The sequence below is a fragment of the Diuraphis noxia genome, unplaced genomic scaffold (genome assembly GCF_037042655.1).
Source record: "Diuraphis noxia isolate RWA-SAM2 unplaced genomic scaffold, SU_Dnox_SAM2 contig0002, whole genome shotgun sequence".
In the NCBI taxonomy this organism is placed as follows: Eukaryota; Metazoa; Arthropoda; class Insecta; order Hemiptera; family Aphididae; genus Diuraphis; species Diuraphis noxia.
The window spans coordinates 57679585-57751673 of NW_028301712.1; positions in this window are offsets into that span (position 1 = coordinate 57679585).

Here is a 72089-nt window from a genome sequence, read left to right on the forward strand (position 1 = left end):
ACGTAAAAACACAATCAAAATGATCCGTTTCCTATGTAGATAACGCTGCGTTCGCGTAAAAACTAAAACGTTTTATGCTGATGTGAACCGACGACCGGCAGTATCGGTAGCATAGACGTTATCGCAACATTAAAATAATATTTATATTATATTATAATATTGTAACGTTCACTTGAATAATTAACGAATGCATTCGGTTACACTGAATACAGCAGACGACGGAGTGCCACTGTTGTAGGCGTGAACAGTTTACGGACATTATTTTTAACGATTACAGTTGCACATTTTGAGTTTATCATAATACTTTATCAGACTTATCTTGTTTTACAGGTATTTTGTGTATACGGCGTGTAATCATCGAGACTGTATTTCCCAGGAGCACAAATAAGTATGCCATAGTTTGCAATTAAAACAATTTTTTATGAGTTAAAAAACATGACATAATATACTTTATCATTGGGTAGGTATATTATTATAAATTATTATATTGAGATTTGGAGATTTGAGAGGACATCGACCGTATAGTAACGTATATCCATATATATTATATTATATACTTCTCAGAATCACGATACATTACGTTCGAGTATCAATAAGGTTTTGTTATATTTAACACATTTTGAGTTAACTTACCCAAAACAATTAACTAAAAAATAAAAACATCAATCCCATAAATCTCGTCGTTTTTAATACTTTAAAACTTTATTTATATATTATAACCATTATATGAAATAATATAGTATAATTCTTAATACAATTTAAAAACGGTCATTTCTCATATATTGAAAAAATAATAGATTACCTATAGATATCCATAAAAAAACTAATGATAGAACACAGATTTTATGTTTTATTTTTGATTGATTATAGAACAATTAACTGTTTAATATTCAACTGCATAACTGTATCGATACAACTATTATTGCATCATCTTAAACCGTAACCCCCATTTTCTTCTGCTAACATGAGCTTTAGAGTGACTATTGAACATTTCAATACATGGGCAAAGTAACACAATTGTTTCAAGACTGTATAGATGTAAGATATATCGTATATGTAAAATTTTGTTTGTTAATAGCTAGTTTAAAATAAATATTTTCAAAAATTATTAAAAATTCTGAAATTTTAAATAATAATTGTCTAATGTTAAATTGACCACTCGGTATACCCATATATCATACTATCATAATTCATAGTGTAACTACGTAGGTATAATATATTAAGTTACACTTGATATAGCAATACTGTTATAGGTATTATACTTATTATTATTGTTGTCATGGCTAGGTTTTACAATATTATTCTCTCATTTTGAAATACATAAATATAATATAAAAGCTTGCCTGCACTTGTACAATATTGTGCATTAACACTAGGTATAATATTATAATATAAGTATTATATTTACTACACTAGGTACGTAGTTAGGTATAGGTATAACCTAAGAGACAAAATATATTATCATTCGTAATTAATTATAAGTAAAATATTTTATAATAGATAACTATATTATTACTACTATTATACTATACCTACGTATAGTAGATAATATAATATAGTTATCTATTATAAAATATTTTACTTATAATTAATTACGAATGATAATATATTTTGTCTCTTAGCTTATACCTATACCTAATATACATATATAACTGAAAACTGTAATACGATTATTTTTTCTTCTATTATTTTATTTAAAATGGTTCTATGTCGGAATAGTATGTTAAAAGTATATATTATTAAAAACAGTACGCTCAATTGACTGGCATTGAAATGAATAACGGTAAATGATGTTTTTTCTCTTTGGATTTCATTCTGGTTCAATATACCCTAACATTTTGTCCTTGAACTTATGCAACTGCACAATATATTATATATAGGTATCTAGTATACATAATATAACACAATGCTCTGTAAAGTGCATAATTCCACTGTAATACTGTATACTTTATACTTATATAATATGGTATATTGATACAGTCATATAAAGTAATACAATGACAGATGTAATAAATTATCAAATATCGTGTATACAGTCATGAGCTGTAGAGTACGTTCTGAATTTAAAATTCGAATAAAAAAAAAAAAACAATATAATTATGATAAGCTCTAATCAAATTATATTTGTATTTCGTAGTTGTTTTACACTTGCAGTATTATCGATACTACAGTCTCATCCACATGGCGTGTAATGTGTAAATACTAAATGGTGTATATATATATACGGTATGACCTTTAGAAATATTAAAATTTTATTATCGTATATAATTAAAAGTTAAATCATACAGAAATTAACAAAAATTTACCTAATTAAATAGTGTTGAACATTTAAAGTTATTCCGTTGTTAGTTAACCCAATTTTTGTTGCTTTTATTTATTTTATAACATACAGAGTGTGTCGCGTCACGATTTACATTTTGTATTCGGTTTAGAGTTTCCGGGATCACTGTTATACATTATTGTCCCCTTGTGCACATTCGTCCATTTGTAAAACTGTTTTCAGATGGATTGAAAAAATTTACATCGTAGGTACACTTTTCGTCGTCGTCGTCAGTTTTAGTCGTGCGTGGCATCTGGTCAGTTAAAAATTAGTTTATTAACAACATTTCTTTGTATGGAAATATCGGATGCAAACTAGTGCACGTTCACAATAAATATTACGTCGTTACTTTTTGTAGATTCTTTATCGAATATAAAGTAGGTATTGTGAATTCTACACGTATACGATTTCTTACAAAGATGGCTGGACCGATTTTTCTAAAAACTTTTTCACAAAATCTTTTATGTTTTTTTACTTATGGATATTCTCTATAGTCTAGTTTGAATAGGGATCTCTGTTTTGGGGGTGGTAGGCCATTAGTTTTTAGCATATGCGTTTGCAAATCTGTCTTATCGTTTCGTATAACTGATCAATGTTTGTACATATATTTACAAAATAAATTAATAATACAATGTAGAATGTATTATTTGGAAAAGCTTATACCTATTTGTTTAATTTATTTTATATAATATGCAAGATATTTATAGAAAATATTTTTAATAACTTAAATAAAATATTATTCATAAATCTAAACAAAATTAAAATCTATATTGCAGTCTTTAGATTTGTTATACCACATATTGTAGTTTTATTTTGTTATCATTCATCCACCTATCTTCATGAAATATACACTTTATGTCAAAATAATATAAGTATCAAACTAATAAGTGATAAGTAATATGCATCAATAACGTTACCAAGTCAGAAAGTATCCACGGAGTTGAATTTTATCTGTTATATGTATAATTTTTCCTTATTTACATATTTAAATCTATTCTTAATTTTTTATATAAAAGCTTCAACCAATCACAATATTATCTTATCTTAATTCTTATTATAATAAAGGTACATCAGATAAAAGCTACTATATTTTCGTTCATTATAGGTACTATAAATTATTTTGAAGTTTTAATAGAAGATAAATATTTCAAACAAAATAATATAATAACATTACATGTATAATGTAATGTGTTTTTGTTCTAAGTTTAAAATATTGTATGTAGAATAAAAAAAAAATTTAATTAATAACTTTATATAAATATTTACAACAGTTGAAAACAATATATTAAAATTTCATGAAGTCGTTAATAAACCTGCATAAAATCTACCTCAATAGATCAATATAATATGATAGTATAATATTATACATTCATACCCTCCGACTTTGCTTATAAAAAGCTTTGTCAACTATTAAGCATCACTATTACAATGCGTACATTATTGTTATTCTGTAAAATCGCATCTCATATAGTGTAAAATCGACACTGCGTGGCAAAACGCGTTTGTGAATAAATTAATTATAATATGGCATGGATGTCAATCGATATCCGTTAAAAAATTTAAATATACCAGCAGGGAACGCTTAATTTATTACGACTTTTTTTTTTGTACGTTTTGCATTTTTATTTATATTTTTAATAATGTATTGTTGACGATGATGATGATGATGGTGACGACGGTTATGTCACGTTTATGTGATTATATTTCATAACAATCATAACTATACATAATAACAGACTATTGCAATAATGCACTAAAATAGTCTAGGTAAGTATTAATATACATAATATTATATTATGTGTATTTAAGTCTAATATAATAAATTACTATATTATAGGTAAAGTAGGTAGATAAACATATGCACGTCTTCTAAAATTACACGAAAAGACCTTGCTCTGACCATTATATAACATATTAACATCGAATACAATTTTCTCTTTTACAGAATTTAAATATACAAACGTATAATACCATCGATCGCAGACTCGGATCATTCGGTAAAATAGCTTTTATGTTGCAACGAGAGGCGAGTCAATATCAATAAATTTTTTTTTTTAAGAGCATTATTTTAAATGCATTCCTATCAATACTGCACTAACTCGTGCCTTAGAATAATATACAATTTATTTGAATATTGCGTATAGGATAAGTGATTTCACACGTTCTTCTTTTACTTTCAAATCATGCATTAAAAATAAATGCGTTTTAAATTTGCATATAATGTATAATAAAAATCTAATAAAAAAATCGTACTGCTCTACATATCCTATATACTGCAAAGTTAGGTATGTTCTAAGACTCTAAGTATACAATATGATCAATAACTACGATAATATAAATTGTACATATTGGTAAGTACCTATATGAATCACTATATAGTATATATGTATATGTAGGTACAAATATAACTTTATGGCGATACTTTGAACTATTAGACTTGTTTTTCGTACAACAATAACGAATCTTCACTTCGATATTACCTAATATGCTCATACCATTATCAGCAACTATACTCCACGAATACTTCGTAGAACATTTTTTACATGAATTTAAAATAATATTTTTACTATTGAAATAATACGCTGAAAGATTTATTATTTTGAATAATAACATATTATATATATAGATATTGCTTTATTTCATTGTCTGAACAGCAGTAGACTTTCGGAGTATATCTCAATTTATAAAACCAAATTTAAAACAAGTAAATAGTTAATTATCTGTTTTTATATTTATGTGTAATATATTTATATATATATATAAGCAGAGTAGCGAGAACTGATATTTTGTGGAGTATCCTGAAAGGAACCCTTGTATTTGTGGAATCGTACCACTCGGCACTCTACCGAAATAAATTTTAAATATTTTTAGCCTATTTGTAACTAGTTTACTTCCCATTCGAAATAAAAATGTTATTTTGTAATATCTTCAAATTGTTTAAAGAAAATGGTTTAAAAAATGTTAAGTTTTCAAAATAATTTAGCGACATGTTAAAAAACATCATGTAGACATATTCTGCAATCTTATCGCATCACCTGCATTAAATAATTAATTTAATACAATAAGACATTATACCTACGTTTTGAAAAACTTGGTCCTTTTTCAAAATTAATGACAATAGTTATTACGTTAGTGGGACGTGATTGGTTAAATATATAAGTACAGAAGCTATAGTTAAAGCTTTGGGAATGATAAACATAATATAATGTCTTTGCTTAAAAACAATAAGTATAAGCACATATTATATACAGCAAACATAAATCCGAAACAATATAATATGATATTATATTCAGGTATATTGAAGAATTTCACCGAAATGGCCGTCAGTGTTGGCGGCTCTGTAGCCAAAACGATTTACGATATGTCCTATAAACGCTGAGAAAACACGTGTAAATATAAATCACGAGGTATATAGACCCAATTATTATGGAAAGTTATACCTGTATACATATATAATAGTATAATATGTAGTATGTACAACAGATATACGTGTCGTACACGTGTGTTGAGTAATAACCGCAGCAGCCATTTCATAACCACAAACCGGGTATAAGATTTGAAAGAAAAAAGTTAAACGCAGACATGTAAGACACGCGGGGGCGACAGGTATATATTATATATAAATAGTAAATTAATGTATATATAATATAAAAATGAAATCGTGAGCTCGTAATGCAATGCTTCCCACACCACTGTTTTATACAGGTATACACTTTGAATGTGCGCATATTATAATAGTACGGCATAATATGCATGTCTGTACCTATTATAAACATGTAAATGCCATTCGATTATTATCGTATAGCAATTGTTATATTACACGTGTGTCTGTGAGTGTATGTGTGTGTGTGTATGTGAATATGTATGTGTGAACATTGTATGTATCAGTGCACCGATATGGAGGCCAAAGAGTCAACAATCTCAGCCGATCGCTCTCATTAGCCAGAGGTCGACCTTTACGTGTCATAGTTTTTAGGAAACGTTAAAAAGTGATCAGTTTCGTTAGATTCCACGACATTTGTGCAAGGCCACCCACGGGGGGCCCGAGGAGGGCCACGCCCCCCTCCGCTAATTTAAATAATACCTAATTTTTATTGCATTTATTTGCATTTTATATAGCAGTCTTGGAGGGCGATAAGGAGGACTGATAACTGATAAGGTGACACAAAATTGTTCGTCAGTTTTCAACATCACTAGGTAGGTATTCGGTATTTGGTTTATTTGTTTTAATCATGGTTGTAGGTCCATATCATATCAACTCAATGGTCCATATACAATTGTGGTTTTAATTGATAACGTCATAGTGATAACTGTTTTATACTTTTATGTTGTTTTAATTTAATATTGTTATTATTTTGTTAACAATTACCTAACAAGACGTGATGTATTAGTGATTCATTTATTTAATTAGAAGTGCTGAATGTTACTCAGTATTAGCTGACGAAACTGTGGATGTAGGTACAAGGTGTAGAGCAGCTGCTAATTTGTTTAAGATACCTATGTATTTTATGAGAATAGTCAACCGGTTTTGAAAGAAGATTTTGTTGGATTTATTGCTTTAGATAAATTAGATGCTGCAAGCATAGCTTATAAAATATTATCAAGTTTGGAAAGTTGGGCAAGGATACGGTGGTGCGAGTACTAAGGCTGGTCATATAAATGGTGTTCAAAAAAGAATAAAAGATTTACATAAAACAGCAGTCTACGTCCATTGTGCAAGTCATCGTCTAAATTTAGTTTTAAATGAATTGAATTCCAGTTCAAGTATCCGCAATATCATTGGTGTGATAAAAGAAACAATTATTATTTTTAAAGCAAATTTTTCACGCCAATAAACTACTCCTAGTTTTACTAAATTATGTGTCATCACTCATCAGGTGGTCAGCTGAATCACATAAAGCGCTAAGAAAATTCTGTGAAAATTTTCTTTTGATTGTTGAAGCTTTAGAATACCTTAAAATAAATGGAAATAAATACACATCTTTAAAGGCTATGTATTTTTTAAACTCTGTTACTACTTTACAATTTATTATTTGCCTTAAAATAATTGCAAAATATTCTGCAATCATACAACCTGTTACAAACATTTTACAGGGAGTTGATTGTGATGTACTAAATGCTAATGAACATATTAAAAAACTCATAAAACATATTACTAATGATAGATTTAAAAGTGATGAAATATTCTGAGCTTAATGGATGATGTAAATAAATACTTAATTGAACTTGGCATTGAATTAAAAACTCTAAGGATGGAGTCAAAACAAACACTGAGAAATAATATACCTCTTCATCTGATTCGATAGATTACTACAGAAAATCAATTTTCATTTCATACTTGGATTCATTAATTACTTTATTAAACGACAGATTTGCAAAAGATTTTGAAAAATTTGAAGTTTTCTTAATCAATCCAAAATATATGAAAAGTATAAAAATATAAGAATTTATCACTAAATTGAAAAATATTAAGTCATTTTATGGAGATTTGGTAGATAATATATTAGTAGAAGGTCTTATTTGGTATAGAGACTGGAGTGAAAAAGAAATTAAAGATAATACAGATTTTGTCGAACTTTTAGATGAAACATTTTTTCCATCCATAAAAAATTGTATTTTAATAGCAATAATCTTACCATCAACTACTTGTGGTGTTAAAAAGTCATTTAGGTATGTATAATTTATTAATCTGCTTTTATAGTGCTTCTTCTTAGACATTTTTATTTTTGGTTTATATTATAGCTCCCTTAAAAAATTGAAAACTTGGCTTCGAAGTAGTATGACACAACTCCGCTTGAACGGCTTAGCACTTATGTACATTAATGGTGATATTTTAAAAAGTCAACAATCTGACGTTGTTGAAGATACAACTAAGCTTTACTGCATGGAACCACGGCGTGTTCAATTTTTATTTGACGATAATGATCAATGAGTTATGAATTATTTATTATTAATTATTTTGTTTCATTTTTTATCATACAGGCTTATTTATAACAACAAAATAATATTATACATATATATATATATGTATATACTTACTATATTATAATTTATAATAAATAAATAATTTTTTTTTTTTACGATGTGATATAAAAACAGAATTTATGGAAAGTGTATTATTTTTTCGCTGGTCTCCCCGAGAAAAATATCTGCGGGCGGCCTTGCATTTGTGTGTGTTGTGTATAAGTATAGACGTATAATATTATGAATATTATGATATTCTATTATATTATTAATAGTAATACAACTATTGACTAGCAACGTGTTGTGTCACGTCGTTAAAACCAGTCGGAGCGCGATGTGATTTTACCACGTGAACGCACTACTAAATAGAAAATATAATATTGTGCGCAGTGCGGGTAAAATAATAACAAATAACTTTCGTAATCGCGTTTATCGATACAAAATATGGTGAGGGGAGGGGTTGGTTGAGAGGGATAATTGGACACAAATACTGAAATACAGGCCATCCAGGTATACTAGCACTGCAACTGTGTATTATAGAAGTTGTATAGGAACAGTATGATTACTATTATCATTATTATTATGAACTCGCGTGCATTATTTAATATTATATAATAAGAGACGTTCTGCAGAGTGGAAAGCACTAAACAATTATAACATGTAACATAATTTAAGTTTAGACATGCCACCGACACTTTTCAGAAAACCATATATGCATGTATAATATCATACATATTTACATCATATTACCTACATATAACGCTTTCGAACAGACGGCGACTAGGTTCGAGAAAGTGTTTCCAAAACATTTTGTTTACCGCATTCGATATTCATTGGCGTTTTGTGATAAAGAATAACAAATACATATTGATACTACTTAGATACTACTTCATAGATAGGTATTAAAATAAAGTAATCTATACCATTTCGTTGTGTGTACATGTACAGAGTGCACTCATCATAAAGATGTCTTAAAAGTTAAAATAGAGTCTCGATTCAATGTTAGATCACTACGAGGTCTAAAATGACATATTATTTACAATAAAATGAATGTTAAGTTTGTTTCAAGTAGAAAATTAATATTAATTCCGAGTGCCTGCAACATGGCATAATATATTATTATTACATTACATCTCCTGTTTCAATTCTTAGAAGAATATTATCTATATAACCGACAACCGTATGCAGTATTATTATTAATTTCGCGATTTGTTTTAGAAACTACATTATATTTTGGGCAATGCACAAAAATTATAAATTTTCAAATAAAATTCTATATAAGTTTATATTAATTCACTAACGTCAAAAAATCTTAAAACACCGGTTATACGGTATAGAACTATACTGTATAGGTATAAAGTAGTATTATGATGCTTCACACAAACGGACATTTAGATTTTATGTTCTTGTATACAAATTCGGAAAAAAAACAATAATAATTATATTTTTTTTTCGATAACCAGTTTAGCATTTGCGGAAATCCAAAAGAAGTGACGTATGATGTTTTTACATTAAAAATATTCCAGTAGAATGTTATTGTAATGGGATGAACAAAAAATTGAAAAAACTTTCGACCGACAAACAGACGTATGTCAAAAATAATATTCCGTCAAGTTCTATATACATTCAATCTGGATTAGTTTGGGTTAGATGTAAGCCGTTAGGCGAATTTGACGAAAATGTCGATTTCGCTATGAATATAAGTCGTTTGTGGGTGTTTATTTATTATTAAAAAAATTCAACTACTTACCATAACTTTACGAAGTAGTTTATCGTTGAATTATTTCTCTGCGAAAAAATGCATCCAATGTTTTCATTTTGTTGTTATGAAACTAATTTTTTTTACCAAATACAATGTACCTAATGATTTTTAATTATTTTTCAACAAGTAAGTAGGTACAGTAAGAGTAAAAATATTACTTTACTATAAATTAAAACGTCAAACATTACATAATTAATTTTTACTATTACATAACAAGTGTTGAGCAGTGAGACCTAAGAAATTAAGTTAGAGTTAGAATTTTTATGATTTGATGTATTTCGACGATATTTTTATTTGAATAAATGCTGTACATAGCAGTGGGTATAAAATGAGGACGAAGTTTTTTTCATTTATGTTTATTTTAACTTATATACTACTTAATATACTTACCTAAACGTCCTAAACCTAAGTACCTAATATTGCGATATTTAAGAATGTTTTTGATTATTGACATTTATTAATACAATTGCGACTTGCGAGTGGTAACCGATTCACACTTCATAATGACATAATCGACACAGTATAGCTGAAATCAAATCATAATTAAGTAGTAAACTAGTAACTAAGTAATTATGTAAATTACGTAATATTATAGAAGTTATATTTATATTAGTTGTACAGGATCAAATTTAATTATAGACCCGAAAAGTCAGTCATTCAATGTGCTACTACACACATATAGTGTATCGTACCTAAAATAGATTATATTATTGAATAGAGATACAGGAAAATTATACAAGGTGATTATTTTTATACAAACCAACCAATTCGATAAGGTGTCGCCATTCTGTAACCACTAACCAGGAAGTCTACATTATAACTTTGAACTGATTTAATTTTTGTGTGACCATTTGTAACCACAATATTTCAAATTGAGACATATCGATCGATGTACATATCAATATTTATAAAAATATTATGTAATTTCTAAAATTACAAAATTACAAAATAAGTTGTCTAGAGTCTAGGCTCTATGTATGTTACATACATAAATTCAGAAACATGTGCAAAGTATGAATAGAATTTTAATCACATGATTTCATCAGAATTGAAGACCGAGATTCCTGTGAAAATCGGTTATACGTACAATAAATAATATTAATATAATAATGATTAATTATTTATGTGTATATTGTGTATAATATTATAAATTTAAATAATTATAGCATTATTATGTGACGCAAAATCAATAAATATCAAATATCGATATTTCCTATTATATCGCTGTAGTTTAGATAGTAGATAATGCATCCATGTATGGATATGTATGATGTATGTCCACGTATTTATCCAAAATAATACTATATGAGTACATGTTATATACATCTTAACACACACGCTAACGAATATCTCGCTCCGCTGACCACCACATGTGTGATTTCATTGGTTTGTTATCGTGTATCGATTAATATATTATGAATATAATAACCTTCTAAATATAGCTGATATAAAAGTCCGTCACTATTGAAATCTTGTGCAAAGGTTTTAGCTTAAAAAATTCAAATAATAATTTCAGAAAAGATCTCGTGAGAAAAACTTGGTGATCAGCTATATAGTCACTCGCTTATCATTAATATCCCACGCACCCCTTACTCCCTAGAGTAATTAACTTAAAATTTAAAAATCACATTTTTTTTTATTTATCAACAAATTAACTCTGTGTCGATAGATTTAATAGATTTATACAGATCCAGGACAATGATCTTCGTCAGCCTAAAATTATCATTTTATTTAATAATATTGTTTCGAATTTCAGAAATTGTATACTCTTTTTTGGTTTATGTTAGTGCCTAAGCACTACTGAACGTCCCAGCAAGCAAGCTGCCTGTTTTAAAATATTAAATAACAGTAAATGAATTATATTAAAATAAATATAATAAAAAAAAAGATTTATTAATTATTATTATATTATTATAAAAATGTTTTATTTTAAATGGTTTTATTTTATTTTTATTATATCGTGTTAAATCAATAAATATTATATACATATAGTTATATAAATAAACGATTCCATATATTACCATTTTTTTTCTAGTGCTCATTATGTAAAAGTAAAACAACACGTTCTTTTTCTAATTATTCGAATCAAACGTTGCAATGTTGTAATATACAAATAAATGCCAATTATTTGGGTATAATCGTAGGTATTAAATAACACATTAATAAAAGGCAAATTAATAAAAAAAAAAACACACACATTTTTAAAAGATCCTATGATAGCACAACATTTATAGTATAAATTACACAAATTCGCATATTCTTTGACTGGCTATAAAAAAGCAACTGAACATAATTATTTCCAACATATATATTAGGAATTTTAAAATATTATTTTTCATGATGCACAGTTACGAACTTATAAAAATATAAATCAACCAAATACCTAAATTTACTTTTGTTTTCTAATGTCCTGAGTTACACTAAACAATAATCGAATTTGAGGTGATCGATTTGCGTACATAATTGATAAATTCAATCAGATATTTTTAAGATTTAACCTATTAAATGTATTTATCTATAGCAAGAATGGCGAACGTTTTGATAGCTGCGTGTCAAATCAAAATGTTTAGTTTGATTTTATTTGCCTCGCGTGTCAGAAGCTTTTCAGACCTTTTTTTTGCTTAAAAAATAATTCAATTAAACATAGAAACATGATTTTATTTGTTGTTAAGTATATAATATATTTAAACTCAACAGCATTTACTATTTACTATTACATATTAAAATAAATACATATTTTTTTTAATTACAAAAATTAGTTTTTAATGAGAAATCTGTTGCTGCATTTTTCCAGCTAGGATTGTGATTTAGAGATTTTAATTGAATACATGTTGCAATAATATCTGTGATTTTTACGATAGTTACAATAATAAGTTCAAGTTAATTTCAAATTATCAGTAATTTTTTTTAAAGTGAAGCAAAAATTATAAATTATATTTAAATTGACGTGTCAGTGAAATAATGCGCGAGTGTCACAGAGCGACACGCGTGACATATTATGTTCGCCATCCCTGATCTATAATCTACAAATATTATACAGTGAGTTCCATTTAATGTGATCATATTGGTGCAGGTAATTTTGATTATATTGACATATTGATTACGTAAAAACTTATTTTTTTTATTATTATACTTAAAAATTGAATAAAGACAACATACATTAGAGATTTATTCTTACCTAGTTCTAAGAAATAAGTGTAAAATAAAGAAAATAAACTATCAATAGTATCTATAAATTTCAAGTGAGCGTAACCTAATTTAATATATGTATTATAACCCAAACATTAAAATAAATAGTATTATGTAAGGAACTAAGGACTGCAATGTTAAGATTATTATCAGTTCTGATTTTTACTGACTAGATCTACAAAATCTATAGAAGTATTCATACAATTTTAAAGAAAAAAAATTTTAAGTGACTCAATCATCCTATGGTACATTTAGAGATACAAATAGATGGTAATTAAAGATCAAAATTTTAAACTAAGGTATGATATTCGGTTAAGGATTTTATTTTTATTTTTATTCCAATAAACTGTATTTGGTCAAGTGTATTAAAAGCCAGTATACTTGATCACTGCATTAAGTAGAGCACACTGAATAGGTACTTCAAAAATCGTGAAGCTTGTGTATGGGCATTGGTAATATCCTGCAAGTTATCACATTAACTATACTTTCGAGAGTAATTAATATATATATATTTATGCACCCATCGTGCATAAATGACCTAGACGACGAACAATATAACACGCACAGCAATAAAACAAAAATATACTGTGACACCTAACTACCTAAGGGCAAATTCGTTAATTGGGTCCTACTGTAGTCTGCGTGGGTTAAATATGTCCGTCGCGTGTGGCGGGGAAACCATTAAAAAAATAAATCGGTGACCGATAAGTGGGAGAGTGGACGTATGTATGCCATAAAGTTCAGTGTGACTTTTACTGCTGCTGCCTGCATCGTTGTCCCTCGAGTCGTCGCGCCTAGGCAATAGTGTATGTATATACATAATATTGTATGTGTGTGTGTTTATGTTTATGATACATATAACGGCGGAGTCGTTAAAAAATATAGATTTAAAAAAAAAACCAAAATTTAAATGTCCGGTGGACGGAAGGGAGGGGAGAGAAGATATGAAAAGTCTACGGCAACAGAAAACTATAGAATTATTATACGTCGTATATAATAATCGGTCGCCGCCGGTGGAAGGAATATACATAGGTATACCGTGTTTGACATGCGATTTAAATTTTTTCGCGCTGGATGGCTATAAATAATGATCGCGACGAGGTCGGTCAATTAAAAACATTGTTTATCGACAATCTTAGAGGCGCGATCGTCTGTGTGTGTGTATCGGATGACGCACTTCAAGTAGATGGATGTAGCTCGCAGTTGACCCGTCATTACTCGTTTGACATTATATAATCATTATTGTACACAATACGGTACGTGCGTGGTGATGACTGTAGGCGCGAGACCTCGCCGAGGAGACGATGACCTCTGTTGGTGCAAACAACAGATTTTTTTTGTAGAAATGTTAATTACGGAATATCGAATAATACCTATATTACAAACAGAGAAATATATAGGTAAATATAAGTATGTATCGATTGTATCCATGTAAAATACTGTCAATATAATCGCGTATAAATTATTATTTATTCTGTTATGATATAATATTATAATCTATGGACTATTATACACATTTTATACAGAAGAATAACGGACCAAAGTGGTTAGGTATGGAAGGCTCGATGTATAAGGATTTAAGGCGTAGACAAAATTTACTATATCTGTCTTCGCTATTTTTTTCTTAGGCTCGGCGACAATATTCAAACATGAAAGGGTTTTTTTGGGGAACAGACTACAAACTTTCTACAAACTGAGCTCTCTGAATAGCATACCCCTCCAAATATCAAATAAAATTTCAGTGAAGGAGAGTGTTTGGTATTTAGAGGCTTCACTGTATTGTGGTCATCACTCGGAGGCTGGGTCAAGTCAAGTTTAAGTTTAAGTTTGTTTCTTAGAATTACAACAATTTAACTTATACATTAGCACATAACTTATACGCTCGGTATACATATAAATCATATAACAGGGGTGTATTTATGGGGGTGGCTGAGGGGGCTTCAGCCCCCCCCCCCCCCCCGAAATCCAGGAATTGTTTAAATTGTCTAAATTTTCTAACTCACATATAGGCTGAATTGGGAATTTCAGTTGGAGAAAATACCACAGCCCCCCCCCCCCAAAAAAAAAAAAATCTAAATACGCCCCTGTCATATAATATTAAATACCATACTTGTTGAACTAACGTAAAAAATTTTTTCCGATTAGAAACTAATGCTTTTTTTAGGAAATGTCCTGTCCATTATAACTAAAAATTATTATACACTACATTATTGAGTTCAGTCATAGACGTTTCAAAGGACTATTAATATTAGATACACAATCATTACAATTTACACGAATTCAGCGATAAACTTCCAACGTAAATAACGCAATTAAAATTGTGTAGGTAGGTACTTATATTTTAAGTAAAACATTATATAAGTCTTTAAAATTTAAAAAGCATGTAAAATATAATTGGTATTTAAAGATGAATATTAAAGTAAATATCGATTAAACATTTTAAAAAATATTCAGTAAAAATAGGTTAAAAATCCAAAAATATATTTATCAATTATCGTTTTACGCGATTAGTTGTAACGGCCTGTAAGTATATATTATATTTTCTCTCTTTCACCTGTCAAATATATATATATTAATATATCAAACATTTCCTGAGGGTCTTAGAAATAGTTAAAGATAGTATAAATAATAAGTAGGTAATCATAGTAGTTTCAAATTCACACTAAAATAGCTTTTTCAGAGCATTTATTTATTTTTAGGTGCCTAAGCTAACCATTAACACTATAAAGTTAAAATAAATTAGTTCATTAATGAACGCGTCTGTACCGAAATAATAACCTTGTGTGTGTGCGTTTTCCAATCTAGTTGAAATTGTTGAAGCCTTCTAGTGTTTACATTTAACAATTATTTGCTGGAATTCAAAATCAGACGGCTGCATACTGTTTACGATTTAGGTCAATATTACATCATCACATTACAAATTAGCTATATAGACACAACACATAAATAGTCAAAATTAAAATTAAAGGAATACAGAAAGCACAATAATAATTGTAACTATAAGAATAAAAATCGATCCACTACAACTGATATGATATGGAATGCCTAACTTATGTAAAATAATGTAGTATAGTGTCTGGCGAAGAAAAGAATATTTATTATTTAATAAAGCAAAAGTTGTTGGTGAAGCTCTGCTGAACAGTTGGTGAAAAATGGGTCAATGAAATGGTTGGTGTTAATATTCAATTTTTGTATACGAAAGCCGATTTTGAATGGATACAGTGTCTAAGATATTTTATTTTATGACTACCATATTATTATTATTATAACAATAATATTATGTTATAATACAGTAGTCGGTAAGTTTAATTAATATTATTAATATTAACTGTACAAATTAATTTAAAAGTTTCGAGTAGGTACCCACAAATAACATTTTTAAATTATAAAACTAAAATCGTTATTCTTCATTTAAATATATAATTCTGTCCTAGATAAACTTAAATCACTATTTAAAAAATCGTGTTTATAATAGATTTTTTGATTTTTTTTTACAGCATTAAATGTCAATGTACCAAACTTGTTTTGAGTTTTAAGTCCTTACTAATTGAACATTTTGTAAATTTTGTCGGAATTTAAACTTTTATGCTTATTAACAAAATCTTGTCTAAGTATTTTTAATATTTTTAAACTGATATCAAAACAGTGTAACAATGTGTATAGAGTTTTTCATTAAATTTTCAAGAATTTTGACAAACAAATAGAATTTTATTTACAATTTTAGAAAAAACACAATTATTATAAAATAAATACTTTATGACGTGAACTTTAAGTATCGACGAATATTTGTTTTTGAATTGCAACAAAATAAGAAAATCTCTCCATGAGAAAAAAAGTGAATATCCAATGTTTAAAACCAACTGACTAAGTGGCGTTTACATACAAATTTAAATTGACTTACAGGAAGACATTTTTTTTTTTTTTTTGATAAAAATAGATAAACTTATGAGGAATCTTATATTAAATTTTCAAATCTTAGATATAAAAAGATCATACATTTTTATGAATTTATAACCCAAAATAATTTCAAACTTCCGTGATTTTTACGAATTTTGTGAAGCTTACTTCAGACGCTCATACAAAATTATTGTAAATACACTCAACTTTTTTTTTAATTCCCACTAACAACAACTTTCAAGGAACCTTTCATTACGTACTAACATTTTTAAACAATAAGGGAAAACAATTTTAACGACATTAAAAACAAAAAAAACTAAAAAAATAATCGAAAATATCATGTGCCAATAAATAGTTCAGCATTTGAGTTAAAATATTTTGAACATTTTATAGTGTATAAAAAATTTCATGTAAATTCATGAAGGTCAATTTTTAACGTTACACCAAAATCCTAAATCGTATTTGTCGAAAACCGATTTTCTGTAAATTTCTCGTTTTCCCCGAATTTTTTATTTTTCAGACGCTTTTGGAAACCACTGATAATTTTGACCTCCCGATGAATCAACTAGATATTTCCCATGGGAAAATATACTGAAATTGAAAATCGAAGCATTATTTCGACTGCTTATCGTGTACACAAAAAAAAAATTCACATCATTGTAAAATCAAAATATTCATCGCTCCGCTCAGAATCTAAAATCAAATTGATTATTATTTACTATAGAATACATGTGACATTATGACATATAATATGTTGACATGTTGGTTATAAGCTGAAAAGTTTTAAAAATAAAAATAATAATCGAAACTATTATAAAACTATTTTCCATCTAAAACAATCAATGTCCTTGACCCTTCGAAAAACAATCAAACAACATTGAGCTTGAGCCCTATAACACGACCTGTAATGATTTCATTAGGAAGAAATAATACAATTAAAACATTATCGAACGTCCTGTATATAAAGTGTAGTTGGTACCTAATTTGAATGTTTCGAAACAGATTTATTACTGTTTTTTTTATTATTATTATTCTATGCATATCGTTCTTGTCCGTTCGATATTTCGCAAATGGACAGACGGATTTTTTCTCGTTGATTTCCGAGACCTTGGCTTATTCGAATTTTCCCATTGCATGTACAACTATATAGTCGATCGTGCATTGTCTTTCATCCAGACTTTCGAAACTATCACAAAAAAGTTATTGAGGGATCGTTTTAGCATGTCATTTTGTGGTCGGGGTCAAAGCGACGTCGTAAAATTTAAGATCGAAATTAAATTACTTATTCAATATTATGTTAATGTATATTGTTAAAAATGATGATGTAAATCGTGCAAACGACAATACATTGGATATAATAATAAACTGGTATATGAATATATTAAATTATGCCTACAGCGTAACATCCACTTTCAGTATATAAATGAGGTAATTTATTGGACAAATGTTTGTTTGTAGGTACCCTCTGCAATTGTATAAAATATCGTCTTAATAGTTACCTACTATTGCTGAATTTTACACAATAATTAGATCATAATTTTCGAACATTGGAAGTTAAATGTATTCTCATGGTCTGGTCTGATAGTTGATAATATTGACATACCTATAGCTATTTGGCCCATAATATAATACATTTACAATATTTATATAAATATTATATTTTCGTTACTCAATAGATTTCCCACTGAATTAATTCCTCCATAAAACATAGTATAGTACTATCATTTTAATAAAAGAGTAAAATTATTGAATTAACTTCAATAAAAAAAATTAAAAGTTGGGTTTTACAGGATCACAAAAAATTCATTTTGTGCCTTTTGTATAATAATTCCATTATGTGTATATTCAATATTGTAATTTTTTTAAATTGTATATACCAATATCAATCGTATATTATACATTATATGATCATTAAACTCTCGTATTGATACAAATTATATTATTTATAGCATTTGCGTAAAAACGATAAATGAATAAAAAACGTGTGCTATAATAGAATTGACCACAAGAATAGTATAACTCAATAGTGGAGGTGAATCTTTATATCAAAAATAAAACTAATTAATAAAAACCAAAAAGAAATACGATTCCAAACTTTCAAATGATAATATAATAATAAAAAAATGTTACCAACATTGGACAGTGAAAAAACATTTATACCAGCTAGTGCAGATGGTGTAGAGCAGAATCATAAGTCGGTTTTTTGTTAAAATTTAGCTTCATCGAAGCCCTCACTTTGCCCTATAGCATCCTCTTAAAACAACTAAGGTTTGCTCGACGCCGTCCTACCGATGAAATTGTAATGTTCTATGATACGATTCATAGTTTACACTTTCCAAGTTCATCTTATTTTTGTGGTGAATTTGTGACATGACCTCGTGATCATCCTGTAGTATATTATATATAATAATATATATATAACAAATATATTAATCAACGTGGCAATTACGTTTACTTATCTGCATACCTACGTTGAACGTGCATGCCCCATGCGCACCGCATGAACTCGAAAGTGAGTCTTCGAAAAACCACAGAGATAAAACTTTATATTTTGTCTATATGACGTATTAAGAACTGAACGGACGGATGTCGTTTGGACGTCGCATGTATCAAAAATATGTTTTCTTAAAATGCACGTCGTCAAAAATTCCCATATAAACGACCGTATACCACATTATATACTCATCTTTATGTATATATATAGTACATATATACACAGCTACAACCTATATACACGTAATATTATATCAGCGGGTACCCGTACCAATGTTGTACCAGTGGTGTACGCGAAGGGTGTATACAAAAATGATAAACACCGACGTGACGTTTTGATTTATTTACGGGCGGCAACCGAGACGGTGTGTTTTATTTTATTTTTCTCTCGATACACCGGAAGACCTTCACCCCGTCGCACGCACAATACGTATAATAATAAGGGACCGCTGCCGTCTCGAGTCGTACAGATATTATAGTCCGTGTATGTGGGCGTGCGTGCGTAAGTATATTTGTGTGTCTGTGTCTGTGTGTGTGTGTATGTGTGATAATGTATACGATATACGAGTTTTTGTGGTCGGGGGAGGCCATGACCGGGCGCTCTCGCCAGACTCGTTCCAAGGTCTTCTCTTCCCCACCTGTCACTACCAGATTCCGCCCTGAGACTTGGAAGTTGTGCGTGTGCGTGCGTTTGAGAGACCGGTTCGAGCCCGGAGATAGGCCACAAGTCACATATTATTTTGATATGGATTATTTACCCAAGTTTTTCAACGGTACCTAAACGAAAATTTATAAAAATGTCTGAAGACTATACCGTCGTTCAATTTATTATGAAATGCTAATACGACACTCGAAGTGTCCGACTAGAAACTATTAAGTACATTATACCTATTATCTATAGGTACCTATATATAAATTATAATGATGTTATTTTTGCTTATATATTTATTTTTACATCGTGGTAGTAACTGTAATATGCAGCTATAGGTATAGAAATAAAGAGAAAATTAGCATTTCTTTATTTTCGTGGTAATGTGCATGTTTTTTAGTTGTAATCATTTGGCGACTTTGGCGTCAAAAAAATGTAATGTTCAATTAAATCAGATGAACGCTAAAAACAAAATGTGAGGTACTGATGAGCATTCATTAAATTAAATTATGATAAATTAGTAAGCAACCAGAAAAACTTACAAAAAGAATGATTTATTGCTACGAAACGAATCGAAAGTTAGTTAATTAAATATTATTTTTAATCAAATCGACTGCCGGTGTGCCTATAAATGCCTATACATCAACTGAAACGAATTTTAAAACTCAACAAATATGACCATAGTCCATAACATTATAATGAGTAGGTAACGTTCATAAAAACCTTTTTAGTCACAATATGTTTGGCACTTTTTAATTTATATAATATATTCAGTATCCCTAATATAATATTTTGTACATATTTAGTTGATCACTTGATATATTCATCGCATCGTTGTGGGGAAATTAAATTCAGTTAAATTTATGTTGTCATATTATTTTATTTTTCGTATGATAAATTTGACTTAGTGTTTTTAAACTAAAAATTAAAGCTTATAAATTATTTTTGGCCATTTGTTCGTCAAGTCAGTTTATCAATGTTCTATTATGCATAATGCAGTGCATGCAGTTTTATAAAAGGATTTCAATAATAATTAATAAATAATAATACATCGAATCAGGTACATATTAGATTAAGTTGACCTACTGAATGATACGTTTTTTATTTGTTTCCATCCGTAATTAATGTTAGACTTCCTGATTTCCGCGAGAAGAATAAATCATATTATATTATACAAAATAAAATAAAACGTAGGTATACTTCTTTCATCAAGAAGACTATGCAAAGAGATGATTCTCATTATCCTCTAAAAACTATTTAATTTAATTTTAATTTCCATATTATTAATAAGTATGCAAATTCGTTGTAGCAAAATTAAATTACATACATGTTTATACGTTATATACATAGCATATATATTTATATATATATATATATATATATTAGGGCGTTACCTATATATTTTTACCAGATAAAATTAGCTTGTGCTTATTATTCTAATTTATCTGTGAAAATTTTCGGGCCGAGTTTACAGCAGAAAAGGTTGTCGATCGTAGGCCCTCGACCATCGAATCCTATGACGAAAATGTTTTTTCCTAAAGCGTCGCGGCCTTCAGACACATTTCTCGGAATCTAACAGTCTCGCCGCAGTTATCGCGTGTATTCGCCGCCGATCGCCTTTCAAGGGGCACAGGTAAAAGTCGTCCTCCGTAATATCGTTAAACATTATTTCTGTGGTTCCTGGACTCGAATCCGTTATCGGAACGCGTTCAGAGAAAATGATTTCTGAAAACTTACTGAATCTGATCGGCTTCTAAAATACGATCACGACATTGTTGTCAGTTGTTATTGGGCAGCTAATCAAATTCCCCGCCACAACACACTGGTGTCGACGATGCGATACTAATGTATATAATCTGAGAGAACAAGACAATTTTATTCTTTCATTATATTATAATAACATTATGACTGTTGTATTAAGCAGCTTGGAGCGTAATTCGATTTCAGAAAAAAACATAGATTGAGCGCGTCGGCAAATAAGAACACGAATTGAGTCGCTCGAGAGTCGAGAAGCAACTTCAGTGTTTTTGAGAAAAAAAAAATGTGATAAAATAATCAACACGGTTCGTTTAGTTTTCGCTTAGTCATTGCTACAGCAGCAGTACGAGTTTTTATAATGACACAAATATGGAATATTATCTCGTATTTCCACATCTATATATACCACCGAGATAAATGTACACACGATAATAATATTTATCCCGGACCGTAATATTTGACGTCCTAGGTGCAGCGTGTGTTTTAGTTTTTAGACGTGCCATATTACAAGCTTCGATAATATTTCATGGGAAATCCCGAATGTCCCATTTTCTTAAATTTGACATTTCCGAGTAACACATTTCATAATAATTGTTAATGACTGTTGATCGTACTTGCTTGACGTAGCTTAATATACAATATTTAATGAAATGATAACACGCATGTCGCATTATCGTCGAGAATAATGTACTTGAAAGTTGGACCACGTGGCAAGTATCGTGATTCTCGGACTCGTGGTAGGTATCGTCATATTATTTTGGTGAATCGATACGAATGAAAAATGTTCAATGTATAAAATGAGTAATGACCTAGAAATGATATTATTTCGTTGACTCGTGCTGCACAATCGCAGCGCTAGACAATTTTATTTACAATTCACGTGGCATTTGAACACTGGGAATGTCTATAGATCGCAACAATTTATTGAATTAATTGAATTGTTGTTATTGAGTTTTTTATTATTTATGTCTTACAAACCGTCTCGGCTAGTGTGAGCAATAATTTCACTTCATAAAATCGGTAATACAATGTTAAATTAATATTATCCACTCTGTTGATATGACCCAAAAACGCAATGATAAATTGTTTGTCAATGTTAATATTATAATAATTATTGAATATTATTATGTTATTTACAGGAAATCCGAAATACTAATATTCTGTCGTAACAAATCATCAGTCATCGAATAATCAGTGTAATGAACGTATCTTATGGGAATTTATGGTCTCCTCTGGAAGTCAGTAGAATTATTAATTATTTTTATAAACCATTAAAAATGACAACTTATTGTCTGGTAAAATGCTACTATTTGTAAATTTCTTTTAATTTGTGTTCTTTTCTCAAAACCAAACATGCAGTCATATTGTATTGTTTTTCTGTCGTTCAAGTTATTATTTAATCTGTTTTTAGCAGTTTGTGAAACGTATATATTGTACCAACTACAAAGTATGTACATGCAATATATACATTTATACAAAACAAAATATGAATTTAATTTACAACAATGTTTTGACTTCAACACTCGTAGCTATTGAAAATAATATTTTTATGTACAACTCGTATACGTCGTCGAGTCGTGAAAATATTATTCTCAGGGTCTTGTAAATAATTTTGTACGCACTTCCGAAAATATCGTATTAACGTACACGGGAGTCGTTAAAATATAATTAAATATAATATTATTTTTAAAAATAATTGTTATAAAACCATAATATGAAATACTTGCGTTTCGCACTTGACATTGGTCACTGACACAACACGAAACTATTTTTAAATTAGCCGCACCGAAATTCGGCTGACTTTCGTCCGCCCGCGCGCGCGTGCCAATTGATAATCCAAGGTTGACGTATTATTTTTAAAACTCACGATTGACCCGAATAATCTGGTATTTCGTGAAAAACTCCAGGCAGTGACATCAAAAAAATTGGATTTCAGATTTCCACCGCGCACCATACACGTTGGACTTGTCAAACGACCTGTCTCCAGTTTATGGGAAAACTAAAGATAAACTCAGAAACATACAGAGTCAGTACAGTGGTCAGTGACACATCGACGCCCAACCCCTTTCGAAACATGTAAATCTGCATTCCGTGGTCAATGATTTTTACTCTCTTTCGTAGTTCAGTCCCTCTCAAAATCTTTCTACCGCAACCGGGTATAGGCCTATCTCCTTCGTGATCAATGTAAATCGTGTTGTACAAATAAAATATCATATAACATTATTATTATCACGTGGGTCGTCCCGCAGACTGCGCAGAGGTAACTGGACGGCTGGACGCGCAAGTCAAAACCATCATCGTCCGACGAACCGTTCGGTCATCAATCAATCGTCCCCACCACTGTTCGACCACGCAGTCACTCATTTTTCCTTCCTGTGTAGGTGTCCCGACGCATGTGTTTGTCGTTTGTGTATGAGAGAGTACAAAATATTGTAATATACATACAATACATCATAATATGTATATATTATGACGTTGATACATATATTAATATCTATTATGTACGAGTGTGTAAGGTCAATGGGGTAGTGGCATATTTCGACTAGTTATGTTTTGTCGAGATCGAGTCCAAACGTTTCGATTTCAATAAGACAAAAACAATTGTTTGAATAATGATTTATATAGATAATATGCGGGTCATAAATGTGATATGTATTTAAATATATTGGTAATAATAACTTATTAAACCAATACACTATTTTTGTGATAAAATAAATAAACAACGGACTACGAAGTCAACCTAGAGAACATACACTATTCTTATTTAAATTCATGACGTGATGTAAATAATACAATTAATTAATAAATGTAATTAATACAATTGCATTTTATATAATTATGATATTTTATTACTATCATCCTTGGTGTTATAACAAAATTAGTATTATTGTAATCGACAAAAAAGATTTAGGTAGGTTTAATAAAATAACTTAGTAACTTAGTATTCCAAAATTGATAATTTTACTCCTTCGTTGATAAGAAAAAGAGTAAATATTTAAATGTCCCGATACTTATTAGAGTAACGATTTAAGTCATAGATATAAAATAAATGTATAAGCCACTGTTATGTTTTCTCAAATGTGGTCGAATTCTCATAGATGCAGACGAATTATCATTTATTCGCTACCATCCATTGTATTGAATATTTTGATAATGAGTTTTTTTGGTGAAATATTAAAAAAAACATTAATAAATATTATATTATATTGTACTATAATTAAGTCTAATAACTAATAAGTAAAAATATTGAAAAATGATCCAAAAGTAATAATTTAATATTTTAACTCTTGGAAAAGAATGCGCATGAGTGATAAAATAATCGTCGCATATTTATCATATTATATTTTATCAGCTGCACTTTAATAGATTTGATATCAATTGCGTATGATAATAGCGGGTATAGCAATCGTGCGCCTGAACGCATTATATAAATTGCGCGCATGCGCATTTATTCCAATTCCTTTAAGTTGTGTTGGCTTCAAATATTTGTACTGTTGCAGTTAGACTCTATCCATTGTAAATTATTATTTAAGGATTAGACTGATAGCCAATCCATTTTTATATTATCTATAGTTAAGTTCCCGATTCAGGCTAATATTTGCGGCACCGACTTAAAAAATCTAAAAAAAATCGACGATCTTGTGTTCTTGTTCGAGCACGCCTTACTACTTAGTACTTACTGTTTTACCAACCCACTGTTGACTATAAAGCAATAAAAGCTCACTAGAAAATAATATTCTATTTCGTGTTCTATAATCAGCACTTATTTTAGCTAAACTTACACGTTACACCTGTCACCACGTATACCTATGTACGATGTACCTCGTTAATTGTTATACCACACAATATTAATATTGTTTTATAAGCACTAAACATATGATTTACAGATTAATATTTTCAAACACATGTTCATGATAACGAAAATGTATTTTGAATATTATTGTTTTAATCGACTATTTTATTTTTAGAGTTATTCATGTCTATTTTTCAAAGTAAATTTATGATTTATGTTTTATTAAAACTTTTATCGTCTATGTATATATGAAAATATCACATTCACCAAATTGCAATCTGTTGTATTTCATTGTACAATTTAACATCAATTTAGAACAGCCAGCAACTGGGTTGAGTTGGGTACCTTTACAGGCTACAATACGTACATTATAGTATCACAAAATATGTCAACGTGAAATAAAATTTATTGAATTCATTGTATCATAATTCAAATGTGACATATAAACGAAAAATATAAATTTACAAATTTTGTAACATATTTTATTAAAATATTATTTAATATCAATAAAATACTAAGTGATATCATCTAGATTTAATCAATAATTTTACTATAAATATAATAATAGTAATTAATTTATAGCATGGTTGAAATTAACTTTAGTTAATTAATCAAGATTTCTAGGAATTGGTTTATTCATAAATAAATGTTTCAATGACCTAAACCGAGGTCCAACACGTTCAAAATTCGTGTTCGGATATAAACAAAATTTTATTGACAGTTCAATTTGAGTGTTCATTTATAGTTTTATAAAAATATACAAAAATGTTAAATATTATGATAGATATTTTAATCTATGGCGTATTATACTTTAATTATATGATAAATTTATTTATTATTGTTACCACCTTGTAGGTTTGTTTTTTAGGTTACATATTTTGGTCTTTGGCCAACTCCATAATTTAATGAAAAAATGCGAATGTTGTCAGTTTAAATCGCTTCTTGCGGAATACCATTTGGAAATGCGCATATGACTTTAGTAATGAGTTACCGACGAATGATAATGAATTGCTAAAATAATAATCATACCTATAACCCGTATTTTTTTATAGAAGACTTGAAAATAGTAAAAACTGAACAAATATTCTATCATTTATTGATTAATAACTATTAGTTTTAAAATTTATTGTAATTATTACAATTTTTAAAGACTTTCCGACACGGAACAAAAAAATTGAACCGGTTTGTGTATTAATAATTATTATTTGTGTTATAAATATTAAATGCTTAGCAGTTCAGCTATATTAGTATAATTTTGCATGGATTTTTCGTTTAATATTGAATATTCAAATGAATGTCTTATTTACAATCTAACATTGTATAATAAATAAATGTGATAAGTACCTACTGATCATTTTATAAATAGTGATAGACAGTGGCGTATTTTGGGGGGGGGGGGGGGGGTGTCCTCCATGTCTTGACACCCCCCGACATTTAAAAAAAACCTAATATATTGGTCATTAGTGTTGTCACTTATTTTATAGTATACTATTTTTATCAAATGTAAAACTTCTTGTCAATTCCTAACATATTAATTTGTTAAAAAATTAATTCAATGTCTTTTTACATTAGTAAATAATACTAAACATTTTGTTTTTGAGGTTCAATAAATGTTGACACCCCCCGAGAAATCAACCTAAATACGCCACTGGTGATAGAGATAGCTTGATAGGCGTTAGTGTAGAAAGCGTTCAAAAACGGCACCTCCTTTGAGTTATTTTCTTCACGATGCGTTCATTCAAAACGATAACATGCATTTGTAATTATTCATTATTAAACATCATAATGTAACGTTTGGTACCACAAATTTTAGTTAATATTTAGTTCAACTTTAATAAAAAATATATTAGTACAATCAGTATATTAGAATAGAATAGTTTAAAATAGTTAGTTATTTTATTTTATCAAGAATAACATTAGTTTAATAATTACTAAGTGAAAACCGCAGTAAAATTATTAATATTAAAATGTGCTACATGGAATTAGTATCATGAATAATTGACTACAGTAATTTGAACGACACATACGATTTAAAAAATATCAATAATATAAAAGTTGAACTATGAATACTTGCAACATAAAATTATCGAGACCAGAAAAATATTTATTCGCCAATCTATTATTTATTACATTTTTATAATATTAAGATGATGCCATACTCGTATATTTTGTCTCCGTTGTACAAGTGCGTAGCATACCAAATTGCTCAACAGATCACGTTTAGCTCCATTAGTTTAAAATTCACAGTGAATTGACCTATTATAAAAATTAAAGTCAAGATTACTATCTAGGCCATCTAGGGCATATCATGGGCTTTTTAGTATATTTTAGTTTTAAAGCGAGTTATAAGTATTTTATTATTGTAAATTGTTTGTATATCTTAAAATACTCATAACTTGCTTTAAAATTAAAATATAATAAAAAGCTCATGAGAATCCTTCCATAGTAATTTTGCCTTTAATTTTTATAATAGTCCAATTCACTCTAAATTATAAACTAACGGAACTAATAAATGTAATAAAATAATAAATATTTCGCAGAAAGTGGTTAAAAAATCGTATAATTAAGTTTTCAAACAGATTCACATAACAAACTCTATTCTCTTATCAAAGTCTTAATTAATATTGTTGGATACTTGTACATTGATTTTTTATGACTGTTGTTGAATTTCTTAACAATTTATAATATATCTTAGTAATGCAAAGTTTTATTTCTGGAACTAGACGGGTTGGGCCAAAGATAAAAATAGAATCAGATTTAAAAATAATTTTAAAACAATAACAGATCATAATCATAACTCTTAATACCCGTTTCTATTTATAATATTATTTTAAATACCTGATTCGGTGGTTTTAGCTATAATGCCGTGCCTTTTTTTATGTTGTTGAGTGGTTTTTGTATTTATTTGTTGGAGACGACAAACAGTATAGTTACGTTTGCTTTTACAGAAAATAAAAATGTAAAAATGTTCACAGCGTATTAAAATATATTATCATTTAGCGTGTTATCCATGGAAAACGTCGATACGCGACTGTAATAATAATTTTCCTTCACCGCCCACCGTATGAGTGTGTGTGTGTGTGTGTTGGTTTGTGAAAACAAACAAAACTATACAACACATTATATTATACGTGGCATATTTCGGTTTGTTTCGATGTCGATTGAAATGCTATTAATATTAGTCATTTCGTATTTGGTGTACTTATTGTTGTTACAACGGCAGTGCACGTGCACGTGTTCTTGACGAAATCGTATTTTAAAAACATAATTTTTTTTCCTCATGTGATATAAATTTCGTGTTAACGTAAAACACACATGGTAGGCCCAACGGTTTACACCATTCCAGTATACTCCATCTCCATGATGATATATTATTTTAAACCGTGGACGAACGAACGAATATTGTTTCAAGAGCCGTTGAACCACGCGCGCACGCCGGGAGGTACACGACCGCGACGGGCGAAAGTTGAGGATCGGCGGCTGCAGGTTCTTGGCGAAAAACCCGAGTGCGGGTCGTTGATCTCGCCGGGACGAAGTGTTGAGTAAAAAATAAAATAAAAAAAACATTGTTTTGGTCGGTGATTTATCGACGGCAAACTGTGTTTAAACGTCGTGTTTTCGGTCGTCAACCGGCCGTATAACAATAATTACAGGCGCACGTGATGTGTCGCGCGAGCATCATACAATATTACATAACGTTACATAGTCACCTGTAATAGACTATAACGTATTTTCCAGGCCGTTAATTTGTCTGACGAGGGAACTGTGTTTTAATAGCTGATGACTTTTTTGAAAGTTCACAGTTTTGTTTTTCACAATGTGTGCAATATTATTTAATGTATAGGAATAAATTATGATGTATATTCATTGATGATAATAACGATGAGCTAATCGACTCGGCTGAGAACTTTCACAGTCTTCTCGTCGGTAGCAGTGTCTCTTATCATTATCTTAACAAATTGTTATTATAATCATTCATAATATTATCATTTAGTAAAAATACTAGACATATTATACTCTTCGGGAGTGCTGGATTATTAGAATTCCGCGCTCGCGTGTGGAAGATTGTTCTTGGAGTTTGTTATAATATTAAATTATACTGACTGATATCTGATAAAAAAAAAAAAAAAGTTTTCGTGTAAGGTCTCGGTATATACGGTGAAATACTTCTTCTATTTATTTTTGTTTATATAAAAATAATCTATAATATATGAGTTGCTAATGATATATATTATTGTACATCGCGTCAACATAGACGTCGACCGATGTTTGTAACACTACGGTGATGGTGTCATAATAATAATAATATTGTGTTTGTCGTGCTTTTATTTTAGTTCTTTTTTTCATTACATAGACAATTTAGATCGCACTACGTTATTACGGGCGAGTACTTTTTTTAATGACTCACGCCAAAAAAAATATTATGGAACGCGAGTTGATTGCAAAGTTGATTTTCAAAGCACATTAAGCAAATTAAATTTATGTGTTGTTTTTAAGGTCTTATGGATTATACTATTATATATATATGACGACACTTTTTTTTTAAAGATTTCGACCAAATTTTTTAACGAAACATTAAAAATGCAGTAAAGTCTGGTTATGTTAAAACTATAATGGGGAATAGAAAAAGTTCGAGGTATAGAGTCTTACTGTAATGGTAATGATTCCAAGGATATTACAATTGGGTTCGAGATCACAAAAATTTCAAGAATCGATGTTTAGAATATTACGAGTCTACAGTAGGTATATCATTTTTGCCCGGCTCATTTTTTATTAATCAATATATATTAATTTGTACTGTGACGACATAATAATAATTACATTTTATAAACAGTTATGAGTTTATGACTAACGACATCAGCTTAAGTTCAGAGTCCATAAAATGTGTACCAACTGTTATAATAGTATGAGTATAGTATAATATAATATTATATTATATTACGCTGTCTTTTTAATTTATTAACATTATGAGGTATAAAAGCTTACAAGAAGAATCAAATCACTGGAAATTTCATTATAGCTACGTCGTCGTTAGTATATTTCAATCATAAACTGATTGTGACATTTGACAATACACTTGAAATGAAGACACTGAACCAATGCTATTTTTCTAAATTTAATTGATCATGGAAAGTTTAACATCGTGTTAATTTGAATTTAAATAATTGAAAATTTGAAATTGAAAATACAAATTGAATAAACGTTTAATTATATTAGAAAGTTGAATTCATACAAACATTTAAATCCTAATTTGAAGTTCTCATGTTTATGGGAATTTATTATAGTTCAAAAAACTTTTGGAACAATTTTGGTCATTATATGTTCTGGAATTTTATTTAATCAAAGAAAAAATAATATTTATAGTATGAAAAAGTATTATAACTCATAATATATTTTATTGAATACTATAACATAATAACATATTTTTTTAAATATTATCAGTGTAATAATATAATAGATATAACTATCTTATCATTTAATGTTATGTAAAAATATACAACAACTATAAATTACAATACATATTATATATTAAAATTAACATAATATTTGATAGTACCGTCTACTCTCTAGTTTTAAATTATCACTATATCAATAGCACTACTACCATACGTTTCCTGGTAAATTAAATGAAATAAATCATATATAATAATTAATAAGTATTAACACTGTTATTAAAATATAACATTTGTATGGTAAATATTTAATCAGAATTGTTGTTGAACATCAGTTACCTGTTAGATATTAAGTAAGTATAGAAAACGTAATTTTTGTATTAATTCTTCTACCTATTAAATGAAAACTAATATAATATTATAGTAAATAAATTTAGATTTTTTTAAGAACTATATTTTAAACACGTCTTATTTAGGAAAGTATGAACTTTCTTGGATATTTTAAAAGATATAATCTTAAAATTGTATTTTGGCCTATATATATATTATATATCTTAAATTTAAAAAAAAAGTAATACACAATGTGTGAATGTTCACGTTGTTAAAATAATCCTCCTGTACATATAATATAATATAATGTTGTTAAACTAAGTTATCTCAAAGGTCTACCATTTTTAACTTTTTAAGTGTGAAGGCCGAGAGTAATCGACTAGCTAATCATATTATATTAATGGTTATCGAATAAATAAGTTTTCACAGCTGTATTATTAATTATGGTATTCAGCAATAAAAATTAAACTGGATTATGGTTTTTACATTTGACAAGAAATCAATGACATATTTCTGAAATCATAAAGTGTATCGAACTAAAATCAAAATGATTGCCGAGTGATGGCAAACGAACAATACTTTAGAATAACATAAAATTTATATAGATCAATGGTAACAAAAAACGCGAATTTGCTTTTACACTGAATGTTAATATATATTATTATGTTTTCGTCAAAAAATAACTAACAGAATATATTAACATTGTAATCATTATATTTAAGGATTAACATTTGACGGTGATGACTGATGAGTGATAACATATTATAATTGCATAGTGTTGCTAAACATAATTAAGTAAAAGGTCTCGTGTTATCGTGTACCTATGACCTATCAACGAAATGGGAAAAACACAAACGATAATATATATTATATTGACATGCATCAATAATATTAGGTGTCCAGGTCTAGGTATGCATTAAGTATAGACGTTTATTTTACTCGGTTATGACTAACCAGTTATTACTTATTAGTTTGACTACTTATTATGAGTTGCGATGATGAATATGTTTTATATAGTTTGTATTTTGATAAATGAACTATAATAAAAAAAATTTAAATATATACAATATATAATTTACTATCTGTTTAAAATGTCTAAATTTTCTTTAATATACATAATGTACGATACGGTTATATTATAATTTAAGAGGACGCTTCACCCACTTCTGTCTCACAAACACACTAAATGGCAAATTTATGTTGATCAAAACCGTTTGAGTGTCATTACTTTAATATTCCTGAGAATTGATCTATATTATAAAACTTCAATTTAAGAACAATAATTGTGTTAGTACGTTGATTTTTTTGAGATTTTTAATTTTGAAGCGAATTATGAGCACTGTTGCACAAGTAATCATTTTTAAGTCTGAGACAACACTTTAAATAAATTAAATACGTTCTCTTAACAGATATCTCATAATAAATACCTTCCGAAAAAAAAAAAACGAAAAATGTCTGCAGTTATTCATAAAACTATAAAAGTTTGTATAACCATAAGACGTGTATAGTATTTAATAGTATTGGTTATTTATATGGTGTACACATACCTACACCAAACTATACAGAGTAATCCAGAAGGTCCTAATCCCTAGTCGAGTCTATTTTTGATCAAATCAATGAGTATATCTTTTATACAATAACCTTAAAACTAAATAAATTGGATTAGGAACACATCTCATAAAAACAATACTAAAGAGTTCTGTTGTAAATCGTTTAGATTGGAGGCATTGGAGCCATGTATGATGTAATGATTAAATTTGGATATGAGTTTCTAAACCTGCAGTTACATACATTCTTAAACCTTTCAAGTGTTGATTAATAATTCGAGTGTTAAAAAACGTAATATTGCATGGCTAGTCTCTCATCAATATAAGAAATTATTGCTAAAACTCTCTGAAAATTGAAACAGAATTTTTTGGCGTTATTTGTTTAAACATACAGGAATTATACGTGGTGGTATAATAAATACGAGAGTTTTGGGAAATGTTTTCATTCAGTTGCAAATACCTAAAATTAATTATTGATTAAGAGCGACTTACTTTTTCAAATGGAATATCAAAACAAATATTAAAAGTAATATTATATATACTAGTTGTGATAGTAGTATAAGAGTTGTGATTTCTTCTTCTTATTATTTTTTGTACCAAATGTTATTCGTGTATATGTTATTCGTCTTATTTGCACGTGCAATTTTTCCTAATTTGACTAATAATAAAAATTAAAACAGATTTGAAAACCCAAATCAAGGAACGCATATTTCTTAAATGGCAAATGCATTGGCTCTATCAGAACACTAAACTAAGAAGAATAAAAAACACTATCTTCAGCTGGGCTAATCTCCCCCCCCCCCCCCGAATAGAAGGGATAAGATAATCATATACAGAGTTCGCGTAGGCTACACCCGTCTTACACATGAATACCTACCTCATGAAAAATAATGAAAAACCACTGAGCATTTCTTATGGAACTGAACTAACAGTCCGCCACATAATCATGGAATGCCGCCAATTTACGGATGAACGAAGAAATTCAAACATACCCATCTGATGTCAAATATGTTCAATAATGAAGAAAAGTTAAAATATATAAAAAAAATTAATGATAATAATTGCGAGTTTGCAGGTTTTTATATATTATAGTATAGTTATAAGCAATTTGAGGTTATTTATTTTGATATCTATTTAAAAAAGTTCTTAGAGTTGATGTTTGTGAAACGTCAAATCTACTTTTTCGCAGCAAAGTTTAGAGCCGTTAACTTTGAAAACATATTGTTATCAATAATGTCGTAGGCTATTATTTTAACGTGACTAAGCTTTTCAATTTCAGCGTGAAGATGGATGTATAATTTACTGCGTAGTACAGTCGATACAAGTTCATTTGTAACCCCATACCGGTGAAGTTATCAGTAAGTGTAACCCAAACAAGTCGTGGAGTACTGACGTATGTTTCGGTTGCGTCTCACCGGGTTGTATATATTACTATACGTATATTAGGTAGGTATATTGTTTGCATATTCATTAATAAAGTCTGTACCCAGTGTTATAATAAAAAAGTCTTTCACAGATTATTTGCTTATAATTAATATCAATTTTAAAATATTTTGTGGCAATTATTGTTAGTTTGTGGATATAATATTTGGTGGGTAACAACACAATAATATAACAAATATACGAAGGGCCCAGGGTGTTATCTTTATTTGCGTCGTCGCAATATCTACCTGTCTCGTACTGCACCTATATCTACTTTTCTAGGTAACATAAAATACAAGAAATTTAAACACTCCAGTGGCTAGAATAACCTAAACTTGGTATAAAATGGCCAAATAGAAAATAGAAAAATATTTTTGAAGCTTATATTATTTTAATCACAATCAACTGGTGTGATGTCAATCTTAATCCGATAAAGTATACTTACATTATTGAACTTGAACGAATTTAATTATTTAACTGTCACAGGTGTTTGGTTTTTCGAAAATCTATTTACGTCAAGCGTTTTCTTATTATTTAAATATTAGCAAAAAATACAAACAGAGACCTCACGTCATCCCTGCAGTGGACGAGGGTGCCTTATTAATGACGAAAACTTAATAATTACTCTACACGGATAATTACGTAATTGAAAAATAATTATATTTTTGACTAAAATATATACAACGTCATCGTTTTTATTATTATTTGATAATTTAACAACATGCACAAGTGTACTTAATATTGTTGTACGAATAGACGTTGGAGATGAGAGATTCGTGATGGTCCAGTCATAAAGTATAGTGATGGGAGATAGAATATAGAAGGGCTATATAAACTCGATACTATTCATACTATAAATACGTAGTCGTGCTGTGTTACAGTGTCGTATATTACACTTACATAGGGACGTATAGGCGCGTAGCTAGATATTTCATCTAAAAAGAAGGGGGGGGGGTAAATTCCTAAGTGAATTTTTACATTTTTCCTAAATCTAAAATGTTCTTAAACGTTATACGCCTCTGCACCTACACTTTACTCTGAGTAATATTACCATAAGATTTTGGTGGGAACGAAGTGGTTCACGCTAGTCGTATGTTCTATTATTTTTTTATTTTATGTCGATATATTTTAATATTTCAGACTTCAGTTTTGCAGGCGGTGATCACGTAGTTTTCCGTATTGTATTATATCGTTTTATATCCGTTATATCGTATTATTATTCCAATATATTTATAAAAGTGATCTAATCGATATCGTTCGTCGCACTTATTTCGCAGTTCCACAGTGGCACTTAAAAAAAAAAAAAAAATAATTTTAAACCTCTACCCGCCTGATTTGGCGATGGCGGTGGAATTTCGAGCGGCTCGCACGCGCTCGACTTTCACCGCGGCCGTGCGCCCGAGCGGCGTACACGCGCACAATGCACACGTGTGCGTGCGCGTATATAATATTAACGTCCGACGACGCTACTTGGCACGCACCAACACCGTCAGCCCTTCCCCGCCACCATGCCAAAGTGCGTAATTGTATAAGTATAATAATAATATTATATTATTGTCAAACCGATTCGTATATTATTAATACAATTATAGGTGAGTTAAAGAAAGCATGATAGTATGATAGTACCTATTTCAAACATAGTGAATCCAAATGGACATTATCTAAAAGTCATTACTATAATCATTTAACAACGATAGTAATGTAGTTCATTTATTCTCTTCAAGTATGAAGTATAGACTTAATTTTACAGTTTATTCATATGTTTATAAATAATACGTAGTTATCAATTAACATCTAGTAACTAAGTCTGCAAATGGTACATTAGTAGGATTGTTAGCACGAACGTTTTGTAAGTATTTGATTAACATTTTGTGTATCATAAACATAATATTACACACGTGTATTTTTTGTCTTTTAATTACATAAAACATTATTGACATTATTACTATAAAATAAACAGTTATTTTTTTTAGATTTTGTATTTAAGATAATATATAGGTAGATACTATATCGACTAAATTTCATTTTAAATCGATTTTTAAAATGATATTGCGATATTTTTTTTTGCTTTATGATGATGTAGCCACTACACTAGACAGGTTATGTATAGTATAACGTATGCTGGTTTATATTTCTGGTGTGGGAGCAAAATCTGATTTGTGCAAAAAATCTTAAGTCGATAAAGGTTTCATTTAAAAAAGATAGGGTGCACTTGAAATTGCAGTGAAGTGAGGGTATCTATCACCTAGTATTGTGATTCAATCGCTGTATAGGTAGGTTAATTGTTTTATACGATTTGTTGGATTCTTTATATCGACTTTAAATTAATGTAATACTGCGAGTGTACTTCATATATTTCATTACCATTTCATAATGTTTTTCAGCTTGTATTTTTTACGTGGTCTATAAATATGTTTACCGTTTTTCTGCGTCAGTTTAAATGACACACCAGACAATAATTGAATAATATATCGGTAGTACAAAATGAATTTATGACTTTATGAATTACATCAAGTTTTAAATTCACAAATCAATCTAAACTCACGTATAATATAATATAGTGGACTGTGTGTCTGTGTCAAACATATATATATATATATATATATATATATATATAGGGTAGGTTCAGTACTCTCGTATAAGTAAAAATTAATGGAATTTTCTTTGACCGTTTTCTGACCTTTTCGCCATACGCAGAACTTTTGTCAACGGTCACGACACATGCGATTCGATTACATCTCTTATCCGGTTTTCAGATCGTTTCAGTCTTGTGACCGGTCAAGTTTTCCGCAATGCCGTTGCGAATTCCATGTGACCATACACAGTTTCACCAATTATGTTGTTCACCGCACGGGCACGTCATGTACAGTCGTCCTCGCCACTTTAAAAAGTATGTTTATTCAACTGACCCACTGTTGGATTGCTAAAACCGTTGGTCGATGTGAGTCTACCGAGTTTGAACTTTCCCAGGGTGTAACTATTTGATACGTTTTCAGAACTTCGTTACTATGTCGGATTTGATAATTAAGTTTTGTCTAGTACTCTAGTGCATAGAACGGGTTACGCTTCAATTATGTTTGGTGTTTTAAACTTTTCAAAATATTCACAGTTGGCTATAATTGTTAATTATTGTTTAGGTGCTATAAAAGTATTAAAAGATCATTGTCTGTAAAACATTAAAATTGATTTAATGGTAGATTCAAATACAATCTGCTATATTTTTATTTATTTATTGTTAAATATGTGAGTGAAAAGAAGCAGCTAATATTTTAATATAAATATTTAGTGTAATATTACTTTATTGTTATCCTTCAAGATTCTTTAATACTTTGTAATTGTTGTTTGTGATGGGGTATTTCTATTTTTTTTTTTTTTGCTTTTGTAACTGGTTACAAGATTCCTATTTAAGTATTTGGTATCCAATTATTAATTTGAATAGGTACCTACATTTTTAAAATATATCCTTTAAACATTCCTAGAGAGATGGTTCAATGACTGTATCTTTATAATATATGGATAGTCATTTGAGCGGAATGACAGTTTGATAAATATATTATCATTAATATTCACTTTCGAACCACCAAGGTCAACAATATAGAGGAAGTTTAACATAGTAAAAAGTAAATAGTAACACTATTTCGCGCATGTATGTATGAATATATTTAAATTATCGTTATTTGTGTAGAATAATAAGTTTTAATGGATGTCGTACCTAATTATTAAATCTTAATGCTCATGATAAAAAGGGTATTTTCCTCAAATTAAAATTGAGTGAATACCCGATGTCCACTGTATTATTTCAGTATACATATTTCTCGCTAAATCTGTAAATGAGTTCATATCTAATTTGTACAGCATAATTTAAAGTTGCAATTTATTATTACAATTATATGTCTTATTAAACGTAATAATTTATAATTTTTAATGTTTTCATTAAAACTTTACCAAGTATATAAATTTGTTAAAATTAAATATAATAACAAGAGTAATTTTCCGAAGCGTCTATAAAACTTGTAGTTTAACGACTATAACGTATGCTGTAATAGATATAAGCAAAATAAAGGCATATGCGTAAGTAATAAGTATATTATTATAGCACTTTTGGAATTGATCTCCAGTATACAGTATATTCAGTGGTCAATGACATTGTTAAATTTAAACGCTTTATTCTGAATCAATCTCTATATTTGAATCTTAAGCGACAGGAATTTAAAATTAAAAAATTCTTTGGGTTTTACATTGAATACACTGAAAAGTAATATTACTTATTGAGTGAAAATAACTGATCTAAAAGTTAGACAAAAGGAAAGAATAATATTTTTTTTGACTTGTGTCGATCATGATCATCCAATAAATTATTTGTTTATCACAACAATTCTATTAAATACCAGACTAAGTTCTAATAAAATAATTCTCAAATGAGATTTGTAGCCTATACTAGATTGATAGTGTATCTTTATACAATAAACGTGTACTGTATAATTTAATTATTAATAATTTATAGTAAATAAATTATACATAAATTAACGTTTAAATTTTATGCTATAAAGATCCTATTAATATGATTTTTACCCAACTTTAAATTTATAATTAAGTATTTGGTATGATAATCTAAAATAATAAAAGTACAAATTAACAATTAATACTACATGGATTCAAGTTTAATCTCGCTTTATTTAAATGTTATTATAGGTCATGACTTATGGTATAGAGTATTAAGCATAAAGACAAGGTTCACACAAAATCAAATTATAATACGTCATTATGTTAATAAGTAATAACTATTATAGCTAACGATAATGTGTTTTATCAAACGTGGAAAATGATTAATTAATATAAGTTTAAAAATTTAATAATACAAATTTAATCCATAATTGAAAATTGGCAGTGCTTTAATTCCTATAATTTTATTATGTTTTTATGCATATCAACTTGTTTGGTAATTATTTGAATTCATTTTTAGTATATAAACGATTGTAACAGTAATTTTTGGAAAAGGATAAGAGGACTGCAAAACCTTCTCAATCCATTACTCCTAAATCCATTGAGTGTATTTATAATTAAATATTATATATACAATAAATATGTAAGACATAAACCTAATCACCAATAGGTTATCTATCTGTTTTTTGTGAGTCTGGTTATATTAGGTAAACTATTCTCATTGAATTTTGTGAAACTGAAGTAAGTTTGTTAGATAGTTTGATTAATTCAATGTACACTTAAATGTAAAAATGATAATTGTAGTTGTACGAAAAATGTTGATGCTTATGATTATTATTAATTATTATTATTATTATTAATTAATTATTATTAATTAATTATAAACACATTTGATAATATTATAATTTATTGGTATAGGTAATGTTATATATACATAACTTGAAAATTTGATTCAAGGTCCCTCTTAAGTTTTTATGATAGTTATACAAATTTATTAAAGATAGGTTAATAATATGATTATTTTTCGATAAGAACATTTAAAGTTTAAATTTTTAAAAAAACTCATCAAAATCTAGACAATTTGCAAATTGTTTTATGGTCAAAAATTTCAAAAATTTTAAATTATTATAGCTAAGGATTGAAAATGTAAAACAACGTTTCTCATAAGTTCATGATGTAACTGAAAAATCTAAAATATATATAAACACAGTTTTTATAAATAATATTTTAAATTAGAAGAATAACGATTTTGTTTATTTTTGATGTTATTAAATTAGTTAAAAACATTATTTGTGGGTACTTTAATCTAGTTAAGTATAATGTTACATATTTTTATACACACACACGACACACGTATCTTATATATTATACCTAGCCTAAGGAAGAAAATATGTTCAGGTCAAAGTTGGTAAAAAAAAATGTATATTGAATTTTAACTCAAAATATAGATATAACGGACTGATACTAAGTGGCATCTTAGACAGAAACATCGATCAGTTAAAAGAACCCGACACCTTCACTTAACCCTGCACTATTTCGTAGCATTAATTAGCATATCACTTATTTTTGGAATTCATTTTTTCATGTTGCTTAATCCGTTAGGTTAACTTTTCATATAGAATTTGTATTTCCCTTCATGAAAATTAATGTACTATGAAATTAGAAAAAAAATTTAATATTTTGGGTTTGTATAAAAATTCTTCATATTTATATTGATATATTGATACAATAATTTGACTTTCTGATTAATTACTAATTAATATATATTATATAAAAACTCGTAGTTTTAGTAGCATGCATCACAGAAATTTCAATGGATGATGTTACAACTAATGATACACTTAAATAAATTGTGGTGGTAATAGGTGATACCAAGTATAGAAAAAGCACGATGGGGAAGATAGAGGAGACCACTGGATGGTCTGAGTGGCAGATCAGCAATGAAAGCAAAATATGGTACTTAGTGTTAATAGTTAATATATTAATATTATAGTACCTTATGTGTTTTTTTATAAAAATCCTTAGACATCATTAACGCAATTTCGAGTTATTAATATCCTATAATTGATGATAGAGGAGCGAATCAGCAATGTGAAAAATGCAATAGCGTTAATATCTACATTTTTTATGACTTAATGATTTTTTTATCAAATTTTTTAGACACCATTAATGTGATTTCCTAATTGACTAACAAGCAATAATCGATGGCTGCAGAAAGCAGTAGGTACAGCAATGCAAGTAAATGCTATAACGTTAATATCTAAATATTTGAGAACCTAATTCGTTTTCGATCAAAATTCTTAGACAGCATTAATGCGATTTCCCAAGTTATTTTTATAAAAAATAATCGAAGGCCAAGTAGGCTTTTGGTCAAAATTCTCCTTTGACCGATACCGGAGGTTTAATTCGATTCTGCAGCGTTAATAGAAATTTCAACTTTTACTACTTACAACAACACGTACTGAAGTACTAATAAGAGCACAAAAAAAAAAAAAAAAAGGCGGGTAAGTCGTGGATGTGGCTCTGCTGTACAGTAGGTTACAAGTGGGTTACTGCAGTAATGGATAGAATTAAATTTGAATCCAATGATATCATATCATTATATACGAAAAACGATTCTGAGCGAAGATGGTTTATCTGTCTAGAACATATAGATTATTAAAAATTTTCAAATCTTAGATTTTAAAAGAACAATTTTTATGAATTTCTAGTTTAAAATAATTTGTGAATTTTCGTGATTTTTACACATGTTGTCAAAATTCAAACTTTGAATGCTTGTAAAAATTGTGCTAATATATTTCTTTTATTTTTCACCTGCTATTGTAAAAATATGTTAGGAGCCTTGTATTAAATTTTCAAATCTTAGAATTAAAAAGAAAAACTTTTATGAATTTCTATCTAAGATAATTTGAACATTGCCATATATTTTACGTATTTAGTCAAAATTTGAACTTTAAATGCTTATAAAAAAAAATCGTGCCTGTGTATTTTTAATATTTTTTAACTGCTATTGTTACAATGTGTTAAAAGCCTTGTATTAAATTTTCAAGATTTTCTATCGAACACATACATTTTTATCGATATTTATAGAAAACAAAACTAAAACAGTTGAAAAATTAAAATGTCAGTAAACAGCTCAAAACAAATCTAAATATTTTGAAAATTTTATAAAATATATAAAATGCCTATATATAAACATTCAGTCAAAATTTCAAGTATCTGCGGTCATTTATTTTAGAGTTACGCCAAAATAAGGAAATTGGTAAAAGTGATAATCCAATGTTGTAAAAATTTAAATTTCAAATGCTCATAAAAATTTAATTTGAATCTTTGGTGGACTTTTTATTTGTGATAAAGATTAAAAAACTTGTAAGGAATCTTGTATTAAATGATTTAAAAATAAATTTTTTTTATGAATTTCTAGCTTAAAATAATTTGCGAATTTTTGTGATTTTTACGTATTTTGTCAAAATTCAAACTTTGAATGCTTATAAAAAAAAATTGTGACTATGAATTTATTTTATTTTTCAATTGCTATTGTAGCAATATGTTAAGAGCCTTGTATTAAATTTTCAAGCTTTTCTGCTTAACAAATAAATTTTTATCGATATTAATTTAAAAAAAAACTAATAATCATCGAAAATTTCAAATGCCTATGAATAGTTCAACTTAAGTCAAACATTTTTGAAAATTGCATGGTGGATAGAATATACTTATATAAAAATTTGGTGAAAATTTCATGTATATGTCTATGGTCATTTGTTTTAATATTACATCAAAAAACAAAATCGATTTTGTCGAAAAATGAGTGTGCGTAAAATTTCCCGTTTTTCCCTTAATTTTTAGTTTGTTTTTCTCGATTATTTAGAAAAGTATTAAGAATTTCTCACTTTTGACCCCCAAAGTACCAACTAGATTCATTTTCTGATCGAACGAGGCACTGAAGTCAAAAATCGTAGTACTTTTACTGCCCCAAAACGTGATGACAGTTACAAAAAAAAAAAAAAAAAAAAAACACACATCATGGTAAAATCAATACATTCATCGCTCCGCTCAGAATCTAAAATATGAAAATTGTAACAAGCTTGCTTTTTACATTTAGCAAAAAGTAGAATGGACCTAATTTTTAAACACAAATGTATTTTCCTTTTTTAAACTTGTTCATAAGGTTATACAATTTATTTTACGTACTTAGCAATAATCACGTCTTCTTGAATGTGACTTCAGTTTTCCACGGTAGAATTTTATAATCAGGCGTTGAAGCCGTGCCATACTTGTCCACCATTGCCTTATACTGTTAGATCCTGGAATTTGTATTGTCACTTTGGTTACTTCTCACTGCCTTTATAAAATAAATGGAATAACCTCACTAACATGATAAAAAATTTTTTTTTCCAAAATTACCTTCCAAATAACTATTTGAAAATTAAAAATATCTGAATAACATTGTATTTTATTGTGATTAAATTTCCATTGGAATTTCCATAAGTAAGCAAATATTAACTATTATAAACTAGTACAAATTACATTATTAAGTGTGTTTAAAAAAAAGTTTGTTAGGAAAATGTTGAAATAAGAGTTAATTGGTTTTATTAGAGACATATAGCTGTGTAGTAGGTGTATGATCAAATGTACAATCAAGCACCCGTGAATCGTTTTTAACAATAACCTGAGATATTGTTATGAGTGAATCTATATATAATTCGTCTATTTTATAATCACAGGTAGTTTTTAAATTCAATGAGACTGCGTTAGTATGGCAAATAAAACCCCCGCTTTTCATTTCTCATGTGCATAATATAATGTACTTAATATGCTAAAATTTAATTAGTTTATGTCCGTATAAGATGCATTGGTTTATTATTATAATTATAATATATATGTTTTTTTTTTGTAAAATAAAAAGCGCGTTTGTCACTTTGGCGGCGTTTACAGTCTTGCAGATGACACGAGTGGACCGTTGATTAAAAAAAAACATATGACCTTAGCCTTAGATCGCCATCAGAATCAAATAAGTTTTTTTTTGGAACCGTTCACTGTAAACCAAAATGTAAAAATAACATAGGTATAAATCAATCTTAAACAGTTTGTTTTTCTCGCGCGAAAACATCGCTTCGCTGAACGGTTTTGAAATATTTATCGCACGCGCCACGCGCCGTCCAATAAGATCTCGGTGACCGAGTTCAACATACGACTTGGGTCGCATCAAACTGAAGATATTTGGGCACGGGCCCAATGCCTCGGAAGAATTTGACCAGAAAAAAATTTACATCGATTTCATGTAGGAACCAATTTTAAAATGTTCCAAAAGTCATTTGAATATAATGAATATTATCGAATTTCTATTGAATGAATAAAACAACGTAACTCATTGTTAATAAATGATAAAAATATAATTTTACATATAACTACGTTTTAAACATTAGAACCAGTTAAATCCGATTTCGTCAACACGTTTTTGTTGTATGAACTTTATGGTGCGTTTAAGAATTAAGAGTAATAATAGCATATATTTACCTAATTGCATTAATTAAAGTGGATAATTAATATGAATATAATATGAATTTTAAGTTTCAACATTTGAGGAGTTACATAGATACTCGATACGATGAAATTGGACGTTGATTGTCCAATACGAGAAGAACAAAATCTGTAAATTACTTATATGTGTACATAATATATAATATAAAGTATCCACTATTTAATTATAGACAGGTACTTACTATACATACGACCAAATACCAATATGTAGATATAATTGGAATCACTACGATCGTTTTTATCATAGCAACGGTATGAAACGTGCCAAACCTGATTTAGAGGAATTATTTATATTTAATTCCGACAAACGTAACGGCGTCGTGTCCAAAAACGGCAAAAACTGTTGTACAACCGGGGGTGATGTTACGGCAATGTGTGGAAAACAATAATTTCCTTTTTATTAGGCGATTTCGGTTGGCAGATGAGGGACACGGTCAGGTATATTATTTACGGTTATGTATAGGCACATATTATGAACCCATTATTCATTGATTCAACGTAGGTACAATATCATTGCATTGTGCTGAGCGAAATTTTTAAATTTTTTTTTTCATACCTCACAGGCTATCCACTGATACACTCGTACACCACAGGTAATGTATTATTATTGTTACTACAGACGTTTTTCATTTAAATTCGTTACACACTTGTTAACAAGTGTGCACGCAATTGGGTAGTTGCCATCCCTAAGAGACATGCGTGCGTTCACGCCATTTTGTTGTAACATTTCCGACATCCGTACTGATAGTGTGGTCACGTCTAATGTCGATGATAGCAAAAATACTCCGTCTGTGCCAAAGTAAATAATATTACCATCGCGATGTTTGTAACTAACAAAATAATGTATTTTTTCGTATACAACATGTTAATATAATATACACTATTGAAATCGCACTTGAGATGTTTTTTCTTCATTTCTTGTAAAATAGCATATTAATGATATTATACGATAAGTAAAATGATTTTACGGGCAGCTCAGTACAGGGCTAATATTATAACCATTTAACTGTTCTGTTCAGCTATATTACCAGTTTAATTTTTCATCGGCAACCATCATATACGTATTGATGAAACAACAACCGTCATCACACTTTTTTTTTACGATGTACTGTGAATGTTTTACTTTTACAATCCATATATATGCTTAAAGATAGAGAGAAAAAGATAGAATGAAAAAGACGTTTAAACGCGGTACATTCTCAGAACTCTGCCTATGTAATATGTACACAAACCTGCTTTGCAAAGCGAATACATTTATAATATGAGCATTTATTATTTTTCAGCAGTGCTCGAATTATTGGGAAAAATTAAGTAGAGAAGCTCAATCCAACGATTTAAAAACTGCGTTCCAAGTGCACAATTAGTCAACACAGACCCGTGGGAGATTCGTAATGCGTAATACCCTAAAAATTAAAAACACTGATAAATGATAACCATAATAGTATAATAACTATATTTGATAAAATTTTCAAAATATTTAGATTTGTTTTGAGCTGTTTACTGACATTTTAATTTTTCAACTTTTTTAGTTTTTTTTTTCTATAAATATCGATAAAAATGTATTTGTTCGGTAGAAAAAAGCTTGAAAATTTAATACAAGGCTTCTAACACATTTTAACAATAGCAGTTGAAAAAATAAAATAAATTCATGACAATTTTTTTTTTACAAGGATTCATAAAGTTTGAATTTTGACAAAGTACGTAAAAATCACGAAAATTCATAAATTATTTTATGCTAGAAATTCATAAAAAATTTTCCTTTTCTATCTAAGATTTGAAAATTGAATACATGGCTCCTATCATATTTTTAAAATAGCAATTGAAAAATAAAATAAATTCGTAGTCACAATTTTTTTTTACAAGCATTCAACGTTTGAATTTTGACAACATATTATGTAAAAATCACGAAAATCACGAAAATTCGCAAATTATTTCAAACTAGAAATTCATAAAAATTTTTCTTTTTAAATCTAAGATTTGAAAATTTTTAATAATCTATAGTATATCCTAGACAGATAAACCGTCTTCGCTCAGAATCGTTTTTCGTATATAATGATATGATATCATTGGATTCAAATTTAATTCCATCCATTACTGCAGTAACCCACTTGTAACCTACTGTACAGCAGAGCGACATCCACGACTTACCCGCCTTTTTTTTACTTATTTAGGCTGGTGAAAATTTTTTCGCCTCCCTTTATTAAAAACTGTAGTGACGCATTACTTCAACACAACTTAACAAGCATTTTGTATTATCACATAGACAGTATAAGTTTCTTATCATTAATAAATGTTAAATAAACGTACACCTACAATTATTAATATTATATATTACATGAAAATTGGTTTAACAATTATTAGATATATTAATTAATACATTACAGCTTACAGGTCATGGTTTAAAATTGTTGTTAGACGTGGGTGTTTGGTAGGTGTAAACATATACATAAAATTGTATACCGGTATATTAAATTGGCTATTAAAAAATTCTAAATAAAATAAAAATAATATTCATAAAAAGCAATTCAATGTTTGACTCGTAGCTAATGGTAAACTATGCCACTAAAATAGCTTATATTCAATTTGGTCGCGTGGTCAGGTATAAGTCATAAATGTATAAATATGTGTAATTTGTGCTAAAAAGACCTTAACTAGATGATAATTTGCGTCATTGTTAACCTTATTAAAATGTATATTTGTGGCATGAAATAACCAATTAATGGTTGATGCTTGTATGATAATTTTTTTTTTCAACTTTTTATAATTGGTTATACTTATTAGTTATTAGCTACTAATTATTTAAAATATATATGTACCTGTATACCTATATTTAAGTACCTACTTATAAAAGTTGATATTCTTATTAATATCTTGTGAACTGATGTAAAATCTATATTATACTGTTTTTATATAAATTGTGTTATGTTTTCTTCGAGCTCTTAGATATTACAGTTATTATAATATGCCTACAAACAATTTATTTTAAATTGCAAATATTATATAATTTATGCATGCATAATAAACTATAATACTTATTTTAAATTGACTTAAAAACTTAGTTTTCACTACAGAATATTTAAAATTTAAACACAAAACAGGTACTTGAGTATATAAAGCGTGCATATAATATTCGGTTTTTAGGGCCTTTTTACAGCGAATATTAAATTTTTTGATAATATACTATATAAAATGTTGTTGTCATAGTATATGATATTATAATGTAAATATTGTATCTCTACCAACATATTTGAGGTAGTAAAATTTCCCCTAAATAGTTTAATTTTCTATGTACGTATATACAGCCCCTGAATCTAATTTGTAGATTCGAAATTGAACACTACCGTACGTTGCAGTCCATACATCACAGAAGACCGATTTTCTTTTAGTAGAGTTTAGAAATCTTACTTAGAAAATTAAAAGATTAACTTTATAAATATTTTAGGTTACATATAACCAAGTACGGAGTTTTAACCATTTTTTTTAGTAAATCGACATTTTTATATTATGTTTTAAAAGTTACCTATTATTTTAACGACATTTTTCATCGCTACAGTGTTCAACAACAGCAATTATCGATTTTATGTTAACATCTACATACTTAATAGTTTACATTTCTATGAACATAAATGATACGATTTGTGTAAAATTAAAGATAATAAAATCTTACTTGATTAAGACATAAATTGTTTTATTTGAGCTTTATTTCTTTGAAATGATTTTAGGCTTTCCATTTTCATAATAATGTATTCGTTATGCACCTCATGAGTCATGGATAATAACAATAACCGACCTTATAGTTACTTATTAGTCCATTTTCTTAAATTTCAATCTAACGAGTTTTAATATCATCTAATAACTATTTGTATAAAAAAAAACATAGATATAAATAGATTTCTAAAATCTGAAATGAGTTAATTTTATAAACATAATTGAAAGGTTTTGATTTAAATTGTATTGTCAAAAAGCCATAAAAGTGAAATTAAATTTGCTATATTAATGCTAGATATATTAATATATTCGTGGTCAATTAATGAAAATCAGGACTCAATCAAACCAGAAAAATAAAATATCAGTAATATTTTATATTATATCATGGTAACCGATGAACCTAAATGCATTTTTAGACATAGGTAATAATATTAGGACATAGGACATATTAATAATATAGTTAAATAAGTCCCATTCTTGACCAGTTATCAATAAATAACGACAGACGTAAAAATTTGGTGATCGATAAATTTCGAGGTTTATTGCTAAGTGCATTTCTCTCTTATCGGAACGTTTTCGTCATAAAATGTCAAGGCCGCTGTATATTATACACGCACAGCAGGTAAAGGGACTCTGATGCGTGCACAAATGCATACCAGGAAAGTGCATTAGAGGCACGTGTTCGTTGCACTTTACTTGTATTTATAATTTAGCTGCAAGTCACGACGCATATTGCACAGCAGAATCGTTATATTAAAAAAACTTCAATATCACATGAGCTACCATGCCAACGTAGGCGGATAACACTCGGAATTATTATACTGAAAAAAAATGTGCAACGGCGTGTTAATGCGAAGGTACGTTTATTTGAGTATAATTTTTATTGTAACTATTATGATATATTTTGATATGATGGGCTCGTTTCGGAAAAATTGTTTGTTCGCATCAGTTGAACATCGCTTGATTTTGAATTTTTCTATGATAATATTATTCCCACATACCTAGGTTTTACTGTGGTCAGGTTTTCAAATTTTTTTTTTCAATATTCTTATTATTACTGAATTGCTTGCGAGAATAAAACCATTAATTTAGTGGTTTGAGCGATGAATTCTCGTACATTAAATATTTTATGATTATTTAGACTGCTCCTCTCACCACCATATATATAGTACGGTATTGATGTTATTCAATTTTAACACATCCAGCGTATATCGATTATCTTCAATCATGAATAATATTCATAGTATATAATTTATAAAATAATGTATTTGAAGTTGATACTAGAAATGTGTGATAAAACATATTGGTAGTACTGATTGTTTTTATTTATTAAAATTTTTTTTCTATTACAACAGTTTACCTGCAACACTTATGTTAATATAATATTGTTGGACTAAGTCTATATGTATTAATCTGGGCGTTGACGATAAACTATAATTTAATAATTTATATCTTACACACCATGACTGTATACAGAGTGTATTCGTATGAAATCATAATTTATAATTTAACTATTGAAAATATTATAATACATGACATTTCAAGTATAGGTAATAATGTATTATATATAAATATATATATATATATATATGATATTAGTCAGTACGAATGAAAAACTAATTGGTTAATTGATAGAAAGGTTTCCAAAATATTCTAAAACATTTATCAAATCTACTCAATATTTAAAGTCCAAGAAAATTATTATGTTTTATGAATTCAAAAATATAAATCAAATAAATTTAATAATCAATTCTTATTTAAATATTTACTTTCAGTACCAATATGTATTGGGTATTAAATAAATATAGAGATGGTTTCATAGAAAATAAATAATTTCTGACATATAAGTAGAATAGATACATAAATATAAAAAATGTCCTCAAATAGAACATAAATGTATGCATTATACGAACTCTAATAATACTTATTTAGATTACACAACATAAATATTAATGAAAAATAATATAATTTTGTTCAAATCATTTTGTTTTTGTATTGACTATTAGAGTGTAGTTCTGAAAACTGATTAAAATAGTAATATAATTATTTACTTATTCAATGGAACAAATTATATTTTTTTGTTTTTATATTTTAGAGTTTAAAAATTACAAGGTTATGTAAATAAGAACTTGTGAGATTCGAAATCAGTTTTGAAATAATCGTTCTAAAAGTTCATTACGTATGATATGTGTATTAAAATTGTATATAATGTGCAGCACTAATGCAACACTAATATAGATTATAAATGTAAACTACTCATTTGTTGATGTATTATAAATGGCTATGTTGACTTCACTGGTTTGATTTTGCGCACTCACGCTTAAAAATAATTAGAATAATAAATTCAAAATGTATTATATTTATCGAAACTCATTTTACTACGAAGCTAAAAATACAATGTTGATTTTTCTACCCATATAACATTACTTATAATATTATTTACAATTTAGTAAACATTTATTATTTATCAATACTTAATCAAATATTAATGTCATATAATATGGATGTACGTATAATATTCTACAAGAATATAAATTTATTTAAAATTATTTATGATACAATACAGGTGAACACAAAAGGAAGGTAGTTAGTAAGACGGAACATATACCTCAATATATTGAAAGAGTAATTAAAAATATTATACAGGTACCACTACCAGACAAGTACGTAGATACTAGACAATTTACACATTATACATGCAAACCGTCATTTATACTGATAATATAATATTTAAATGGTATAGGTGGTGCACTTTACTTTTATACGGCCACATTACCGAGCTGCGTATAATATATGTCGATCGGAGTATGTACAGTTCAACTAAAAAATTGATTGTTTTCGATTTTTTCATTGTATTAAAGTTTATTTTCAAAGAAATTGTTTCATTTTTTATTCATGTAATACAATTTGTGATTTTAAATCGCGTTCGTTCAAATAAAAATAATAATGTACGGAGACATAAGTATAGATTTTACACTAATTTGATCGCATATTTCGTGAAATGTAGTGAAATAATTTTTTATTCTAATCGTAATTATTGGCAATGAGAAAATGTCTACGGTGTTGAGATCAAAGATCACGGTCGACACTCGACGTGTTTCAATGTCGTTCAATAATAATGATAAAAAAAAAAACATACTCATTTGGTAGGTATAGATACCATAAAGATTTTAATATAACATAATATATACACTGTACTACTGTAGCACAGTAAGCATATATTATTTTTAATGCAATGCTCACCTACATAAAATTGTATCAGATATTGTATCGCTAATTATTTTTGTATGATTTGACGTTTATATGTCACACTATAAGATTATGCAGTTTACCTATGCACTTATGCACTTATGAGATTGTACAACTGTGTTTCCCTCTGACTAATTATTAACCTAATACAACTACCAACGTTGAGAACTGAACGTAAATCAACGTCATGGAGACATATTCAATATGCAAACCAGCTAAGATTCGAGCGTATACAATTTATTACAGGTATTGATATTATAATAGACGTAGGTTGGTATACTATATTCTATAGTTTTTTTTTATTCTATTCTTACCGAGTTTTTTTTAATGATATCAATAAGAAAAATATGTATAAAATAAAACCATATCGCATTTTGTGTGATAATATTCTCTTTTCCTGCTATATAAAATAAATATGATTAATATTATAATATAGAAAAAGTTATAATATACAGCGTCTCGATTCTTAGCCAACCGCATACCCGTCTAGCCATAGGTTTCCGTGTCTGATTGCTTTGGCAAACAACAATATTGATAGACAGTAATAGTGTCTAATATTATTATTGTGTTAGTATATAATATAATATTATGGTATAGTTCGATTACGTCTCATAAAAAACTAGCTGTGGCTTATTGTGTATTAATAAATGTCGGCCGACCGTCTCTTATCTAATACACAATAATACAACTTATATAATGTACGACTATTGACTATGCATATCTATTTTTTAAATTATAATTTATTGTTTTTATATTTTATTGATATTAAAATGTTAATGTTAATGATAAAATATAATATTACTATCGAAATTGACTGAGAAAGCTCTACCCCGTTCATCACGCGATTATCGAAATATATCGTATGATTTCAACGAGAATAGGAGCAGTGTGTTACAGAAACTCTAGAACCACGTGTTTAAATTAACGATACAACATGTGGCTAATTTAACTTGGAAGTCAATGAGTGCAATAATATAATACCAGCCAAGCGTCTTAAAAAACACATATGGTTAATTTTATTTCTTAAAATCAGACTTAAAATAATAACGCGTATAAAGTGCGAACAGAACTATTTCATTGATCGATTTTGTAACCAACCGTATCGTTATTAAATTTATAAATTTATAATATAATATGCGATAAATAATGATATCGAATCTGTACAATATGCGTTCAGTGTATAATACTCTACGTGTAACGCTCTCGATTTTACGTATGGTTTACTTGTATGTTATCCGTGTCATTATTGTTATTATTATAAGAATAAGAAATAACAGTAGAGCAGTAATAATTAATTAATTTAGGCGAAAATTTTACAAAGCCTTGAACAAAATATATACCTACTGATTTCTATGTTTGAATATTGGGAACATTGTAAGCAGTGGTACATAAAACTATATTCTGTATAAATCAAAATGACTTAAACATTATTATTGATATAATAATATTGAGAAATATGTAAAGGAATACATCAATTTTTACTTTTCGAAATCTGGATTAACGTACCAACTACCACGCATCACAACACGACAAATTAATATTAAAGTTGGATAGTTATCGGGTTTTTATCTATACTTTATCGTAAAATAATTTTTGTGTGTTCAAATTTAAATTTTAAAACTTATTAAAATTGTCACATGGTTTATTGAATTTTTATTTATTTATTTATTTATTTTGAAGTGAATTGGTAAAATTGTTTTATAATTCCTCGGGACGATGGATTATGCGATTCACATAAAATATAAACATTATAAACACAATAATATTCATAAAATTAGGTACCTATTAATATAAATTTTGTTCATAAACAAAAAATAATTTTACTTTCAATAAAATATAATTTAATCCACAATAATTTATATTGAGGACATCCTTTTTGTTATTAAGCGTTTAAAAGAAACACAGAAATGAATCATTCAAAATTCAATTACAAACAATTGTAAACATTTCTACATAATTAGTTCTATTCCATTTGTTGTGCATTATGTGTCAATTTATCTGACGAACTTTTGTCATCTTGCGATTAATGATTATTATCGGAACAATATTGCTTGATGAATTTTGTGCTTTATTGTAGTATTCACTGTTAATTAAATATAGGTAGTATTAAGTATCTACATTATATTATATAATATAATTAAACTACTTAAGAGTGTTTCAATATATTATTATTTTCTTATCTGTTAATGTATTCACAACATTATAATTCCTATAAGTTGTTTATTTTTAATTTTTAGTGATTAATGTAAATATTAATTTATGTAGATAGTCATATGAAAAAAGTGGGTAAGTCGTGGATGTCACTCTGCTGTACAGTAGGTTACAAGTGGGTTACTGCAGTAATGGATGGAATTAAATTTGAATACAATGATAGGTATCATTGTTTACGAAAAACGATTCTGAACGGAGACGGGTTATCTGTATAGGATATATTGTTGTAGATTATTAAAAATTTTCAAATCTTAGATTTAAAAATAAAATTTTTTATGAATTTCTAGCATAAAATAATTTACGAATTTTCGTGATTTTTACATAATATGTTGTCAAAATTCAAACTTTGAATGTTTATACAAAAATTCTGACTATTGATTTCTTTTATTTTTCAACTGCTATTGTGAAAATAAGTTAAGAGCCTTGTATTAAATTTTCAAGATCTTCTACCATAAAAGTAAATTTTTATCAATATTCATTTTAAAAAACTAATAATGATCGAAAATTGCAAATACCTATGAATAGTTCAACTTAAGTCGACTAAATTTTTTAAAATTGCATGGTGGATTGAATATACTTATATAAACATTCGGTGAAAATTTGTCATTTGTTTTAAAGTTACAAAAACCAAAATCGATTTTGTCAAAAACTGATTGTGCGTAAAATTTCCCGTTTTTCCCTTAATTTTTAGTTTGCTTATCCCGATTATTTAGAATTTAGAAAAATATTAACTAGATTCACTTTCTGATCGAACGAGGTATTGAAGTCAAAAATCGAAGCACTTTTACTGCTCCAAAACGTGACGACAGACACAAAAAAAAAAAAATAAATAAAAATAAAAACACACATCATGGTAAAATCAATACATTCATCGCTCCGCTCAGAATTTAAAATTAATTAAAATAGATTCACGCAAATAATAATTATCACTGTGTTCAACGAATTATGATGTATTAAGTCGATGAAATATTTTTAAATTGTATGTTCGAACGTTGAAATTACATTTTTACCATACGATTTTATACTTTCAGAATTTACTTGTATTGTAGAATATGGAATGTTTTTGTGATGTTATTCATATAGTACCTCTATGAGAGTATTAACTTAATTTTGTTCAATTCTTAAAGCTAATATTTTCTACCGATACGTTTTCTATTCAAAAACTATATGATATCAGTAATCGATACGAATATATTAATGGGAATTATGTTTCTCAAAAAAACCTGAGTATTTTTACACCAAAGTTTCATCTATTCTGGTCTTATTTGTTTACTGGATGTCACGACGTGTACTAAATTTTGAACACAGTCTTGTGAAAATTAAAAAATTCAGTTGTAGGTATAATTTATGATCCAATTATTTGTTTTTTATAAATAGTCAAATACAAATATCAAATGTTAAAAATAAAATGCAGACACTCAAACTTTTTTATTAGTAAACTGTCATGTCAATACAATAACGTTGTATTATAATACCTATACATACTTATACACTATACGTGTGAATGTTTGGTATTCTAATTTTTAACTTTAAACGTCGAATTTCATAACAAATATTATAATATCCCATAGGTACTCAACACTCATATATATATATAATATATGTAATATATATTATGTTGAATAATATAATAATGTGATATATTATTATCGCGTAACCGTGAGATCAGTATTTTATTGTGTCTATTTATATAAATTTATTTTTTTATTATTATAATACTGTTTTTATTTATCTTTGTATTTGGTTATCTTTAGCCAAGTCATCAAAAGTAAAACGGTCGCGTCACGATTTGAATACCAATTTATTCTTATTCATTTGCCTAATGATCATCTTATCGCAGTGCAGGGCAATAAAACTATATAACAATATTATACTCAAAAAACGAATAAGATTTACATTTTATGAAGTCTCGAGTCGATAAACTACTCGGAATTTTAAATAGTCATCGACTCAGTATAGTATAATATGTGTATTATAACAATATAGAAAAATAAACAAATATTGAACCTATATACACCTATAATACTGTACTTTGACGTAATTGCTATTGGACATAATTACCTATATTTTATATATTATATTGGACTGTATATTAATTATATTATACTCATATAAAGAGTAATTCTTTTAGAGTTATTTAGTGAATATGCAAATAACTTAGAAAACAAGAGTAAAAAAAAAAACACTTAAAACATACACCTCATATTTATGTTCTTAATAGAATTTGTTCAAACAGAAAAAGGAATTTTAAATGATTTATATTGTATTAATAATATATATTTATATGTAAAATTGTATAACATAAACATTTTTTTAAATTTTTCATTTATCATAATCTATAATCTATATTATTATAATTTAATACAATAAGTAAATTTGATGAAAGTATACAGCATATCACTATATATAGTAGGTAAATATTCATCGATATTACTCAGTAATATTGGAAAAATATGTATAATAACAATAAAGTTGATGGTATAATAACTAATAACTAATAATAATAAAAGAAGCGGACAATTATAATAACATTCCACTATTTTTTTTCTTCTATATTTAATGTTTTTTTTTTTTTGGTTGAGAATTTGAGATAATCTCACACTGCGCGTATGATTTTTACACCAAATGTTGTGTTGCACATTGTGCATGCATCGGAATAATATGACCATATGGATGAAAATAGTTTTGATGTTCAAATTCGAAATATAATATTTTTCTGTATGCTTATTGACATGGAACATTAGATTGACAAAACTGAATCGTTTACGTAACACCCTTAGGATCACGGTCAGATAATGATCTTGAAACTGGTGGCACTGTGAATTCGAACGAATCGCGGAACATCAAGGTGACTTTCCTATGTATATATATATATATATATATGATATACATCTAACTATTTATCTTGACATTACATATTTAGACACGCGTATTGGACCATCGAATTTCGTGCCGGTCACAGTCTGATACGTATATCGAAACGTTTGTTCCTTGACATTATAAAAAGGTCGCAGGAATCATTGATAAACGCGCCACGTGGAGCGCCGAGTTAGCATTTTTACGATATTAAAAACGCATGTTGTTTGAACCACATAAAAGAGTACCTGATATTATATACACCTAATACTATACATCGTTTTTAGTGGGCTTCAATGCTGTTAGTATTTTAGCAACGAGTAGTTCCTACTCATGACAAAAGTTACTATGTTGGTGAGTCGTGGGGCTTAAGTCAAAAATAGCCACGTATATATAATTATTATGAAATATGCATACATATATTCATCATAATTTACTGTATACGTAGTAAGCATGAACCTATTATAGGTACATAGAACAATATAAACAAAATATCAAATGCATATTTACTGTTTTCACCGTGTTATAGATTTGCTCAAATAATTTTATTGGGATTTTAATTGTAGCTGCAGTTTGAGAGTGGGACGATTTATGCTATTAACATTTCGTCGTTAAATTGCTTAATATATTATGTAGTTTATATAGAATGTATATTGTATAATGTATAAATTGTATATATATATATATACAAAGTAGGCAATCATATACTTTCGTAGAGTCGTTATAACGCTAATTCATTTATCTCGATTGTTAATTTAGTTTAAAATAACATTTCAACGTTTTTCCGTGTGGTCTATGTAAATTTATGTTACAATGATCAAACCTTCTACATAAAATCGAGATATACTGAATTTGAGACAAATAATTTCGTTTCAATATATATGTTGAACACCGTATAATATAATATAGGCGCATCTAAGCTTTTATTGTATGGAAGCCTATGAAAAAAAGGTAATTTCAATTTTGATTTTATATAATAATATGATGTGTTTGATAATGAAAAAGAATGTTTTGGTTTTGACTGCATAGCCTGTATAATATATCTATTATTTCATAACTACTTTTCTGGATGAAATTAATGCTCTAGAAAAGTTTCATATACAATCTGACAACAACATTGTATACTGAAAATTCTACACAAACGATATTTTAAAAAGGATATATTTTTTGAATTTTTTGAGGAAGTAGTAAAACTTTTTCGCGTTAACGCCCCGTAAATGTCTGCGATCTGATTTGAGGTAAACTTTTACTATCATTATAAACGTATCAATGATTCTAGAGACTTGAAATTCATATTTAAACAATATTCGTATATTAAAGACGTTGAACGTGATCTAAATGTTAAGAAAACGCTTCATAGGCAAACAATACCATGATCAATAGAAGTGTGGCGCTATTCTAAGTATTTTTGTAACAAAAATGAAGCATTACACTAATCTAAATGTATAAAAAAGTTAGAAATTTTATATAATATGTATAGAGCAAAGCTTTATCTGCAGTGCTTTTTTCAACCTAATCTACTAATTATTAATAGTTAATTGAAAAAAATTTCATTTTAATAATGCACAATTAAAAAATAATTTTATATACTTACTTCTTATTTATTTAGAAAAATTTGGAGATTTCATTACTACAATGCTTTTACAGCTTCATTATGTATTTAATAAGCTTTGTTTTCATAACATTATAATTTTCAAGGTAGCAGTCGTTAGCGTCTTTTTAACCTTATCTTTTTTCAAATTTAAAATCATGTATCCGTCTATTCAGGTGTACGATACGATATTTGTCCCGAGATATTTGTATATAGATGCAAAGTGATTGACTTCAGTGATTTATTAATTGTTCATGTGTCCTAAGTATAGATATTATTTCATTAAAACTCAATTCCGTATTTTTTTTTTTTATTTAAATAAATAAGCATCGGCGTCTATGGCCACTGGCATACAAAGAGTTTAAGGTTTACAATTTTCAAGGATATATATTATATAAACAAGAACAGAACATAAACTATTAATAAGATTGGTTTTAATTAAAAAAAGAATTTCGTATTTGTATATGCACTAAAATTTAGTGACTAAATAATCAAAAAATAATTATCTAATTCTAATTATATGTATTTATTTTATGCATTGAAATGACCTTGAAATATGCAGCAAAATACATGATCTTACAATCTTTAAGAAGTATGTTAAAATATGATTTTTTGGCAAAAATATATTCTTTTAAAAAATTGAAATAATTTTCCTTTGATGAATATTCAATGAATATTGATTTTTATTTAAATCAAAGAAATTGATCATAGAGAATAGAGATCAAATTTAAAATGAAATTAGGTACAATAAAAAAATAAATACATTATCAAATGTATATTTTCTTTCTTTTTAAAATAAACATATTTCTAAAAATAATTTCTAAATAACTTTAAAAATCATTTATAATATATATGCAAACATCTTTTGTAATTTGTTTTGGAAGATGGTATCATATTGTATCAGGTTCATATAAAACAATCGTGACACTAAGAGAAATACACTCTTCTACGAAGTAGTGATTCAAATATTGAAATATGAAATGAAATATATATATATACATTTTTCAAATATTCCTTTTCTTAAAACGTTAAAACATACATTTATTACGTTCATTCAAACGTTTTCTATACTTCTTATGCTAAACAAATCATTGAGATTTTTTACTGTCATCAAAGAACTTACTAATTTAAAAATAAAACGCATACATATATCTTCTCTATAATATATTTTACTAAATTGACAAACCAAAAAAAAAAAAACTAAACAATGTTAATTAATTAATCAACAATTTAATCAGAAAATAACTTCAAAAATTAAAATTGTTTAATCTAATTAGTTTACTCGATTACTAATATAAATCATATTGAGTAAGTAGTGAACCTATTTCTATATTAATTCAATATTGATTAAGAAAATGTTTCCTTATAAGTTATAAATATTTTGAACGACGAAGCAAGGGGTTGGTTTTAATTTAGCGATCTTAAAAAAAAAAAAAAAAAAAAAAATGCTTATATAGTACCCAAGTAAAGTATACATATTATAAACTATGTGAATTATACGGAATAAACTTTCACGGAAGTGACAAAAAAATAAATTTATTATTTATATTATTCTTAAATATTGAAAGGAAATTCAATCGTATTTAATTTATAATGAAAACATTTATGATTAAAAAGGTTTTTTTCTAACGAGGAAATTGGCTAAGTGCTTAATCAGTTTTCTGACTGTCTTTATTGTTTGTGAATTTAACTACCTACTGAACATTAAGAAATTGTATTTAGAAGACTTTATATTTTCTTATAGCTGTCGTTTTTTCTGCATTCAAAAACTTTCAGCTTACTAATTTGGAAAGTATAAAGTCTGAGAAGTTTTTTGTCTTTTTCGGCAATAACTAATTTTAGAAAAGTGTTAATATTGGATAAGTTGGAAAGATAAAAATGACATAGACTAAGGTTTTTAGTGTATTAACTTTTGAACTTGTGTTATACTTAGGGTGAGATTTTCTGCCGTATTCCAGCTATCCGAAAGAGTGAATTTAAAGTACTAAGATTGCGAACGCAAAGATCCCATAAATAAATAGAATGTTTTCAAACACTGATAAACGATTTCTTAATGTAGTTCATATATCATTTTTAAATGCTAAATCCATTTCGAAGATTTGATAAACTTTAATGGCCAACATTATTGCATTATGTTTTAGGAAGTTTAAAATTAAAAGTATAACTTCGCTATTATCCATCGACTGAAATCGTACACGTATCTTTAATGGTTTATTTAATTTTTACCAATCGTATAACACAACACAAGACCTAACCAGACAATTTATTTTGAACAATAGTTTCACGTTTTCGATGATTTCCAAATTTTCAGTTTTATATGAACTATCTTAGTCAAGTTGAGTTTTCAGATAACAATTTTGTATCTCCATTGTTTTTATCAGCAGGTGCACATGAATGACAAGAAATTATTACACCTGTTTCATCAAACTTTCATAATGAGGATATTTTTTTTAATTCTACCTTTGTCACGGTGTAATAATAATTGTATGCTGCACTTAAATTATTATTGAATATAACACATTTAACGAATTGACAGACACGAAACTGTCGTAGCTTTATTATAACAATACGAATCGAGTATCAAATAATATATTCAGTATAATAATATACTTCTGTATTTACATGTTCGATACCGATTCGATTTTTACCAGGTTGCAATAATTTTATATATGGAAAAATAAAAGACAAAAATAACCGTTATAATAAGTTGCTAAGGTCGGCAATTAGGTAACCGTCACGTTTTGTCTCATTATACTGCGTGTATACTAGACTTGATTCGCTTATTGATATATATCAATGTATATATGGGTATGACAAATAATATGTTTAACTGCTGTCAATTATAATTATTGTATGTATATATATACGATGAAAATAATGCGGGGGACAACAATGCAACGGCGTAGGCGTTCAGTGCATTTTTTAAACTCACATCACCTCCCCACAATACCTCGTCCACCCAATGCATTGTAATCATACATGTCAATCGTAGGAATTGAAGACTGCACCACTTGTGATCGGTGTGTTATGAGTGTTATGTCAAATGCATTTCCTGTGGGGAGTTCATGACCTGGCACACTGTGTGTGTGTGTGTGTGTGTTCCATTTTAGTTATCAAAGTTAAACAAATCTTTTGTTGATTGCTGTTCAATCGTTGCCTCATTATATTATATCATATTTAATATACATCATTACAGTTCTCATTATGGTGATCATTTAAGGCAAGCAATTTTACTTTTACAACATTATATTATTTTTTTGATGTTATAGGTACATGTCGTTGCTATGAAGTCTATATATTTGGCGATACAAATATTCAGGTAACAGAGGTACTCGTATATACACGATTTTCTTATATTGTTATAAGTTATAATATTAAAAAACGAATAATCGTAGTTTCTTGAATTTTGCACCAAACGTTTATTTTATCATTTTCTATACTTGATAACATTTCCAACATATTTTTACTTGTTTCGAGTTTTTGGCATTTTATTATTATCATTATTATTATTTTTTTTATTATTATCGATATCATCAACTTGACAGCGTGTGTGGATTTCAATACGAATTTGATCGAATGACACTTGTGGATCGGAACAGTATCTACTGTATAAGTAACACTAAAGACAATGCGGTGCTCATAGAACAATAACAAAAAAGAAGTTATTATTATTTTAAATTCGGAGCCGAGTAATTAATGTATTGATTTTAGTATTTTACTATGATATTATGTGCGTGGTTTTTTCAATTTTTTCTTTTTTCTGTAATCACGTTTTGTACTACACCGATAAATTCATACTTTTATAAGTGTGACATGTCCAAAGTCTACTATATACAATATATTTTATTGAGATTTGGTGTTGATTAGATACGTAACAAAAAATCAAATGTTTAGTATTATTTAAGGGTCCCACGTGTCTCTACGACTTTGCATAGTGAGACCATTATTTTGTTGAATTAAAAAATCGTACTTTTTAATTCTAAAAATAAAAAACAAAATGTTATTGTATGTTAACAAAATATATTTTATTGAAAAATGTAATGAACAATGACGTAATGAACATAACAAAATAAATGTGTGCTTTAAAATTTTGAACAGATTATGCCGAAAAGATGTAATATAATATATAATACAATGCAAGTTGAAAAAAAAAACAATAATAACTAACAATTTTAACAAAAACAAAACAAAGGCATCAGAGAAGACGAGGTGATATGGGTGGTACGTAATGGCGATTGGGTGATAATTGCAGAAGATGCTAGTAAATATCTGGCTACTGGTCACCTCTATACAAAGTTATTCAGTCGATCCTGCGAGGCGTTTGAGAATCGCTGGCGCGTTTGCCCGGGGCTCTAAGACGACCATGGCAGCGGACGGAGCCCGACCACGACGGTTGCGAGACGAATAACGATTGACAAGTGGCTAGTACGCGATGTTGTGCGATTGACGATACTGCAGGTGCTTAATACGACGACCGTTGTGCCGGAGATACCGATTCCCTAAGCTCCCGGAGCGAGCGACGAAGACTATAAAATATGATGGGTACTGCGAAATCGGCGGTGACCTAACCTAAGCGTCGTGACTAGGCCGACAGCGTCAGACCACTTGGGCGAAAAGGGGAGAGAATCGGCAGTGAGAATCTCCGTGATTTTCGCCCTGGCTACACCCGTCGGCACCGTGCAGTCTGCCGCGGCCATTGGTTCCGCCGTGAAGTCGCGCACCGCCTTAACTCTGAAACGTTTATTTTCTTCGAATCCAGTGCTATGCTGACATCCATGTTCCTATCTACCCTACATAAACTATAGTCATCCATCGCCCGACCACTTTGAGCTCTGCGGAAATCCGTCGTCACCGTCGCAACGAGTCGTGTTCGTGCATTGCAGTCATAAGTGATATCGTCGGGGCGGCGTCGTTGCCCGCGTCGATACGGCTAGCCTGACCGTCGTCGTGTCGTCGTCGTCGTCGTAGATCGCAACGGAAGCAGCTAGGCGTCTACCGCGGGGTCAGAGGGTCTCGCGTGTCGGCGACCCCGAGCGCCTGACGTCTGCGATCCCGTCGCGTCACCGCTGGTGGCCGAATAACGTGTATTGGCGACTTACCGCCGATCGCCCTGTGCTCTGTCACGTACCTTCCTTGTCCCCAAATCACCACGCCTTTGTCTGCTTCCCTCAATCAGGGGGGAACTCTCGTACGGTTTCACTTCGGGAAAAAACACAAAAAAAAACAGCCAATTACGCGTACGGCTATTGATACGCCTCTCCACACAGCACTCATGATTCTCGTCAAGATGCGCGAGCGTGGAAGTGCGTGTGTGGCTGGAGTGTTTCCCGGGTCCATCCTGACGAACAAGCCCCAAAAAGGGAGTGTGGCCTCCTTTCCCCTGGTCGGCGTGACGACCAACGCTTCGTCATTTCGCTTAATATGTTCTTCTACGGCCGCGACCTGCTTCGGCGGCGACGTTGCAGTCACGTCGTCTGCAATAATGTTCGTCTCAGCCGGTCCAATGTTGGAGGATTCGTCCGGTTGAGCGATTATGTTAGTCGACGCGTCGTCACCTGTGAACTGTTTTGCATAACTCAATAGACCCGCCAAATCGTCATAAGTTATTTCCTTGCTGTAGTCATCGAATCTGTGTAGCTTGGTTTCCATTTCATCGTATTCGATGTTGCTATTTTTTTCATCGTTAACTTTTCTCATGATGGTCTCTTCAACGTGGTCGGATTTCTTGATATTATAAGATACAGCCATTTTGCATTTGTATAATAATGCGCGTGTAGGTAGACAAAAAAATAAAATGAACCATTTCCGGATTTCTTCATAGACCAAAGCCGATAATTTCAAACAAACTGTTGTTTATTAGTAGCTAGCTAGTACGCAATAATATTATTAATTATAATAAAAAATAAAAGAAATGCATAGTCACAATTTTTTTTTTACAAGCATTCAAAGTTTGAATTTTGACAACATACGTAAAAATCACGAAAATTCGCAAATTATTTTAAGCTAGAAATTCATAAAAAAATTTCTTTTTAAATCTAAGATTTGAAAATTTTTAAGAATCTACAGTATATCCTAGACAGATAACCCGTCTCCGTTCAGAATCGTTTTTCGTATACAATGATACCTATCATTGCATTAAATTTTAAACTACCATTATCAGAGGTCCCCCTCCACCCCCTAATGTACAGCAGAGCAATACCCACTTATCCGGTTTTTAAATTGAAATTTTTCAATGTGTGTGTGTGTGTGTTGTTTTATAGTAAAAAATGGCAACTTGAAAGTCAATATAGGTCTTCGTTTCAAAACGCATTCGAATAATTTATCATAAGTGGAAAATATAATATAGTTAAGTATTTTCTTTAATATGTGTGCATGTGGTTAACAGACGTAGGTATTGTTGTAGTGAAATTTGTAGTAGAGAATTTGGTGGAATGCATTTTTGTAAAGCCAATATTTGTAAAAAAAACAAACAAATAACGTTTTTATAATTTATAATCATATTATCTGGGACACAAGTGCAACGCGAACGATGCGTCATATTATATATAACGGAGGTGCAGCGAGCTGTTTATGACAGAAATGCACAACGTTCGATGACGTTGAAGACGTGTTATTATTTTAAAACAAACTACATGAATCCGTTAAAAGATTAATTTGCACACTGTGGTCCAAGTGAGTACGACTCGACAAATTATAACTGGGAAACAATAATAATTCGTGTTATTGTCACACGGCCAAAAAAACGTTCTGATGCTTGAGAAGTTTAGAAACCTCCTTATATATATATATACTGTATAGTATATACACCATAACAATAAGAACATCCAATATCGAACTTACGATCCTCATTAAATTAAATTTATGTCCTACAACATTCCATTAACACGGTTCAACGAACTCGTTTAATTGTTTGTTTTTATGTAGATCGAAAACCAATAGTTTTGACACATTTTTCTAAAATAGTTATGCAATATTTTATTATTCTATGCGCAGTCATGCTGATATATGATAACACATTATAAAAGCTATTCGTATACTACTTTTCAACATTTGTTTCTTAATTATAGTATTATAGTACATTAAGATTAAATCAGAAATCGAGAAATGTTGAGGAGCATCTAATGACCTAAAGTTGTCTTTTATTCTGTGCGGGAATATATAGGAATATACAGATTCATCTGAAAACAGTTTCCTAATGGCATTTATTTTTAAGTGGTATTGATACTTTTTGTTTTTAACATAGTTAAGGCCCACATGCGTATAGAAATTGATTTAAGTTGATGTCGATATTACTTGTGAATTTGTCATGTGAACGCAGCACGCATTTGTTTTTCGAACATTTTCCTTAAATAGTGTCGAATTACAACGAACTTGAAGTATCCATCAGGTATATAAATCGATTGCTATTAGTTGATTTTACTGGAATATTTTTAGAAAAGAATGTGCCAAAGAAATTGACCTTCATATTACTCTTTACTTCCTAAATTGTTCTTATTGTTCATATTTTTGTAACAGATTGAATAAAACATTAAAAAATAAAAACGTTAATCGTATAGGTACAGCTGTAGTTTTCAAATTGTTGAGGAGTAGTTAATTAATAATTATAATAACACCGTTAATATATGAAATTACTACACGATGTTCACGATCCACACTATTTGATAGAACACAAATACCTACGTTTTATAAGTTTACGGACATTATTATGAATAATGTACAGTGGTTAGGTTCGCAAATATTTTTACAGTGCACTTAAAAAATATAGAATTCGACGCTGGCAGGATTTTGCCTGCTAATAAATACAATATGATATTATTTAATGCATGGAAGTGCAATATCATATTTTATAATATGCTGAGATTATTGCAGTGAGTGTTGTTATTATAAATGTAATTCCAATGCGTGGTTACGTTTGTTGGATATGGTAAACAGCGCGAAAACATCTCTGTGGAATTTGATAATTAATAGCACATTGTTTTTCGAAACGCGTTAAATTTTTTTCCTTCACACCGAACACTCAAAAATGTTGTACACTGCGGTGTATAATAAAAATAATAATGGTGGGGGGTGAGGAACTATAAAATAACGACTAAACCGGATGGAAATATATAGCGCCCTACATAATAAACATAATAATATTATTGTTATTGTTATTGTTATTATTATTATTATCATCATCATCATCGTATATATATATATATATATATATGGGTACAGACACTCGTCACATATATATATTATCGACAGCAGCTGGATGATGGTTCGATATCGAGGAGTCTCGTTGTCGTCGTCGTTTCGGGGGAGAACATTTTACGACGGTCGGCCGCACAATACCCATGTACAATGTACATGTGCACTATAATATGGCACAGCAGGCAGCAGCAGCCATCATATAATGCGTAGGTTCACTGTATAAAATACATAATAGAACTAGGTCGTAAATTTGACGAGCAAAATGCCATCGTCAAAGGAGGGCCGTGCTGTACTGTTATTCGTATACGCAACGAACATAATATTATTATTATATATAAAATACAAATTTATCAGAATTTATAATATTATTATGTCACTTGTATGGGTATCCATTTGAAGGTCATCCGTATTATATACGTTCAAAAATTTCTAAATTTTTATCATTCTTTTTTTAGAAATAATCTCTATGTAGAATGATTTCCGTTTTTTTTTTTACCGGTTAATGTTTAGAAACATCATCTCAAGATAAAATACACACTCCACACACCACTATTGTCTCATACCATTATACCAAATATCGATTTTATGATTTCTTGCGAATGTAATGACCAAGTACCATATTGTAGTATATACAATATTGTAAATAGGTACTTATACGATACACATGTAGTTAAAAAAATCCAAGTGTTATATATAAAAGATTGATAATTTCGATTTAGTTTGTTTTTTACACGGCTGAACCATATCGCATTGTTTAGTTGATATTTATAATTTCCTAATCAACGAGCATTATGGTATTCAAAAACAGCTTTTTACTTAAAGATCTACTATTTTCGAACGTCGAACAATGTTTTAATATTGATAGTATAATGTTATTTATTATTATTATGACTATAATTTAATATATTATGATTTTAGGCAGTTGATTTGTTGAGAGTTATTATTGTTGTTCGGATATGAATAAAATAATTAACAATCGGATCTTGGTTGAAAATGTACTTTAACGATTGTCTGAGACCATTGACCATTGGTTAACAAGCATTTCATACACTATTGTTTGAATAGGATATTAATTGATAATACTATTATCGTACTATTAGCATGTTGCATATTATCCAATTTTACTTACTATTAAAATGTTCTACGGCTATATCTAAAAAATCGTCTGGCATTTGTTAAAATAAAAAAGAACTTAGGTTAGTGGAATTTATTCTACTCTCCGACTTTTTCCTTCCTTGTATCGGGATTAACTGCATCAAAGATTAAAGACGCTAATAAAATGATTGTTTCGTGTAATTTACATGGATTTGATAATAATCTAAAAATCTGTCTGCAGAAGAGGATTTATCGATACAATTCTATAAACTCAGCATTGTCGGTTTATCTTTTGTAAAAGTAATAAAAATAATCTAAGAACAGCGTAGGTAGGTAGAAGTAAAGAAAGGTCTTTGTATCCGATTTTAATTATATCTCATCCTAATGATTGTGTCTTGTAACAGGAAACCAGTTTTTTTTGCGTTTGTTCCGAAGATTTCTTGTTGTAATCCAGTAGAAACGTCTTTATATTGTTGAAAACCATATGTGCAAAATGTAATCAATGATGAATTGAAAAATATAAATTTGCTATACCGCCTACGCTATTGTATTATGTGAATTCAGACAAATTGTTCCCCATTCAATAAAAAAAAACTGGCAATATAAGGGAAAAATAACGAAAACAAATATTTCACCTCTAACACTGTTCTTATTTTTATAAAATTCGAAACACTCAAAATTGACCACGACTAATTTGGTTTTGAGATGAGTCAAATTTTATTTGAATATGTGATATAAAAACCTTTTAATGATTTTGAAGAAGTGAAGCTTACGTTGTCAATATCATGTTATTATTAAAAAATATGAGATTTTTTTAATAAATGAAATATTTGTGTTTGCACTTGAACATTCATTCTGATATAGTGATAACTCGTAATTAAAATACGTTATCATAAATTATGTTTGCTCACCAATGACATTTTTTTTTTTTATATGATTTTATACGTTCATTAATTACTTTATATTTGAAAAAGAAAATGATGGCATTCGTGTAGCAGGTGATCTACTGCGATAGAGTGATCTGCGAATTTACGACAAGCGATCTACGTACAAATTAAATAATATAACGTTTTTTTAATAGTATTAAAACACATTATAATATGCTTTATTATTAGTATCTACGTTATATTATGCAATTATTCGTCAAATATAAAAAAATAAATAATAATAACAGTAAACATTTTTAGTACGCGTCACTTAAAAATTTAAAAAAAGTATTTTGAAGATTAATTGATCTCAACTATGCTTCAATCAGATGTCGATGTAAAAGTTCCAATGTAGTGCCATGCATTTTTCGAAGTATTTTCATTTTAATACGTGCCAAATTAATTTTATATTTCTAATGTCTTGATGTTGGCTCCTGTTTGTTGATTTTTATCAACAATTATTTTATAAAATTCAGACACAAGCATTATAGGTAAACGCCGGCCAAACTAACGGATTCGGGATCGGCAATACATATTTGAATATCTTTAGTCTTTACGCACAATTTAAAAATAAAATAACAAAAGTATTTGTTTATTTTAATGTGCATCGAAAACCTGTTTACAATTAATTAAATTTTTTTAAAGTTAATTATTAATTAAAATTAAAAATGTTAATATTTTATAAAGTAAACCAAAGTTTAGGTATAAATAGATACAAACTACAAAGTATAAAAATGGATAATATAACATAATCTAATAGGTCAAAGGGTATATTTTAGGATAAATGAGATGAGACTCTATATGGCTATAAATCTATGTATGTATTAACTTAACCTGATTCATTAGCATCTGTCAGAATCTCTGAGCTTATGAGTATGACATTTTTTCAGTACTTACTTTCGTTTTATTAAGTAGAAATCCACTAAGGAAATATTTTCCAAAATCAGCATTTTAAAGAGTTCCTAAAACAAGGGTTTTTAAATTCATGCGTAGAAATTGAAATGTTGTCTATAAACGTTTGCTTTGGGTTGCATGTTAGAGTAATGGTATAGAAAATACTAGAAATCAGTGATTTTTTTTTGTATAGAAACGATTACATGGTTGAGGTAAAATCGGATGACATAGACATATAGTATCCAGACGAGTACCCAGAAACAAATATTCTTAATAAGTCAAGACAATCTAATTAATAAAATTATTAATAATAATAATATCAATAATAGTAATGATTTAAAAAGGAAATCCTTAACAGATAAAAAAAGTATGCGGGTAAAGCCAAGTTATTCAGCTAGTATAATATTTATTATAATATGGTTATGGTATATAAATATAATATTTATAATATGTAATATAACACTTAACAGTATTATTTAGTTATTATTTTTTATTCGATTTAACTTGTGTTTTTTTTTTGATACTAATGTATTGACATTTGACACTATCTATAATCATACATTTTAATAATTTTTTTTTGAATTTTGCCAAATAACCAGTTTTTATCAATGTTTATACTGTCACAAAGTATATTTATACTATAACAAAAAAAAATATATTATTTTTCTGATATTGATCGTTGAATAATTAGGAATTGAATGGTCGCTGGACCGTTAGTTTACAATGTTAACTTTACGTTATATTTGCAGTTGCACAATTATATGAATGTTTATTTAAAAATTACGAAATCCTGCGTTCTGTCCGTTGACAGAATGCAGCCAGCATTTCGCATCCAGCAATAAAGACTGCAGGGGAAAACTGGATCAAACGCTAAGAATAGAAAACAAAGCATGTATATAAAAGAGTTTTACTGTGTTGAGAACCCATTCATGCTGCATGTTGGTAATAAATCGGTAGCTGTTCGGCACTACGTTGTTTTCGTTGTCATCGTTAATAGTGCCTTTTTCAATAAGAGCTTGGATTGTGGTATTGTCGTTGGTAAAATTGTAAAATTCGGTCTATTATTATTCGGCCGCTTTTCACGGCTGTGTGAGGCTGGTGGCTAATATTGAAAAACATAAAATGTCGTAGAAAGTTTTCTGTTGTTTGTAACGTTTGTACAGTAATACAGTATATGTAATATATGTAAATAGTATTATATAAGTAGGCATTTAAGTAATTTATTATCAGGATCATGAAATTAATTTTTTAAGATTCTCATTTTGCCTGCAAATTCCGTGGAAAACCCACATTAAATAATACCGACTTGAATGATAATTTTATTTAAATACAATTTTCGGAACAATTTGAGCATGAGTTTCACTTAAGAAATTTAAATTACTTTTTAACCCCATTTTCTCTCGAAAACGGGACTTGAGGAACGAATATAATACATAATATGAATTATATTCTATATAAGGATACTACCAGTTAGGTATATATCATATATACATCCGGCTTCACACTATATACCGTATATTATGTCGTATTTCGTATATTTAATACAAAGGTAATAAAATGTTGGTAACACGTTACTTACAAGACGAATATTTTCAACTATATATACGACACGGTGGACATATTCATTCTAAACCACGGTTTATGCTAGCCATTTAGTTTTAATTTAATTTATTAGATTATTATATATTTAATAGAGGAATCCATATCATCGACGATCTACAAGATCTAATACGATTAACACACACTGACAAACTGTAAATATTTAATGATATATTGAATCGATATTATCACTTTATCAGTGGTCGGTAGGAATAGAACTAGACGTTTTTGGTTGAGTCGTGGTCCATAAACCATATATATCATTTTCGTCGTTACATTGCAGCAGTATGAGGTGTAATTTTTCGTCCAACGCGTTGCGCAGTTATGATTGCCTTTTATTTTAAATTTCAAACTTCTTGACAAATTGATTATACTTAACCTGCAATGCCAGCATGCCTTACTTAAATTCACTAGGATTAACATAGATCTGAAAATTTATTACAATACATGGCAAATAATGACAAACAAACAATAAGAATATAGTATATAGGTATAAGCGAATATATGATACGTAAATGGGTTTGAAATGCGTTGCTTTGAAATATATTACCTGAATTACTGGAACATATTTGTCAATAAAAAGTTTTTAAACACGATATCGGAATATTGAATTTGAGAGATGCGAAGACATTGTAATTTTTCTTTGGTTAATAACTTTGTACCTTGTGAAGATTACCAATATGGTAATATTATATATTATTATACATAAATGTTTACTCATTGTTATATATTATAATAACTGTATGATGTTTCTATGCTCTATGTATCTAAATTTAAATGTTTGAATACACCTAGCATAAAATAATAATTAGCAAACACAGGTATCACCAGATTACATGTAAATACAAAAATACTATATATATATATATATATATATATATTATAATATTATATATTTATAATTTGATACTGGAAGAATGTAAAAAATGATTTAATAGACTTTTTTGTAAAAAATATATAAAAGCTTATTATTTTTCCTGAAATTTTACAAATCTGTGAAAACATCGTTGATTACACGATAAAATACTCTATATTTTTCATCTTTTGTTGTTTTATGTTACCGATAAATGCGCAATTTTAAAAACATTAAGGCTAATCTAAATTTAATTTTTGATCATTTGAATTCCAATGAATTGAATATCATTTATTATATCACAAAAAGAGCTTAATATGGTTATTGCGTATACCAAAAAAAAAATGCATCATCGAAAAATCAAATATTTATAATAAATCATTTTAGAATCTAAAACCAAAATAAAAAAGCGG